This window comes from Akebia trifoliata, chromosome 10, assembly GCF_017979445.1.
Source record: "Akebia trifoliata isolate Shusen 1 chromosome 10, ASM1797944v1, whole genome shotgun sequence".
Taxonomy (NCBI): Eukaryota; Viridiplantae; Streptophyta; class Magnoliopsida; order Ranunculales; family Lardizabalaceae; genus Akebia; species Akebia trifoliata.
In genome coordinates this window covers 5,401,673-5,473,761 of record NC_141384.1, presented here as the reverse complement: position 1 = coordinate 5,473,761, position 72,089 = coordinate 5,401,673, and the positions used below count along the sequence as shown (strand labels likewise).

The 72,089-nt window shown below is 34.8% G+C and overlaps 3 protein-coding genes and 1 pseudogene across 5 annotated transcripts; 1 reads left to right on the top strand and 3 right to left on the bottom strand.

Annotated features, from left to right (window-relative positions):
- Nucleotides 1–10,848: 10,848 nt before the first annotated feature.
- HPT1 (homogentisate phytyltransferase 1) lies at nt 10,849–28,645 on the bottom strand. 2 transcript variants are annotated; one of them, XM_086455476.1, is made up of 14 exons: nt 28,488–28,604; nt 25,723–25,837; nt 23,772–23,819; nt 19,678–19,967; nt 19,073–19,156; nt 18,911–18,985; nt 18,509–18,592; nt 17,165–17,254; nt 13,853–13,954; nt 12,662–12,757; nt 12,423–12,494; nt 11,792–11,887; nt 11,366–11,470; nt 10,849–11,071 (listed from the first exon to the last, which is right to left on the bottom strand). In XM_086455476.1, the coding sequence occupies exons 4-14, from the start codon at nt 19,807–19,809 to the stop codon at nt 11,030–11,032; spliced, it is 978 nt and encodes a 325-aa protein (XP_086311602.1). In that variant the 5' UTR covers nt 19,810–19,967; nt 23,772–23,819; nt 25,723–25,837; nt 28,488–28,604; the 3' UTR covers nt 10,849–11,029. The 2 variants fall into 2 exon arrangements, with proteins under 2 accessions (XP_086311602.1, XP_086311601.1); XM_086455475.1 differs by lacking the exon at nt 25,723–25,837 and having other exon boundaries at nt 28,488–28,645.
- A 10,962-nt stretch (nt 28,646–39,607) lies between these two features.
- LOC147392929 (ethylene-responsive transcription factor ERF003-like) lies at nt 39,608–40,393 on the top strand. The gene is made up of 2 exons (XM_086456423.1): nt 39,608–39,770; nt 39,890–40,393. The coding sequence occupies exons 1-2, from the start codon at nt 39,643–39,645 to the stop codon at nt 40,242–40,244; spliced, it is 483 nt and encodes a 160-aa protein (XP_086312549.1). The 5' UTR covers nt 39,608–39,642; the 3' UTR covers nt 40,245–40,393.
- A 5,254-nt stretch (nt 40,394–45,647) lies between these two features.
- On the bottom strand, nt 45,648–49,601 carry LOC147392928 (COP9 signalosome complex subunit 5-like; annotated as a pseudogene). Its single transcript, XR_015182253.1, has 6 exons — nt 49,092–49,601; nt 48,000–48,316; nt 47,384–47,546; nt 47,207–47,296; nt 45,943–46,020; nt 45,648–45,851 (listed from the first exon to the last, which is right to left on the bottom strand). The product of XR_015182253.1 is annotated as a COP9 signalosome complex subunit 5-like (transcript).
- Nucleotides 49,602–50,447: 846 nt separating this feature from the next.
- Nucleotides 50,448–70,130, bottom strand: LOC147392927 (flocculation protein). The gene is made up of 9 exons (XM_086456824.1): nt 69,803–70,130; nt 62,514–62,569; nt 61,078–61,193; nt 55,425–55,791; nt 54,597–54,779; nt 52,164–52,523; nt 51,837–51,933; nt 51,311–51,410; nt 50,448–51,225 (listed from the first exon to the last, which is right to left on the bottom strand). The coding sequence occupies exons 1-9, from the start codon at nt 70,065–70,067 to the stop codon at nt 50,775–50,777; spliced, it is 1,995 nt and encodes a 664-aa protein (XP_086312950.1). The 5' UTR covers nt 70,068–70,130; the 3' UTR covers nt 50,448–50,774.
- Nucleotides 70,131–72,089: the final 1,959 nt, after the last annotated feature.

Here is a 72,089-nt window from a genome sequence, read left to right as displayed (position 1 = left end):
ATGAAACAGAATGGGTTCAAGCTCGATTTGATCAACTAAATCTGATTGAGAAAAGCGTCTCGCAGCTATTTGTCATGGTCAAATCTACCAAGGCGAATTGCACGGGCCTACAACAAGAAAGTCAAACCTCGAAATTTCTCACCAGGAGACCTTGTCTTGAAAAAGATCTTACCAATACAAGAAGATGCTAGGGGAAAATTCAGACCAAATTACGAGGGACCATTCATCGTGCAGAAGGTAATGACGGGAGGAGCTTTGATCCTTACAGAAATGGACGGACAAGTCTTCCCTCAACCGATCAATGCTGACACCGTTAAGAAATACTACGCCTGAGATGACGAAAGGCCATCTTTGCTATTCTGAAAACAACTATCTAATCCTAGTCAACCCTTTTGAGCCATCACGTTCATTTCTTAACCTAAGACTGGGGCAAGTAAAAAAAAAAAAAAAAAAAAAAAAAAAAAAAAAAAAAAACGAAAAAAAAAATGGGAAACAAAAGAAAAGAAAATCAGAAATGTCAAAGCATCAGGTACTCCTGGCCCGCATGAGGATAAACTGTGAACGGCTAAAATACAAAAAAATCAAAAAATTCAAAAACTCGGACACTTGATCTGAGCTCGACCCAAATCTCCAGCCTAAACAAGTTCGAGAGACGCTGGGAGGAGACATAGATCACCTTTTCGAAACAAAAATAGACGAACCCCAAGTCTAACCCACTCTAGACGAACCTACCTTAACCTTTTTGTACCTTTCCACTACACTCAGCCTTAGCCAACACTTCGTCCCATTAAAAGTCCTTTCGGATCAGGGAATGTTCTAAGGCATCATAATGACGGTGGCAGCACCAATGATCTGGCAGCTTGATCCGGACCTCAAGTCTTATTAGTCGTTGGAAGACGCGAGAGGGGAGTCTAGGTCGGATATTCGAAAAAAAAGAGTACTCGAAGTGTAGAGTAATTGATCTCGCGGCTCAACTTGAGTTGCCGAGCCACGAATAGTCGTCAGCAAACTCGAGAGGGGAATCTAGATCTGTTACTCAAGAAAGAGTACCACTACAAGAGTAGAGTCGCCGATCTCGCAGCTCAACTTGAGTCACCAAGCCACAAGACACAGAGGCTCCAAACAAGATTTGCAATGTAAAAATCCAAAAAAAATACAAGCATAGTCTGAAAGGGCATAGTGAAAACCCGAAAGGGCGCTATGAGTAAAAGAATCAGACTATGGCAAGATCAAAACCACCGGCACGATGAAAACCCAAAAAGGCATCGATGCGCAAAAATGTGGAAACCGGGTCTGGTGAAAACCGTAACTGGCACCAGGGGCAATAAGGGAATCATAAAAAAAAAAAAAAAAAAAAAAAAAAAAAAAAAAAAAAAAAAAAAAAAACAACTCCTGGCCCGCATGAGTATAAACTGTGAACGGCGAAAATTTCCCAAAATCCCAAGTCCCATGCTCAATCGATATTCACCCAGTACTGGGGCACTGGGGACGACTCTAAAAAGAGCCTGAGAACTGCTGACATCTATATCCTCAGTAGTTGGCAAAAACACAAATATCATCGAGATAACAAAGGTTTTTCGAAAAGTCTTCATATTTTGGATCTGCAATATCAATTCGACAAAGACAAACTCCCAAAAAATTCAAATGCTTTCAAAACTACTATTTTGGGCCAATGATGAAAAATCTAGGACTTATTCAAACATCATGTTTTCAAAGCAATAGATACACCTGAGGCCAAGTAAGTAAAAAACCTATTTTCCTGTCATTTCAAAAAAGTTTCACATTACGTTTTACAAAGGAAAAGAAAATACAAAAAAAAAAAAAAAAAAAATGGTGCCAATCACGCATCTCGACGAGAAATGAAGAAAGAATCAAGTCTCTCTTCTAAGGCACGAATGCGGGCAGCTTGTCCCATCATTACCACCTCGGCATCCGAAGCATCACGGCTCACCAGATAAGATGCAAAGGCATCAAAACAAGGACCCTGGGCAAGCCTCTCCCGAAGATCAGCGATCTCCGTCCTCAGAAGGGAAGACTCTTCAATCCTCAAGGACTCGAGTCGAGCTATCTGGTCCCTCAAATCAGTCTCAGATCGCAACCAAATCTTCTCAATCCGCTTATGAGACATCTTCATCTCCGCCAGTAGATCACGGTGGTCAAAAGAACGAGAACCAGAAGACGTCCCTTGAACCAAAGGCGTGGCACAAGTTCTCTCAGTAATCTGTTGTTGCATCCAGAGTTGGTAGTTGTGAGAAGAATAACCTGGAAATACAGGATGATCAAGAGTCACCACGCTCTTCCAAGCTTTCTCTAACCGATTACGTAATTGCCACGAGGGGGGAGAAGAAGATGAAGAGAAGGAAACGAATCGAAATAGCCAAGTGAAACACTTGGCGCGACATTTTGAATATAAAAATGTTCTGGTCCGTGCATGAAGCACGGACTGAATTAAGTTCGTGAAGTCCGTGCTTCATGCATGGACCGAAAAAGTTTAAACAGTCCGTGCTTCAAGAACGGACCACCAAAAAAAAAAAAAAATCATCAAAAAAAAAAATAATAATAATAATAATAAAAAATCAAAAAATCAAAAAATCAAAAAAATCAAAATGGTATTCGTGCAAAAGCCAAAATCAATTGCTTAAAGACTCGTTTGAAAATACCTAAGTCAAAGTTTTTCTCAAATCATCACAAATCCAAGACCTCACACGAGCTCCGCGCCACGAGGTCGAGGAAATCAACCGGCACCCTGTCAGACCCCGTGCTTGGGTAGCCACTTCTAGCCATCTCTTATCTATCAAATGAAATCGGTGTTTTCAAAAACTTGTCTGAGCAAAATCCTCGGACCCGCACAAATCAGGGTTTCGTCTATTCTTTGCAGTTCTTTGCACGCAACTCCTGCAAAGAGGGGCAGCTGTAGACACCCGAATTTGAGCGGGCCCTCGACGTAAGATGCCCCCAAAAATCGAAAATTGGGATGGGCCCCAAAGCCCAAACCTACGAAAAATACAATGCATTTTCAATTAATAAGTGTTCGAGGCCATTTATGTAGCCCATGGACCCGCACACCTCACCACCCTCCTACATCCTTAAATTCAACCCACTACTATTCTACCAAGCCCAATCCTTCATTAAACCAAGCCCATCCAATTACCCACACCGAAAACCCAACCTAAGCTAAGCCCATCCTATTCACAATCCAATCCAACACAAATCCAACCTAAGCTAAGCCCATCACATAAAACCAAAACTATTCCTCAAAACAATCCAACATAAACCAAATTCAAGCTAAAAACCCAATCCACCATAAACCCAATTCAATCTAAACCCAAGCCCATCACATAAAATCCAAACTACTTTCCTAAACCCAACCCAACCAAAGCCCAACTCACTACCCAAACCCAATCCAAACCATCATCATCAATCAAACAATCACCAACTCAATACAAAAAAACGACACATGTCATCCACACCTTCCCCCTCTCCATCATCTCATAACCAACTCCATCACTTCCCTCCAAAAATCCCATCACTTCCCTCCAAAAATCAACTCAACCCATAATCCTACCCTAACCTAACCTATTACCCATCCTCTCATCATCATTAAACAACTCCATCACTTCCTCAAAAAAATCCCATCACTTCCCTAAAAAATCAACTCAACCCATAATCCTACCCTAACCTAACCTATTCCCTCTCCCTCATCATTAACCAACTCCATCACTTCCCTCCAAAAATCAACTCAACCCATACCCTACCCTACCTAACCTATTCCCCATCCTCTCATCATCAACCACCAACATCCAACCCATACCCTACCCTAACCTAACCTATTCCCCCTCTTCATCATCAACCACCAACATCATAACCCATACCCTACCCTAACCTAACCTATTCCCCATTCTCTAACACTATCAACCACCCACACCTCAACCCATACCTCAACCCATACCTCCCATACTCTTCTCTCTAATCATCTAACCACCATCACCAATCAACCAATCTCATCATCTCCCCATTTGCCACATGTCTTCATCCCTTCACCTCTCCCAAAATCCAACCAATCAACCTCTTACACTACACATCATCTCAAATCTAACACATCACCTCTTCAACCATCTCTACACTCATTCTCCAAACAACTCTCTTACACCCATCAACCATCACTCATCTCACCCCACCAAACACTCTACCCAAATGGATTTGGGTAAGATCCAAACCATTTGGGTTAAAACACAACCCATTTCCATCATTACAAAAACACCCTCATTTTCATCTCAAATTTCATACCCTTTTCCTCTCAAACCCATGCCATTAACCACTATTCTCTTCATTCACCCCATTATACCCTCAAAATACCTCTCCAACCTCTATAAAAACCCCTCCATTCTCCCCTCACTACACCTAATGAAAATTTGAGAAAAAATCCTAAAAACACTACAACACTCTACTTTACTTTCTTCACTACACTCAACCCTCTCTCATCTCATCTCAACACCTCACTCTCAACTCAACTCAATCTTCTACAACTTCAAGCAAGTCCAAGTCAACTCAAGAGAAGACATTTGAAGATCAACTCAAGGACAAGGTGGGTTTGGACCAAGAACACCCCCCTCAACTTCCCTCCTCTACTCTCCCTTTTCCCACACATTTGCACACACCACCATGGGTTAAATCACAAAAGGGCCCCTTCTATATAAGGGTGCCCTTAATGATTGAATCCAACATTGAAAGTCCCTCATATTTGAGGGCACATATCGATTTTCTTTCTTTTTCATTTTTATTTTCTTTTTATTTTCACAAGACCGAATCCGAGGTTACCACATCACGTGGATGGAGTAGGGTGCCTAACACCTTCCCTACTCCATAAATGGACCCCCTTACCTTCGAATCAAAGGTTGGACCATATACCTTATCTTACAAGAGTCTACAAAAAAATGGTAAAATGACATGATTTTTCAAAAATACAAATCCGGGTGACCATTCACACCCCTTTATCAATTTGAATGGTGGCGACTCCAAAACACCCCAAAGTGGAGGGAGGTTTGAAGAATATTCAAAACCCCGTGTCCACACTAACCAATTAGATTTTTAATTCAAGTCATTGTTTTCTTACTAATTATAGATCATCATTTTGATAAAAATTCATTGTATATTTAGATCATCAAACATTATATTTATGTGGGTCCCAACACCATTGGTACAAGCAAAATTATATTTCATCTCTCCTCTTATGAATTTGCTTGTCTAGTATAGGAGTAGGCCCCATCCTTAGATAAGTAAGGGGTACATTTTGGCCTACCCTTCACATCAAGTACTTTCATTAGATGAAGATATTTTCTCTATCTAAACCTACTTCACCTAAACAAAAAAAATAAAAAAACAAAAACAAAAAAAAGAATCCTTAAAGTTCATATAATTGTATAGAATTCATCTATAAGGGAATGTGAATTCCTTGGAAAAATGGTCAAAGAATTTTGTGAGAAAATGAATTCCACGGTTTGATTGCATCGAATAAGGATAATGTCCAAAAGGATATTATTGGTTTTTAGTTTTTGGGTGTGTATGATTGAGAGAGAATATCATTAGGAAGTGGAAAAATCATTTTCCCATAGAGTGGGATGGAAAAGTAGTTTTCGTCTTACGAAGGAAAACCCCCTTGGACAAAAAAAAATTGAATTCTAGGAAAAATACATAATCATACGTCTAAAAGAAAGATTCTTTAACAACGAATTTCGCCTACTACAGACTCCTCCTTATTTGACAACTCGCACACAATGATATTGCGTATAATGATCACAGAAAGTTTGCAGGTCGCTGAGGATAAAGGTTGCATCGAGTCGAGGTCCGGGAAGTCTGTTTCGGTATCAATCCCTAAACAACTTGCCCATAAATGACTGTCCATGGATTGCATTTTTTGCAGTTGCCAACTAACTTAGTTTATAAAGTCTTTTGGTGATTTACCAGAGGCCTAGGTCCAAATCTCATTAGTACTGAGTTACTAAACTCATTAAAATTGACTTCTTAATAATAAAAAATTGCATTGTCAAAGAAATTCATTTTCACTACAAAATCATACACATAATAAATTCGTGCACAATACACAACTCTATGACGTATGTTCGCACGTGGCTTGATGCTGATTTTGGTGAGAGTTTACAAAAACCCTAATTCATATAATCTAAAGATTGAAGGTGAATAATTTATGAGTATTTTACTCAATCTACACTAGACAAAGAAAACACATAACACATCAAGTTCGAGGGTCAAATCATCAGCTTGACATACAAAGGACATCCCTAATATATTTAAAAATGTATGGGATAAGTAAATTTAGACACATTTAAAAACCTATCTGACTCGTGGGTAGGTCTAAAGTTAGGCATACATTGAAAAATGACTTTCATCACAGGTATGGGTCACATGGATGGGAAAAGAAAAAGTCCGAAAAAGCACAATCGGGCCAAAGGGTTGGAATCACTCGCGTCCCTTAGTGATCATGTCACCTACTCTTGAACCCACGACAACAAAGTTGCATTATAATATGTCAACCAATTAAACTATGAGTCCAAGTCCGATTCGGAAAATTCCTAAGCTCTAGAAACTCTCACATGTCTCCGAACTACATAAGCAAAATCTAATCAATAGTGAGGAAAATGAACAAAAAATTATCTCTAAAGTGCAGAAGTGGGGCTCCAATAGTGGTGGTGCATGCTTGCTCTTATGTGACCTTGTTAAAATGTTATCTGGCTATATCACACAGTCCCCCACGTCTCAATATGACGAGTTACTATGTCTAATGACCCATCACTTTCCTATCTTCTAAGAATCTAACAAGAGCAAGTTGTGTGTCCAATGAAGAAAGGAAAAAAGTCATCAAAGACATGATGTGCAAGTGTGCCAACACCACCCACTATAGAGAAGAATAAAATGAAAAGTGGAAGTAGTTTTGGTAATCTTCTTCTTGGCCTTTCTCTCTAGTGGAATCAAAAACTATATATTAGGTCTTTGGGTGCAATAAGGAATGGTGGAAAAACATCTCAATGGCTATATTTGGTCTTTAAAACCAAAAGGAAGAAGAGAAGACCCATGGTGTTCATTCTTTACATGTGAGAACCATTGGGTAGGTGTGTTCTTTGTCCCCCTACTCTAGGGTTTGTGAACCCTATGAGTTCTTTCCATCTTATTAAACAATATGGTTTTAGAACTCTACTTCATTTTATGTGGCTTGGAATATAAACTTAAAAAAGAATTGATTCATTGAATTGGTTCGAAAACTCAATGTGAATGTCAAATCACAAATAAGAATCAAAGATAAAAATAAAAGAATACGCACAAAATGCACAGGATTTATGTGATTTTGCAATGTCTACGTTCACAGATGAGATGAGAACAATTTACTAACTCTGCTAAACAAATTATATGATATCACCACATTCATCAAATCAGATTTCAACCGAATTATATAATTTATATTTTATGTTATTTTTTCCATTTATTGCACGATAAATCTTCGATGACTAAAAATATTCTAAAATCTAAGGACTAGAAATGTGGGCCAAGCATTCATTGGGTTGTTCTTCTTAGATTTGGTCTCTATTGTGTCATTGTAGCTATATCTTAGGCAATGACTGTGTGGTCCCTCAAGAGCGTATCAAACCATACTTCCAAGAAACCTTTCTTCAAAAACTTGACATATTTGGGATAAGGTGCACCGACCCTCCAGAGAACTTTTTGGCTATAGGTTTGACGATAACAATTAATAATATTTTGAAATTGAGCTCTCGATGAGGTGACAACGAAGGTTAGGGTACACAGTGGATCTGTGGATGAGCACCAGGCGTGACAGTCCACGTCACCTCATTGAATTTTAACTTTAAATAATCTTTTAGTTTCTATCATTCAATTTGGGTGTTAGGGCCCACATCTTGAACTGTGTATCATACTTGCCTGCACATGCGGGTACTGTACACACCTATATTTAAAAATAAAAAATAGATAGAGAAATTATATTGGCACACCAAATTTTACTTCTAACACACCAATCTATATGTAAACACTTCTCTAATTAGTAATTTCAAAAGGATGGTGTGTTGTAAGTAAAAGTTGGTGTGTTAATAATAGAAGCTCCCAAAATAATAATAATAAAAAGTGGACCACATCTTAGGATGGATGAGTCAACTAAGGTGAAATAATTTTAAAGGATGTGGGAATAATTTTCTCTATAATTTTTGGATATAAACTTATTTTCAACTCACCCCAGCATTTCGACACCCTTTCTCGATTCTTGGTGCACATATATTTATGTTATCGTAAGGTACTACTAAATGGACAGATCAGATCAACATCGATGAAATGAAATACTAACTCTCATTTCTTATTGACTTAATTGATCAACTTATTCTGCTATCAAACATTTTTCGATTCGGTTTTAAAAAAAATTCAACATATAGGTTCACTATTACATGATTGGGATGATAATTTTCCATTTTTTAGATTGAGAAGTCAAACGATATTTTAATTCCAATCTTCACTTCTTCAAGGAGCAAGAACTTCCATTCTAACCCTTCTCGAAGGATTTCTTCTACCAACGCGAAGTTTATGGTCAACCAATATGGACTTAGTTTATTGATTGATGAATAAAAAAATCCTCTTTTTTTTTCTTTTTTGAGGGGATTATAGGGATTTGGAGGTCAAAGATGAGGATTATAGTTAGTTTTATAATATATATATATATATATGGGTCAGGTTCAAGGGCCATATGAGAAAACATATGAGAAAACTTTCGTTTTTCAAAGTAATGGTTAGAGGTTTTGGATTGAGCTGATTTTTTGCAAGGATGGTAACTATGATGAGAAGATCATCCTCACAAAAAATCAGCTCAATCAGAAACTTCTAAATTCATCAAAAGTGATTTACAAATTTGTGATAAAAATTGGTAAAAAATCGACGGTCCACATTCTAAATCACTTTTAATGGGGTTAGAAGTTTCAGATTGGGCTGATTTTTTTTTTGGATGATCTTTCCATCATAGAGATCATCCTCACAAAAAATCAGCTCAATCCAAAATTTCTAACCCATATTTTAAAATTTTATTTACCGTCGAAAGTTTTCTCATATGGCCCTTGAACCTGACCCATATATATATATATATAGGGTCAGGTTCAAACGACAACCATTTCAACACACATATAGACAACGTGTTTTGTCTTATATGGGCAAAAATGTTTGGAATGGGCTGATTTTTTGTGAGGATGATCTCTGTGGTGAGGAGATCATCCTTGCCAAAAATCATCTCATTATGAAACTTCTAGACCGTCCAATTTTTGTTGAAAAATTATAGACCGTCCAATTTTTGTAAATCAATTTTGATGGGGTTAGAAGTTTTGGAATGAGATGATTTTTTGCCAGGATGATCCCCTCACCATAGAGATCATCCTCACAAAAAATCAGCCCATTCCAAACATTTTTTCCCATATAAGACAAAAAGGTGTGTCGCAAAGGGGGTCGTAATAACGTGACCCTATATGAACAGCGTTATTACGACCCCCTTTGCGACACACCTTTTTGTCTTATATGAGAAAAAATGTTTGGAATGGGCTGATTTTTTGTGAGGATGATCTCTATGGTGAGGGGATCATCCTGGCAAAAAATCAGCCCATTCCAAAACTTCTAGACCGTCCGATTTTTGTTGAAAAATTATAGACCGTCCAATTTTTGTAAATCAATTTTGATGGGGTTAGAAGTTTTGGAATGAGATGATTTTTTGCCAGGATGATCCCCTCACCATAGAGATCATCCTCACAAAAAATCAGCCCATTCCAAACATTTTTTCCCATATAAGACAAAAAGGTGTGTCGCAAAGGGGGTCGTAATAACGTGACCCTATATATATATATATATATATATATATATAAACATATATGAAAACTGATTTTCAGAATCAAGAAACCTGTTTGGACACACTTTCTAGGAAAGAGATTTTGATTCTAGATGGGGGCCCAATAGACCTAGTTTGCAGGCCCGGCTGACAATGGATCAGATCAGGGTCGAATTGGTAATGATCCAATAAGGATTGGATCGGACTCTTATCAGATCTCAATAGTAAGATCCAGATCCGATCTATTAACAATCGGATCAGATCTGAATTGAGCCAAATCTGATTTTATATACAAAATCTAATTAAACTTTATATATCTCAACTAATATATAATATAATTTACATACCTTCTAACATATTATCGGACCCAGTACATGGTTGATCCAGATATAATCCAACAAGATATATTGAAACTTTTTTGGAATGCAAAACATTGATCCAAACCCGAAGTTGTCGGATCAGATTTCGGGTGAGACAGGCCCTTAACATGAATTGGGTCTAACCCAGGGATCAACAGTGTCTCAATCCATAAGGACCCAGTCCAATAAATCCAATTATATTTTTTAAAAATATATGATATGTTTAGTTAGATTTTGTATATCGAATTAGTGTGGCTCGATCTGGATCCAATCATTACTAAAATGAGTTTGGATCCTAATATTGAGATCTGATAAATAAATAAAAAACCGATCCAATGCTTATCGGATCAATCCAATCCTTATTGGATTGGTACCAAATCAACCCCAATCCAATCCAAATTGGATCCATTGACAGCCCTAATTAAGGGTGCACATGGGGGGTAATAACCAAGCCAGGACTCTGATGGGTTAGCTGGGGTTTACTTCAAAAGGGGGAAATTTCATTGTTAGTAGGGGTATTCAGGTTGGACTTTGACTTCAATGGGCTTCACTTCTTCAGAGGTTAAAAGTCCAAAATTAAAGACCACGACAACATGGGCCTGAGCAGAGGTGTTCATCCATGGGCCTAAATTCATAACCCATTATGTAATATATGAGATTGAGAAAAATAATGAAAAAGAGTTCAAAAAATCAAATGAGGTTGCACGCATTATTTGAAAAAAAACCTAAGGGCACAAAGCATGAATCTTCCCGGTTTTCGTTCACAGATATATTATATACTGCAAGCGATCGTTCATCTTACGAGTGGAATAAGCAAGTACTCGGCATAGAAAAGCTGCAAGAGAATAAATAAACATGATTTTAGACAGAATTGAATAGAGGAACAAATTTCATTCGGCTCACACCAAATTTTTATAAGGCTTTGGCGATGGTGAAAAGAATTATGGTAGAATAAAATTAAAAAATCAATTGTCGTTGTTTATAGACTAATGCGATATGGTTTCCTAGAAAGTAAAGCCCAAGTCGAGAATTCTTGACTTAGATCCCGGGTTTACTTGCTGAACTAAGTAGAGGACACGTTATTCGTGCAGCAATAATTATTAAATCGGCCAACAAGATCATGGGTTACCTTCCAAATAAACATGTAGAAGGATGTTATTGCAGCTTTGCTCTTGAGATCGACGGATTTGGCACGGTACCAAAGAATAGAAGCCAAAATGACATGACCCGAAACCTATAGCAAGGCAAAGAATATCATATTACAGACATAATAATTGTTCAAAACTTTATAAATTTGACTTGATCTAACCATCCAAGTTCGAGCCCGATGAATTTAAAAGCAAAGACGCAAGACACTCGAAGAAAATGATAAACAAAGATTCAAGAGATTTATCAACACAAACAGACTAGAGATGATCAAGTTTTTGAGTTGACAACATAAGTCTTAACTCAAATCTTGATCTAGTCTAGACTCAAATGAGTTTCCGATCAATTTGGTTGACTTCAACCCCAAGCGTGCTTATCTAGTAAGTTATAGAGAAGTCCGACACATTACCGTTATGAGTTTGCTCCAAAGGAGCGGAGAAGATGCTCCAACCAACAATGCGACGGTGTACGCCATCTCAAGGAGGGATATACAAATCCAAAATACCTGTTTGATCATAATTTGGAAATGATCAAAGAAAAAAAAGTCAATACCTTATTAAAAGATTGGTTCTATTGCCACACCAAACTTCACTAATGGCACACCCAATTCATATGCCAAGAGAGCCGATATTAGCTCCCCGACTTTTACTAATTACACCACAATTTCTTAAATTATTAATCACCCCCGAATTAAAGATTAAAACATACTCTTCAAACGTTACAAAGATTTGGCTCAAATTATAATCTCAACATTACAAAACATTATAACACTATTTTAAACAATCCAATAGATGTTTAAAATTATGATTAGGTTCATATAAAATCGAAAAACCGAAAAAAAAAAAAAAAAAGGTATGAGAGCACTTCTATTGGCACCCGAACTTTTACTTATTCTGTAATAAGTAAAAGTTGGGGTGCCCATAGCGGCTTTATATGTAAATCGCCAAAGAATTAGCATACATCTTGGGGTGCCATTAGTAAAAGTTGGTGTGAAAATAGAAGAGCTATATTAAAAGCAGAGGTGATTTTTGTTGACTGACCCGCTTTTGACCAAGTCGTACGCTGTATGAATGGATGCCAAAGATCTTGTCTCCATCAATGTCAGGTATGTCCTACAACAACAATCCAGTAGAAGCTGAATATAAACTACTTATAGATAGTTAAAGCTCAGAAGACATGATTTAAAATAGAATTAATCATAAACTAGGTGTATCCCACACAACAGGTCAGTAGAAACTAAATATGAACTACAATAGATAGGAAAAGTTTAGAGCTTTACCTTGAATAAAGCAATAACAACTGAGAAGAAGCTCATGAATGCAGTTGCAAATATAACTGGCCTTGTAAACAAGACGGGTCTTCTATAAACAAATGTCTGGAAAAAAAAATTACATGAGATCATAAAATACTAAAAATAAAGAAAATGACAGATATATGAGGGACCAAAACGAGAGCGCAATAGGATGTACCATTCAATCAATAACAGAAAAAAAAATATAATATGGGTTTTGTTAAAATGTGCCCTAACGGAACACGTTAAAGTGCATTAAATACACCTTGGAAATAAGCATTTGAGCGTATTTTTGGTAAGATTTTTTCTAGGGCAGTTTTGGTACAAAAAATCAGTTCGCAAGGTGTATTCAATGCACTTAAACGTGTGTCCTTAGGGCACTTGTTAACAAAAACCAAAAAATACATCTATTGGATGGTTATACATCATCTTATCAAGCTGATTTTTAGACCTATCACATGTGAGGTCCATTGATCATGGTTCAAAATATCAGAATGTATCAGCCATAACTGATACGAAACATTGACCCCAAAAGATTGAAAAAAAATATATAATATGGGTTTTGTTAAAATGTGCCCTAACGGAACACGTTAAAGTGCATTAAATACACCTTGGAAACAAGCATTTGAGCGTATTTTTGGTAAGATTTTTTCTAGGGCAGTTTTGGTACAAAAAATCAGTTCGCGAGGTGTATTCAATGCACTTTAACGTGTGCCCTTAGGGCACTTGTTAACAAAAACCAAAAAATACATCTATTGGATGGTTATACATCATCTTATCAAGCTGATTTTTAGACCTATCACATGTCAGGTCCATTGATCATGGTTCAAAATATCAGAATGTATCAGCCATAACTGATACGAAACATTGACCCCAAAAGATTGAATGTTTCGGAAATGTATCAGATTGTATTGGAATGTATCAGCCAATATGGTATCAGTTTTCCTTGACCAAAACATTCCTTCGATACGATAATTTAAACCAAGCTACTGATTGCATGGTCCAGTTGATAAGAATATGCATCATTTGAGAAATATCTACCACTAGGTTTGTAGTATGGGGACTGTCTGATGTTTCTCTTGACTTCTGAGAGTAAATACATTACATGAAATGAAACTAAATCTCTGAAACATGTATCTTATAAGGAAAGAGAACTATAGGGGTCACATGGAAGCAAACCTGCATGTGTAGAAAAAATGCAAGTTGAACAATCACAGCTCGAACAGCCAGGATACACATTGCTGCAACTAAAGCAAATCTCTTCCATCTCAATAATGGTAACTGAAACAATACAAAGTTGACCATCTTAATAATGGTATATCTGCTTTACTGAATATGTTATAATGTAGAACCAAATTTTCAACTATTGACCATTAAAGTAATTAGAAAAATATTTCTCATTTTTACGAGTATGATTGCTTAGTATATTTGATATTTTAATAAATTGTACACTTAAAATGTATTAAAATGGACTTCATCTTTGGGTATCATTAAATCTTCAAGAACATATACAATGCTTCAAGAATATTAGTTTTGTAGCTTGTGACACCTGTTATATTTTAGCTTCTTGAGTTACCATTAGACTATTTTATCCATTTATGATTTTGTGGAAAAAATATATGGTTTTAAGTACCATACCATCTCAGAATGTTTGGTTGAGACAGTCGGTTTTTCTCATGATCGAAACATTGCCTTGAGATAAAATTTTAAACCTTGATATCAGGTCAAAACCATAACGTTTCATAAGCAATTGAGCTTCTTGTTTGACCATCGAAACAAATTCTCACAAAAATGTGTTTGCATAGTAGCATACAATTATGGTCAATAGCTTGTAACATTAGACGCACGAATGCAACAAATTTAAGGCACTCAATACCTACAAAAAATATCAACTCCATACTACTGTCAAAGCAGGATGTTATTCCACTTTCTAGACCAGCTATGTGTCATGGTTTGTAGAGCCTAATGGTACTAGTCAACAAGTTGTTAACCCTAATTCGCTAGGGAGATTTATAGTAGTTTTTTTGCGAGAGAAAGATTAGTTCTTTTTGGGCCTTGGAGCATAGTTTAATCATTGTGTTTCCTTGGTTTTTTCCTTGATTTAGGGTTTTCCACATAAATTCATGTGTTTTGGTTAACTTCTCTTTCTTGTTCATTATCTTCAATTAATTTTCTATCCCAAGGTTAAAGTTTGGACTTTTTCCAACACTATGCTTTAAGGAGATGAATGTTGGGCCATCAAGAAATAGCATATTAATAGAATAAGCAGATTAGCAAATATATATATATATATATACATATATATATATATGGGTCAGGTTCAAGGGCCATATGAGAAAACATATGTAAAAACTTTCGTTTTTAATAAAATTTTAAAATATGGGTTAGAAATTTTGGATTGAGCTGATTTTTTGTGAGGATGATCTCTATGATGGGAAGATCATCCAAAAAAAAAAAATCAGCCCAATCTGAAACTTCTAACCCCATTAAAAGTGATTTAGAATGTGGACCGTCGATTTTTTACCAATTTTTATCACTAATTTGTAAATCACTTTTGATGGATTTAGAAGTTTCTGATTGAGCTGATTTTTTGTGAGGATGATCTTTTCATCATAGTGACCATCCTTGCAAAAAATCAGCTCAATCCAAAACCTCTAACTCTTATTTTGAAAAACGAAAGTTTTTTCATATGTTTTCTCATATGGCCCTTGAACCGCCCCCTATATATATATATTAATAGAATAGGCATAATTGGGAAGAGGATGTTGACATGGGTGAGTAATAAGACTAGGAAGACAAAAATCATAAATGATACATTCAAGGAAATTAGGAATAGCAGGAGATAAACCAAAGGAAAATCGATTGCGAAGGCCTGGGCGCATTTACAACCAAGGCCAATGTCGATACCAGTGAGAAAGAGTGCAACATGACTGTAATCATATATATATATAATTATTATTTAACTTAACTATACATAATTCCATCAAGCCTTGGCATTTAGAGATGACACAGAAAAAAAATGAAAATCATTGAGATTTTCCTATTTTTTCCCCTGTTTTCATCCCAATATTCCAAGATTTAGCACATCTTTTTTGTGCGTACATTGCCTGATACAACAAGGACATGAGATTGGCACACTATATATGGCATTTATACTTAAAAATGATGTATTTGACACAGATACAATACCATTTTCAAATGTTTCTAGTATTTAGTGTGTAAATCCATCCTAAGTCTAAATAATTTACACATATACAACTTAAACCTACCATAAATGTTGGGGGGGGGGGTAATTCCTAAGCGAAATTACCTTCTTGAGTTGCAAACCCCTAAAGTCACGGATCAACCATTACATTCTACATGTAATGCAAGTTTAAATCTTCAATGTTCAAGGTCTAGAGCATGGTTCAAATTATCGTAATACATCAGCCAATACAAAACATTGAACATCAAACATCAAATGTTTCAGGAATGTATCGGATTATATCAGCCAACACGGTTTTGATAAATTTGGGGGTCCAGCTCAAAACCAATTGGCAATGAGTGGAGAGGCCCAGAAGCTTAGAAGGAGAGAGACAATGTAATGAGTGTCCGATGTGGGACTAAACTCAACACCCCCCGCACGTGTGGGCCGGACTGGGCCAAAAGCACGTGGGGATATGAATTGGGTGATGTGGAGGAGAGAAAGGCCCGCTCTGATACCATGATAAATTTGGGGGTACAACTCAAAACCAATTGGCAATGAGTGGAGAGGCCTAGGAGCCTATAAGGAGAGAGTAACGGCAATTTGTGTCCGATGTGGGACTAAACTCAACAGGTATCAATTTTTTTAAAAACTGAAACATTCCTTCGATATGACATTTTAAACCATGGTTTAGAGTTTGACCAATATACTCAAAGAACATGGACTGAGAACAAGATTGTGGGAGCTATAGAGAGTTTTAGAGTGAAGTGAGGAAAGAGGCTTCAGGTGACATGTAATATAGACACTCCTGGGATGTTTCTTTTTGGAAGCTACAATAAAAATGTGAAGATCAAGAAGGGAAAGTATGGTCCTGAAGTTTTCTGTCAGTTGAATTCTTGTTCCTTCATAAAATGCGGTGAAATTAACATATTTTTCGTCTTGACACAATAAAATGGGCACAGACATTGGGATGGAGTTTGTACTTATAAGAGTCCTAGCTCTGCGCATTATTTTTTGTTTCTTTTCTTTCTTGTTATTGGGTCAGTCATCTCGACTTTCCCTTCTTGTTTGATGTGTTTTTCCCTCTATCAATCGAAAAAAATGGGTTCAGAAAATTCTGTCTATTTCTTGGAAACAGATTATGGATTGCATATTTTTAGTACAATAGTTGAAATAATACACTATGTAAACCATCAAGAGAAAAAAGAATACAATAACAGTAATATATATATATATATATATATATATATATATATATATATATATATATATGAGAAATTACCCCTAAGAAAGGAAATGAAACTCACGTTGATGGAATATGCAGTACCAAGCATAAAGCTTATGAAAAGTGCCCAAAATAATGGCCAAGAACCAACAATCCATCCAAGCCAAAAGCTCTGCAAAGGAAAAATATAAGGGAAAAAAAAAGTTATACACAAGGAACCAAGGTTTAAAATCCCATCTTGATGCAATGTTTCATTGGGATGAAAACCAAAACAATCTCGAGCAAATTATTCTGAGACAGTCCAACATTCCGGAAAAATTCAATGATTCGGGATTAATATTTCATTTCAGTCTCGGCTGAAACTGAAATGTTCTGTAGAAAAGAACAAAGAACCATTTATTCAATGTGCTACTTGAGAGAAAAGTATTATATCTTATAATTTAAGGTATAATATGCATAAGGTGCAATTGAGTGAAGCTTGACAAACCAGAAACTAGGAGGGAGGGGGCACAAAACTCTGATCATGGTGTTTTTGCCTTCTTGGAGTACTGACTAGAAAGGTGGGTATGTAGTCTTTGTTTGTAGATGAGATTTAGGAGTCAGGATTCGGGAATATGAATTGACATTTATGTGCAGATAGGTGGAAAAAAAAAAGACTCCACACTCTCTTTAGATTCTACCTAATTGATTAATATATATATATATAATATATATATATATATATATATATATATTTACAATACCTAGTGCAGTTATGAATAAGTTATAAGTAAAACAAATCCACAACTTACCCTATGGGTACTCAACAGGTACCTGAAAGAGACCCCCGACTCTTAATGGGTCTCTAAAATGGCAACGCAAAACCAAAAAAAAAATCAGGTTAATGATGGTAGACCCAAAAAAGAATAATCTTCCAAATACATCACATAATCGGGTAACCGAGCACCCACTAACACCCTTGGATAAAAAAGGGAAGATCAAGGACGACAAGGTCTTGGACTCATTTGAGCTCTCCAATAGGCACAAAGTTGAGGGGCTTGAAGAAAATGATATAGTTATTCTAATGTCTCATCGCCTTTTAGGTTTGAAGAAATCAAAGGGTTTATTCTATTTTTTAAGTGTCTAATTTTTTCTTTGAGTCTTTTGCAGATTTTCATCTGTAATCCATCAGTGGTATTCCCCTGGTATTTTGTACAATTTGATTATATATCAATCCATTTCCTTGCTTGCTTAGAAAGAATTTTTTTTTTTTAAAAGGAAAATAATAATGATAATAATAATAATAAGCCATTCAAAACACTCAGATTCTCTACATACTTTATCATTCCAATTAGAACGGGATAGGACTTATATATGCCAAACGAAGAAAAATAATAGCAATGGTAATTCAAGAATTAGTTTCAGCCCAAACTGATCAATCAAATACCATTAGCGCAAAGGATGTAACTATCATGATCCCCGTTCTAACAGAATATTCCCCAGATGCAAGTGGAAGATATGGCTTGTTAACCTGAAATGAAAACCCATTATTTATTTAAACAAAGTCGTCAAAGTAAACATGTAAAATTATAAGATATTAAGCAAGATATGAGCCAATATTAAATTCTTGAACAAAACTTTCTTAAGAAATAACTAAATATATTTTGGGGAGTCTCTTCTTTGAGGAAAATAAAGGTATGCAAGCCATATGCGGGATTTGGACCTATAGGAAACCCACCAGTATCCGCACCAAATGGAAGCCAAAGATTTTCATTTCTTCTTCTTATGTGACTACAATGTAGTAAATAGGATCTTATAGTAACCCAAGAAAACATTTTAAATGAGCTACCTTGTCTATCTCTATGTCATATAATTGATTTAGTCCAACAATGTAGATATTCATAAACAGTGCAGCAACGATTGCCTGCAAAAACAGTACAAGTAAAAAATAAACAACTTAACTACATTAACCAATGAACAGTTCAGATTATCAAAACATTTGGAGCATTACCTCCAATAATCCAGTAAAGAACAATGGAGAAAAATCTGACCACCTCTCGACCGCAAGTAGAGAAACTGATAATATGCTCAGTGCCTGCTTAAATACAATTTTTGTGAGCCTATATTTCTTCATGAATTGGAGAACTACAAGAATAATCCAGATCTAAGTTACCGGGTTCACTAATAGAGTAGCGAACTGCAAACTGGTACAAACCGAACCAGTTCAAGGTTTGGTTCATCCAAAACAGCGAACCTAACGAACCCCCTTATTTTATTGAATTTTAGAGATGCCCCATGGTTTGCTCAATATTAGAGAGAACCCTTTGATTCGAAATCCCAAGATTTGGTCAATATTAAAGATACCCCTATTGTTTTTGAACTGATGATATGCCCCCTTGACCCGTGTCTCCTTTTATGAGATTAACATAAATGATTAAATATCCGCCATGAACTACCTTGACAAACCGGGTTTGTTCAAGAGCGGCAAACCACAAACCGCAAACAGGGATCCAGATAACTCTAACTAACAAATAAAATCAACAAATGGAGAGTGGCAGAAATCACAGATAGAACATGACATTTTTAGGAGCCTTTCTTATCAAAATTGAACTTAACTGTGCCGATAACTGTGTGGGGCCGAGAAAATCGATAAAAAACATCTAAAGAAGTTTGTATAGATTTCCATGTGCTTTTGGGATTACAAGATTCAGGCTCGGATTCAAAAGAGTGTCCAGAGGTGGCTTTCATAAGACCCTTCTTGTCAGGTCTCTTATAAAATGCGGATTTTTCTTTGTCACCTTTGACATGATGATTCGTAAGAGATCTTTGGAACCTTCCAAGGTAGTGGTATCTTTCTAGGATGTTCGATGAGCTGCAGTTTGAAATTTGATACGGTGCATCAAAACCTATCAATGCCAGATGTTGGAACACTGTTAGATTGTAATAAAGGCAGGCATAAGAAAAAATTATCAAACATGGATTTCTAAGAAAAATGTGTTTAGCAGACATTTGGGGGGCGTACTTTAGACCATAAGGATATCTACCCACCAATACATGCACAACCTACGCAAATCGAATACCAGCATCATAAAAATTCAAAATGATCATTCAGTAAAAATCAATACATTGTGAAAGTGGCATTCACCAAGGTTTTGATCATGCGCATTTTTTGGACTTTTTCTCATATATTTTTAGTGTATTATCGAACTTTGATCACATAAAAATCTCGATTTACATGAAACCCAATGATTTGATCATAGTGGTCAAACGTCTCATTAAGCATATTTTCTGATAATTGTAGGTGTTAAAGGATCAATTAAGGAAGTAATTAGGAGGACATGAATAGTGAGCGAGACGATTCCTCATAGACCGCTCCTAAGGTGCTAACCAATAGGAATAAGGATGAGGGTTAATAAACTTCAATTAGACCCAAGTCAAAAATCCACCCCAAGCCAGTCTTCTGGATGCCCACTAATACCTCACCACCACCTGATAGAAATGGACCTGGCTGCTAGATGGGCCTCCCTTGCCCAGCTTGGATCCACCATTTTGACTATGGGTCCACTCTCCTTACACGTCATCACAACCCAAGGTATTTTTTGGAGACATGTGTCACACATGGGAGGTAGAAGATAGCATACTTTGATGATGACCATATTGTCCCACCATCTCTCCTTGTTGGACTTATTTTAGCCATTGGATCAATCATGGAGCTTGATGGAAGCATCACAACCTTCCATTAAGCATATTATTTGAGTTACAGGATATTCTATTTCTACTTGAGACACCCCTAGATGGGTGAGGGTGACATGACCTTGGAAGATCAACACACTCCCCAAAACCATTTCAAAATACCCCAATGAGAGCCCACTATTTTACCAACCCATTTCTCCTCTATTCCCATTGGCACTCTTTTCCCAAAGTCATTAGCCATTTCGATCTTCTATCTTACCTTTCTTTTTGCCATCCTCTCTAATTTGCCACACTTTGAAAATTCCCTTTTTGACTTTCATTTTGAATTCTCTACTTTTTTTTTATTTACTTATTTTCTTTCATCCCTAGGAGGGAACTCTAGAACACATTTTTTAGAAATAAATAAATCTCTCCCTTCTCCACCTTCATCCTCTTCTCCATTTTTGTCATTTTCCATACTAGCTCAAGCATGTTTGGCTAAACTTCTTGTTAAAACTTAGGGAGGAGACTCTTTCCTCCCCACTTTAGGAATTGTATGGGTGCACCATCATGACTTGAGGAGCTTATTTGTACATGAATTTATTCTTCATTTTTTTTTCATTTTGTATGGTAAATACTTTCATGTTGTATATTAAGTATGCATATTGATTGGCACACTTAATATTAATGAATATAAAGGGAGATTCCATGATCTTGTATGTTCTATTGTAATTCTTCTTTGATTTTTCATGTCAAACATGATTACTGCTTAGGGTTCACATTCGTACATCATGTATATTCTAGTTTACTCTAAACTTTGGGATTTGAATATTAGAATACCTTGGTGGGAATTATCCTCTTATCTTATTTTTTATTTGAGTTTATTGTCTTATTATTTTGAGTGGGGAAGCTCTCTAGCTCTCCCCACCTTTCTTGATTGCATCTAAGATGGAACAAAGGAGGAAGGTTTGAATTGAATCTCTATGCCCTAACCTCTCATCCTTATTGTTTTTCCTCTACAATATTTCTACCTTCTTTTTCTCTAACATACTTAGATTTATAGCACTTGCATCCTACGCCCCATCACACACTTATACACTTCCTTTTTCCTTTTCTTCTTTCTTCTTTGTTTGTAGTAGCCCTAGTTTAAGAACACTAACCCAATCCTTGAGGTTCGACCTTGAGGCTCCCCTTCAAGTTATCTTTGTTGCATTATACTACATTTCATGCCCTTGTTATACTCCTTTTTGTTGCATTGTAGACTTTAATGTCTAGGATTTGATTAGTTGCATTCATAGTTCAAAGTCAATTAAGGATTGCATCTTTACAATTCCTTAATCTTTTAATAGTATGCACAGTAAAGTAGGCAACAATGTTTGAACTACGAAACTACCAATTAAGACTAGAGAAGTTGACCATCATCCAAACCTATATTGTTGTGACCCTTGTTAGCAATTTGGCATTTTATTTGCTAAAAATGAGTGAATTTTTTTTTTTTTTCTTAATTGAAAGAATTATACGGCCACATTTTTGAATCATCCGGAAAAATTAGAAGTTTTTAGTGATAAAAAGTAATAAACGGGGTTTAAAGAATTCTTATAAAATTCAGCCCAAAAAACCGCCTAATAAAGTACACTCCAGCTGTCCTCTCTCTCTCTCTTGTCGTATATATGTCTTGTTTAGTCTTTTTTAATCAAGTCTTGAGTCAAGACTTTTGACCATCAAACATGTTTTCATGTTTCTATTCTACTAATAATTTAGTGAGTGCAACTACCCCTACTAAGCTAGGAAGGATTTCACTTTCACAAAGCTTGTGCCAATAAAAAAATAAAAACTTATGATTAATGAATATTAGCAAATTTTGGGTTTCCGGATTTTTGAAGAGTGAAGTATAATATGTGCATAAATCATATGCCGCATATTTACCGATTTGCGAATGTTTGACCAGATTTTTGCACTTCAAAATCAAATAGAATTTGAATTTTTTCCATATCGAATTATTGCCATATTCTGAATTGCTAACAAGGGTCGTGATTACCGTGAACTTTCGTATTTCGTTTTCTCACATATTTTTACTAAAGTTAATACATTCAGCATTCAACAATACTAATGTTTCTCATAATAAATAAATAAATAAGTAAATTCACAACCAAACTGATAAAACAAGGTTCAGAAGCACTAATTTTATTTTATTATTTTGATAAATATAAAATTTATTGAGAAAAGAGAGAAGATACAAAGGCAAGGCAAGTCAAGATGACCAACCCGAGCTAGCTACCATACATCAAGTCCCATCTAAAAATGAAATCATCAATGACCAACCCGAACTAGCTACCATACATCCAAGTCCCATCTAAAAATGAAATCGTCAAAGAAAACCCCTTTAAAGTCGGGGCTTAATTTGTTCCAAAAAAACAGCAACCCAAGAATGTTGATCACAAGCTCATGAAAATGCGCTTCTTCACCTCTAAAAACTCTCCTATTCCTCTTCAGCCATAGCCCACAAGTCATTGCAAATGGTAATAGCTTCCACAAGGCTTTCATTGCGAAGGTTATTTTTTTTGGCTAAGCAAGCAAGAGATTAGTGGTTAATAGAGGTGAAGATGGGTTCAATGGGATTTGAACTTAGGGAATGGGATCAACTCTCCTCAAGCCTTTACCACTTAGCTAAGTGACACCTTCAGAAGAACTAAATTGAGTTAATAAAATGAGGTTAAGAAACACTAGATCTTAATTTTTTTATGTACTTTATTAAGTACAAATAAAAGAATTTTGGGACCTATATATTGAGAACTTAATATTTCGGTGAGAGGTAATAACTCTTAAGAGAGCTAGTGTGTCTTTGTATTTTCCTTTTCCCTTTATCTATTGTTTGTGACTTTTGCGTTAGGTCTTCTCAACCTCTCCTTTTCATTTTGAGTTTTGATTGCTTAATGTAATCTTATACTTACTAAAAGTAAAATGATAAACCCTAATTGGAAATAAAAATGTAAGACAAAAGGCAAACACAAATAGATGAATAGAGCTTCCAAACTTACTTGAGTACCAGCCCTCTTTGAATACTTCACACCTTAATCCCTTTCTACCTATGAATCAAGAAAAAAGATATATTAGATAAAGCGAGACCCAAAACCATAAATTTCAAAAGAAAGATAAGACATATTGTCTAATATAAGAAACTTGATATTAGAGAGTTCAAACATCGACACCCATAGATTTGAAAAGAATAAACGATTCCCAAAAATATAAAGACGCATGGTTGAATTCCCCTAAGTTTAAACCTCAACCATCATAATCATCATCATCAAAGCCTCATCCCAAATATTGGGGTTGGCAACATGAATCCTATTTCACAGTTCAAATCTATTGAGAGCTATAACTTTTCTCATATGTTGAATCCATATCGTTTTCCTTAGTCGTAATGTTTTAAGGGCCTTCAACTCACACCAAAGCAATCCTTCCAACTGGTGCTGTCATTGATCTTAGTTGTAGTTGTAGATGCCCAAACTCTCTATCTCCATCGACTTTCGTCTATTATATCATGTATTGGGTATATTTCTAGTTCACACCAATGTATTATTTCCTAATGTTAGCTTTCCTAGCTGTTTCTTGTTCTTTTTTTCTTTTATTTACTTTTTTTTTTGGATAAGTGTAAAGGTTTTCATAAGAAATGAAATGATATAAAATAAGAGAGCTGGTATTGCCACACCAACTTTTGCTAACACCACACCAAGATGTATGCAATTATTTGGTGATTTACATATGAATTGGGGTGGCATTAGTAAAAGTTGATGTGGCAATAGAATCTCTCTAAAATAATCATACAGTAGGACTACGAGAGGAATTTCTCTTGAACAGTCTCACAATGTAGAGAAAAAACTGAATAAATACAATTATTTTAATCGTAGGTACAAAATAATCATACGGTAGGACTACGAGAGGAATTTCTCTTGAACAGTCTCACTATGAAGAGAAAAAATTGAATAAATACAATTATGTTAATTGTACGTACGTTTCTACTGCTTTTCACCATAATATATGGTTGCATCCAAATAAGGATGACAGTAAGAACTAAGAACCAACAGGAATATAATAGCATAATTGGTAGCCTTAGGCATGGTACATGGCCACACTATAATAAACCTGACAAGGCATATGCAGTAAGAGTACTATGTAGATATAGAAGTAGACTTAGTATAGAGCCTTAGATTGTCAAAAATCATAATGATACACTTGCTGAGACCTTTAAACTCAGTCATTCATCATCAGAGGTTTCTCATTGTTCTTAAGGTATACAATGACACTGATTGGAACACTCTTGCGGATGATTCTATGGCCATCAGTGATTTTATGTTTAACATTGGTGGTTAGAGAGAGGCTCTTAGTATTGGAGAACCGAATCTGATTTTTGCTTATCTGTCATCAAGAGATTTTTTTATCCTTATCAACCCTGTTATCAAGAGATTTCTGGTTATACTTATCCATCCCTGTTATCAAGGTATTTAGTTTTACTTACCCCTGTATAAATACTTCATCAATAGGAAAAAGAAAGCATCAGTTACTCTTCATTATTTATTTTACATGGTATCATAGCGCTAAGTTCGTCTAGGTCAAGGGTTCAATTCTTTCCACCCTTACGGGTGAAGGGGGGTGCTGAGTGTCTATTTTCCTCAAGTCTCAGGTGTGTCATGCCCCAGTGAAGTCCCATGACCCTCTTATATTCATAGTTTTCACCCTCTCCAACAGACCAGTCTTTTGGAGTAGCTGGTTGGTTAACACGGTATCAAAGACAGATTCTCCATTACTTAGAAATCCAATGCTCAGTCAACTATGGAGATTGAGTTAAGCCCAAGTTACGTGGTCTTTTGACATATACTTCTCTAGGATACAACAACTCATGTGATTCTTATACATTGTAATAGTATTGTCGTGACAGATTCTTCGTAAGTAAAAGTATTGTTAGATAACTTATAGTTAAAGTATCAGAACCATTGATTTCGTAAGAGATATCTTGTCGACACTTTGACTAATTCCCTGGTAAGAGAAAAAGTATGGATCATCCGAAGCCCATTGGTAGATGAATCAACTGTGATGGATGCCCTACCTAAAGACAGAAAAGCCCAAGAAATAAGTCCAAAGGGGAGACAAATCACAAAGCTATTGATTATGGATCATGCAATTGGGGATCTCCTAGTCCATCCCTGAGATGCAGTTTTAAGGACAAGATTCAATAGCAATTACGGGGATGAGTTTTTAAACTCTTAATGAATATTATAACTCATCTTCAGTGGGTTTTATAAATGCAAAAGCACTCTGATAGACTCATGTAGAAGAGGGTCATTTCTAATGAGTTTATGAAAATTGATATAAGGCATATGGCCTCATTATGAACTTTGCACCAAGTAGTGTTATGCAAACTATGCATTTTTAGTATAGAAAATCGTATGAGTTCAAGATTTAGTCATTTTGTTTATTATACTCCAAATATGTTGACACTATATGAAGTCATTAGACATTTTCATTAACGTATAGTATTGTCTTCTTTTCCAAAGATAAAAATCTTCATTTTATCAAAATAAGAGAGTATCTACTACAGTATTTTAATAAATTATGTCTTAGCATTTGCATTCTTATAAAACTCTTTTATTTTTGCTCTCTGTTTTGATCCTGTTTTTTCTTTCTTAACGTTATCATGCATAAGAAGAAGCTGAGCAGGCCATTGTGGCCACATTTTATTAGTGGGTCATACCAGAATATACTCCTTATCTGTTAGGCCTACAACAGTAACACACTCTTTCATGCTAAGTGTTTTGGAAGCATCCACAACTCCTGCTCCTGGGATTTCCAACGAATCCAATACTACTACCTTCTATGTGCAACACAACAAAAATCAAAGAGACTAAGACCTTCCCCATGCTTTTGTTATGGGAAGGAAAAAAGGGTGTGTTTGGAAATGGTAGTTCGTGGGAGTTGGGAGTTACAACTCCCACCTTAAAATTCTAATTGGTTGTTTGGTTCACCGATTCCAGGGAGTTGCAACTCCAAGAAGGTCCTCAAGTCCCATTTTTAAAGGAGTTACAACTCCCACCTATGTGGGTGGGATTTACAACTCCAAGCAAAAATATGTAATCATAAAAATCGAGTTGACTCACCTGAGTCATCTAGTATATAAATCATTCAACTCACTTTACATTATTTATAATCTAGATTCCTATTTAAATAATTATAATTTTTTAATAAAATAAGGTGCCTAGAATAGGGCATAAAATAGGTCGGATTTTATTTGAAATTTGAGTGATTCAAATCCGAATTTAGCAGGTTTGGACCATTGGAGTAGATCCGAATAAAAATATTGGTCAAATATGGGTTGATGTCCCTTAACCCGAGTCGAATCCAGGCCACATATGGATCCATCCCTATATCCGCCTAGATCCGAAAGATATATTGTTTTGAAAATTATTTTTTTTACTTTTCAAAATATCTTTTATCTACTACTTTAATATAATAAGAATTCTTAGAAAATAAATAAATTATAATAGTAAAATATAATAATATAAAAAACAGAAATATATATATATATATATAACCAAAAAAAAATGTTGAACAATCCAAAATTATCTGAACCCAATCAAGTAATTCGGTCGGGGTCGGATCCGAATCCAGAATTGTATAATCAATATGGTTCAGATATGGTTTTGGCTAATAAGATCCAAGACGGCTTCCGATAAAGATCCAAATAAAAATTCGGAATTTGGATATGGATATGACAAAATTATATTATTTAAGATAATAAATATTTAAATTATCAAAAATTAATTATTTTATCAAAATATATAAAACCCAGCCATGGTTTCAAAACTCGTCCAAGACCGAGACGCATGGTTTTAAAACCCGGTTTCGCGTCTCATATCGTCCAGGACCGATACCGAGTCGTCTTGGATGAGTTTTCTGATACGTTTGAGACAACTCGTTCAAAAAATCAAAAAATTGAGCGTGAGTCCTAAATCTCGGTTAAAAAAGTGACCTTGTGAGTTGGTCTCGTTCAGCTCCGATACTAAGTTAACTCAGGTGATACATCTCGGTCTCGGACAAGTTTTAAAACCATGATGAGACATAACACCCGAGTCGTCTCGGTATCGTCCAGCAACGAGACGGATGGACAAGTCAATATATCAGACGAGATTTAAAACCCACGTTCATTTTTCTCATTGTTGAACGAGACGTCCCAAACGTATCGGAAAACTTCCGCGACGACTCGGTCTCGTTCACGGACGAGACGAGATGTCAAAACGAGTTTTAAAATCATGAACCCAGCTGACTCGGTTGCATTTTGTTGACTAAGACAATATTTTCCAAAGTAATAGAGAAGCCATATTGGATCTCAGTCAAATGTGAACAATTCATCAACTGAATTCCTACAGGAAACCAAACACTGGAGTTCATTTAAGGAGGTAGAATGAACTCCACCAACTCCAAATCCAACTAACTACCGCTTCCAAAGTCCAAACACACCCTAAATTTAAACACCCAAAAGCATGAACTTGGAAAGAAATAGTAGATACCCACATGTTATAAAGTCAGATAGAGTGATTTTCACATAGTTCAAACAACCAAAAACAACAAATCTGAGATTAAAGTAAGAGATAGTGAGATACCCATGAAATGAAATTACTTAATCAAGAAAAAAAAGAAAAGGTAGCCATATCAAATGAAGTTGAATAGATTCAGTTCTGCTGAGATTTCCAAACCCTTACCTTTTGTAAGTGTAGATAAATTGGCGGGAACAGGACATGGAAGGCGTAATGAAGGCTTAGAAAATGGCCCCAGAAGTAGAGAATCCATTTGCTTTCAATTTGACAAACAGTTCATGAGCTTTAGAATCATTAGCTCATGAAAATTCAGCATTCAGGAGAAAAGGCCGGGTTTTGGTGAATATTTAAGATATAACCCTTGACCATGGTCTTCTAATTAATAAAATAACTTAAATGCCCTTCTCTTCAATTTGAAAAGAAGAAAAAAAAATTGTTGTCCTTGGTGTTTATTGTTATAGTAATATAGGGTTTAAGGAAAAAATAGGAAAAATTACTTAAAAGGACATTGATGGAGGGATTTCTTTCTAATTAATCCCTGAGTTTTAATCATTCCCAAGATCTCATTCACCACATTTCTCATAATTGAATGCCTTAATCGTTTGATCTCTCATCGTTTTCGTAAAAAAAATTTGGATTTTTAGCATCCCAATCGAGTTTTGGAGATTCCATTCCGTCAAAAATGATTTAAGAAATAAGAAGAAACCATTTTCAAAGATTTTTTCAAATTTTTTGAAAATATATGTAAAAAAAAATTCTTCCTTTTTAAATGACATTCAATCTAGGATTGTTCTTTTGGATTGAAATCATCTAAGCAAATCGTCATCTCAAGGGTCATCTAGAAAAAAATAGTCTAATACTTAGGGATTATCTAGAAAAAAAATCTCTTCACCAGGGTCATATAAGTAATTTCTCTAAAATATATAGGGTGGGGTTCCTACGACCCCCATTACGACTCACCGTTTGTCTTATATGGGCAAAAATGTTTGGAATGGGCTGATTTTTTGTGAGAATGATTTCTGTGATAAGGGGATCATCCTGGCAAAAAATCATCACATTCCAAAACTTCTAACCCTATCAAAATTGATTTACAAAAATTGGACGGTCTAAAATTTTTCAACTTGTAAACATGGGGCTAGAAGTTTCATAATGAGCTGATTTTTGGCAAGGATAATCTCCTCACCATAGAGATCATCCTCACAAAAAATCAGCCCATTCCAAACATTTTTGCCCATATAAGACAAAACGGTGAGTCATAATGGGGGTCTACGGAACCCGACCAATATATATATATATATATGAGATAGTTGGGAAATGTCATTTTAGGAGTCGTAGTTGCCGACACGTCTTACCAATAAAAAAGACATTTCTCAATCAACATCTTCAAAGAGATTTGTCATCAATTTGAAAACAAAGACTATAATATCTCAATTATTAAGGAACAATTTTAGAGATAGTTCTAAATTATATCATCTTCAACCTTTAGCCAAAAAATCCTTAATTTTTCTCTCAAAAAGGTTATCTTCAAACCTAATGGCAAAATATTTGCAACTCATTCAATCATATATATATATATATATATATAGTTTTTAACCTAGTATTAAACTCTAGAAGAAAATCCTTAAATTTTTTACCCAAAATTCTATGATCAAGGAGATGGTTAAATATACGTGTAAAAGTTTTTAACCAGAAGGTTAAAGTGTTTGATTTTGTAAAGAAAAATCAAAGGATTTTTGTCAAGGGTTGAAGACAAAAGCAGTAAGATCATTTTTGTTAGCTGCTCAAAGAAGACTAAGATCACTGAGTATGTCATCAACTTGAAAGTTGTGTGTCTAAATTGTCATCTTTTTTTCCAAATATGTTTGATTTATTATTCCCCAAATGTCTTTAATTTACCCAAGTTTCTAACTTTAAGGTTCTCTCATTTTCAACCTTCAAATCTCAAGAATAATATAAAAAAATTAGGAGAATTGAAAATGAAAGATTTTGAAAAGAAAAATAAAATCAAGAGGTTTTGACAAGTTCAAAGGTTTACAGTAATGATTGAAAATTACTAGGAGAAATTTTTGGGAGAAAAGGATTTTGACTAAGTAGCTAAGGTTTGATAAAGAGGGTATTTGGGTCATTTTTTGAGTCTCTCATTTAAGATCTTGGTCAAGGGATTTGTCATATATTTAAAAAAATACAAGGCATCTTAGACTTAGACATTGATCCATTAGACATCCCTTTGGGGTTAAGAGTCTAAAAGATGAGAGATAAGAAAGTTGAAAAGTGTATTATTGATAAATAGAATAAAATAAAAAAGATAATATATAAAGTTCAAGACATATTCTTATCATGAATAAAAATAGAAGATGAAAAGTAATAAAAGGGGATTTTCTATAAGATAATGTAGATATAATAAATTGAAAATTATCCTCAAAATACATGTGAGATTGAATCATGATTTTAAAACTCGTTTTGACATATCGTCTTGTCCATGAATGAGACCAAGTTTTCTCAAACGAGTTTTCCGATACATTTAGTTTTCTTGTTTAACAATGACAAAAATGAATCATGATTTTAAAACTCATCCAATACGTTTGACTTGTCTATTCGTCTCATTCATAGACGATATCAAGATGTATCGAACAAGTCGTCTCAGTCTCAAATGAGATTTAAAATCATGGATTGAATCTGAACTTCTCTTTCTTGGGGGAGATAGCCCGAATAAAAATAAACATTTTGACAATTATTATTTTATCATATAGATTCTAATTCTATTAATGTGTGTCCTAAGGATACATTTTTTATTTTTTTTTGCTAATCGAGTGTCTGGGCCAGCTTGCATGTACCACAACTAATATCAGGGAGGACTACCACAATAACCCACCGTCATGGTCTTTCAGTTAAATTATGAGAAAATTCAAAAGAAGAATCGAACCCGTGACATGTGCCTAACTCACACTTTACGTGCTCGCCCTTACCACTTAGGCAACCCATGAGTGGGTAAAGGATGCATGTTAACATCCATATAATACACCTTGAAAATAATCTTTATGGGGTAGTTTTGGTAGTAAACATTTTTTAAAGGGTATTTTAGATAGTAAAATAAAATTTTAAAAAGAAGGGTATCTCAAATATTCATCAACTAGTATAGGGATTAAATTAAATTAACGAAAAAGTTAAATGTCATAAAAGGACGTTTGATGTCTGACCTCCCATTGAAGTCCCATGTGACGGGCTGGCGGCCGTATGGACTTTGATGCGGCACGTCATCCATTGCGAATATGCTGTTTCACAACCAAATTATTTTAATGTTATTTTACTGAAAATGTTTGCTGCCAACTTAACTGGGCCCACTAAGCTTGTGATGGTCAAACCATCTTTTGTCAGACTATAAATCATAAAATAATTGTGCCAAACATTTTTTTTTCAATGTATAAGTTAGAAATTTCAGAATTGACTGATATTTTGTATGGATGATCTTTATGGCGACGTCAAAAATCAATTCATTTTGAAATTTCTTATCCCATCAAAAGTGATTTTATAAAAATTGTATGATCCACGATTCTTCAATTTGTAAACTATAGTCAAAAGTTTCAGAATGAACTGACTTCTTATGAGGATGATCTCTTTACTATAGAGATCATCCTCACAAAAAATCAGTCAATTCTGAAACTTATAACCCCTATTTTCAGAAATGTTTGACATGATATTTGGCTCTCTTTAAAGCCTTTTAACAACTCCCATGCATATATAAACATTAGATTTGAGAGGAAAAAAATAAAAATAAATGGAAAATCATGAAATTTTGTCAAATCTCAAATCTAACAATGAGAATCACGTAAGTTCAACAGGTGGATCTTCTATGGAGTGAATTGGTCAAATTCTAATTCATTGTAAAGTTGCAACGTGTGTGTGGTCCTATTTCTTTTGTTTGTTTAGATTGACAATTCTTAGAAGAGTACAGATCGAGAATGGTGTCTTATTCTTAACCAACGTCAGGTGACACCTCATTTTTATGCTATTCGGCATTTTTGGGCTTCACTGGCTATATGGATATGTGATCCATCCCTTGATGAATCTACGTATCAAAAATCATAGTGTTTGATAATTTGTATCCACTAGATCTTCTGTCTTGAAAAAGAGTTTAAATCCAACGATTAGATATCATTCTTAAGACAATGCTATTGTTAATAGGATGTACATAATCAATCACTATGATCTTTTGTGTGTAGATTCATCAAGGGATGGACCACATATCCATACGATCAGTGGGTCACTAAAAATGCCACATGGCATAAAATGGAGTGCCACCAGACCTTGGTTGAGTACGAGAGACCGTCCTGGATCCCTACACTTCTTAGAAAGAGATTAAATTGACATGGGTCTTGTTGACATTTAAGACACATGTAAAAATGCATTAAATAGACTTTGAAAACAAGTATCTTGGGGTATTTATTTTATTTTTTTTATATAAAAAAAATATTAATTTCGGTACAAAAATCAGATCCAAGGTGTATGTAATGCACTTTAACGTATGCCCTTAGAGCACACATTAACAAAATCCACTAAAATGCGAAGACAAATAATGAATTAGAACTTCGATTGACTTGAGAAAGGATTCTTTGGTGTATGTTGGCTTTTTTTTTTCCTGCACAATATGGGACTTCATCACTACCATTTTGGGTTTATTCCTTGAGTAAGTATCGAGTCATGTCAGGTGTCCCGTACCCGTACCTAACCAAGGTAAGGTGGCAACCCATTTAATGCCACATTGCATTTTTGGTGACCCACTAACCATGTGGATATGTGGTCCATCGCTTGGTGAATCTACAAACAAAAGATCATTTTGATTGGTGATTTAAATCCATTGATTATAGCATTGTCTTAAGAATGATTTTTAATCGTTGGATTTAAATTCTTTTTCAAGAGCGTAAATCTAGTGGATACAAGTTATCAAATACTATGATTTTTCGTGCGTAGATTCACCAAAGGATGGACCACATATCCATACGATTAGTGGGTCCTAAAAATGCCATGTAGCATAAAATGAGATGCCACCTCACCTTAGTTAGGAACGAGACACTTAACTGTATCCCTAGTCTTACTTTTTTTCGGAGCAAATTTTTTTTTGTAGAGGATTAAATATTCACTTTTGTGAAGCGATGGTTAACAAAACCATCATCCTTGTGAAAAAAATAATGACGAAGAGTCGTGAATCAAGTGTATCGTTAACTTGAATCATTATTATTATTTTTAGGTTAAGTAAGAGAGAGCCCAAATAACATGGAATTTGAGGTGTCATAGAGATAACCACAATACGTTTTCATACAAAGGCCAAGAAAATATTTTTAAGATTACCTTTCATGTTAATGAAATTTTTCGAGGAAGTGAGCTTCTAATGACGTATTTGTTTTATTTTTGAGGAGCTTGCATCAAATTGTTCTTTGGAGATCTAGCTCAAATAGAATTTTGTGAAAATGACTCTTAAAGCCATATTTTGGAAAACACTTACCAATTGGTCTCTAGTTATAAAATTTGGACCTTTCGAGACCATATGCATTCCATGGAGCACTAGAAGTGGTAGCCAAGAAGTTGACTTGAAAACTCCAATTGAAATATTGATTGGGTTGAATTATATGTTGGCATAGATCATCATCTCTAGATTTGCAATGGATGCTCAAACATGGTTTCAACTCTTAGTTTGATGTTTTCATGGACAAGACCCAATCATCCTGTCTTGGATTTGAGATAAATCATTTTGAGTAATTTATTAAATAATTTTGGACAAATTAATAACTTATAAAGGATATTTCTAATAGTTTTTGATAAAAATTATGAAGAAAGTTCCATAAAATCGGATAACTTTACAAAAGAGTGCCTTCAAAGGTTCAAATTTTATAACTAGAGACCACTTGGTCGGTCTTTTCCAAAATGTAATTTTAAGAGTCATTTTTCCTAGAATTTTAGGTAATTCATTAATTGGGGTTTGGGGGGAATTGTGAGAGAATAACAATGGGAGGTGGGAAATTTATTTTCTTGGGGGGTGGGAGGAAAATTACTTTCCCTCCAATGGTGGAGAATCACAAGAGATGTTAAAGTAAATTGCATGGAAAATGCACAATCAAGCAATTAGAAACCGTACTGGATTTTCAGGGGAAATCGTTTTCCTACTCATTGTTGGTGCGTAATCATATAGACCCTTGCTTCATCACCTGTGCCACACCTATATTTTACAAATACATGTACTTTTATTTTATCTTGAGTTGTGCTGGAGTGACCTCAAGCTGGAATCTCATTTTGCACTTCTTGACATGAAAGTGGATGATTCTTATCCTCTTAACGTGAAAAAGCATCTATGATTCTTATCCACTTTCATGTCAAGAAGTGTAATATGAAGTTCCAGTCTTTCATTTCTAGCCCTCACTTTCATAAATCATATATGATATATAAACATGTGTTCTTCATTCCTAACCCTCACTTTCATAAATCATAGATGGTAATCTGTAAATATTTTATTTTAATTTTATTGGGATGCGTTAGATACATGACACTACCATCACCACTTCAATCATTCAACTCTAATTATATGGTAACAACCACCTCAATCTCCCCCATACTTTTGGTTATGTCATAAGCTATCAATTTTATTAGCTTTTCTTATTTATACACATCATTTTCTAAGGTTTCACACCACATATTCCATATTGATTCTACTTCATAAGTTTTTCACATAGGTTATCATTTATACTAAGCGGTCCCATGCAAGGGCGGAGCCAAGATTTTCTTGTAGTGGGGGCAAATTATGATTAGTTGCATAGTTGAAGAACTTGAATGGAGGGAGGTGAGGGTGTGGGGGCAAATGGGGAGAGAGGTGAGGGTGTAGGGACAAATGGGGCATGTAATTAGATGAAAATATAGGGGTGTCTCAAAGTTTTGTGGTGGCAATTGCTCCGACCAGCTCCTTGCTAGCTCCACCCCTGGTCCCATGCCTATTAATACTGTTTGGTGCTGAGACAAGCAATGTGTACTTCATGAGCCCACATCCTATCGAATGACATTAAATCATCCCACTAACACTCAATGTATTACTATTCTTTACAATATACCACACGTTTTTTTATTATTATACAGTCGGCATCTCTGTAAACAGCAGATTGGGCTCATATTTGGACTTTACCTAGTCCATAGACCATGGTCTTGTCGAAGGACTAGTCCTGGGGCACGTGGAACGCCTGCACATCTCACGCACCAAGTAAGTGAGAGTGTGCCCTTGGAGGTGGCTCCTAAGGAATTAATGCTTATATAAGGTATCGAACTCATGACCTAAAGGTATTAATCGCTTATCAGTCTGAAATTTCAATTGAGCTACGCTTTATCAAAATAAACTAAGCTCCCACTATCATTGACTTCGGTAGCATTTGGGAATGTGCCCAGGATGTATTTTCCCACTTCTTGTGCTCAAAAGCACTTTTAGCAATCAAATTATCATTTGGCAAAAATGAAGAGGTGATTTTGGCATTTGCATAAAGCTAAAATTGGCCAGAAACAAAAAGTGGCTCAGACTCTACTTCCAACATTTGTGAGAATATGACGAAACTTAAAAATTATGATATTTTTGAATGATAATGGCCTTGGTTATTTAGCTAATGATTAAAATAAAAAGTTTATATTGGCACCCCAAATTTCACTTATTAGACCCCACTTTAAAATAAAGAAAATAAATTAATGGTTGAAACTAGGTAAAAGTTGGGGTGTCAATGGAAACTCTCTCATTTTTTGCTAGATTTTTATTTTTTGGGTTTAAGATTTTATGAGTCCAATCATAATTGTAAACAACTATTGAAATCCTTAGAATGAGTGTTATAATATTTTGTAATGTTGAGATAATAATTTGAGCCAAACCTTTATAATGTTTGAATGGTGTGTTTTAATTAATTGGGGTATGATAAATAGTTTTTCGAAAAGCACTCCAAATGGGGGCTTCTTTTCTTTGACTGCATCTTGATCCCTGGGTTACTGCTAGCTTAGGGCTTCATTGTTCATAATGGATCAGGCCCAATAGGCCTATCAAAGATTAATGGGCCATGGTCTTGGATATAATGTCTTAGTTAATACTTAAGCCCATCATTGGAGAGAAAATTTTTGTGGTGACATAATACCAATAAAAACGAACATGGTCCCACTGTCGTAAGTCCTAAAGTAATGGAAGCAAATTTGTTGTCCCACATACATAAAACAAGTTAGATGTCACATCCACAAGCCATCAAAACGAAATCTATAATTGTTCACTTTATGCATTTTATGAGTAATTTTTAACCATTTCTTTTAATTATTCTACTAATAAATTAGTCTCTCCCTCATAAATACATTTAAAAAATAAAAAAAAAACCTATCGTTAGTGACGGAATTAGGATTTTTTTTTAGTGGGGACAAACTTATAGTTAATTGGAGGGGGAAGGGACAAAATTAGAGGGAAATGAAGGAGTGGGGGCAACAGAGTCAAACAGGGCATATCAATAGTTCAAAATGGAGGGATATCTCAAATTTAAGCATAAATTTCAGGATATCTAAAATGCCCAAAAAAATTGAGTGGGGGCAATTGCCCCCATGTCTCCTTACTAGCTCCGCCCCTGTCTATTATGATTTTAAATTTCGTTCGAGACCGAGACGACTAGTCGAATATGTCTCGATATCATCCACCAACGAGACGGATACAACTCAAACGTATCAAATGAGATTTAAAATCATAATTCATTTTTTCTCATCATTGAACTAGACGACTCAAATGTATCGAAAAACTTATCTGAAATGATTCAAAACGAGTGCCATGTATGCCTAGACAACTTTTTTTTAATGCAACGTGTGCATTTTTTTGTTGGTTTCTTATAAAGTTTGATGTTAAGTGTTCACATCAAACTCGAACTGGGCATAAAACGCCCACACCCAACTACCATAGCTTGTCACATTCTAGCACGCTTTTCATCACCCACGTTCATGTGGCACTGCTGCTACACGTGTGGTGCCTGAAGAGCCAAGAACCCTTTTGAACCTCACGTCAAAAAGCACACGTGTGCGGGACCCACTCTCTACCGTTCGATCCTTGGATTCTTTTGTACCACCCGTGCGTGCATGGATAGAGAATTTTCCCCAGAACGAGCACCTCATGTGCCTCTAAAATGGGTGCACGTGATCTTCTACTTTTATTATCCACTAATGAAATCTTGACCCAAAAATACAAATTAATGATCCAATACATTTTCGGTGTAGCAATGTTGCTATTATGACATTTTTTTTAATGATCAGAGACGAAATCATGAGAATCATGATCGAATGTATTCGATCAATGATGGGACACCGAAGAACATCAAAACTATCTATCAATAAAAACATTGGAACATTCTCCTCTGATGACTGTGTGCCTAACATTTCCATTTTAGGACTGTTAAGTGAACCCAAATTAGCTGATTATTGACATGGGCCCACATCCCACAATTTTTCATAGATTCGACAAATGGATTTTATGCAAAAACAGGTGAACCCAAGACTTGCTGACCAAAAGTCAATTGCACTAAACTATAAAAAGATTTGTAAAATATTCACTAAGGAAACAACCAAATTTCAACATAAAACTACCAATTAAGTCCCTGAATCTTAGTCTTGAAGGGCATTTGATTCGGATTCTAAAATCTGATTCTTGTCTATAGTCCGATTTTATCCTTACGATAGATTTGGATTATATAAGCAATTCTCTCATAATCAAAATAAAAAATTGGCTAAATTTTTTTTTTATACACGAAGCATCTTTTGTACTGAAGTATCAAATTGGTAGAAAAAATGTCAACAAAAAGGAGATCGTGATTCTAAATTACAAAATCAATTTTCAGAAACGATGTGACCAAACGGGATTATGGATTCTAAAAATTAATTTTTATAATCTGATTGACAATTAAAAAATTAGAATCTAAATGCTCATCATTTATTTTCAAAATGACTGAAGGCCACCCATGATGTGCAACCAAGCCTAATTTGATCACTATTAGATAGATTAGCTTATCAACCCTAACCTTATATTTTGAGCTTCTTTGATCGATTCGTTTGACCATCACAATCATGTATTACATCATGAAAAGTAGGGAGTTGGTCAGGGTTGGAGTCAGGATTTTGCCCATGTGGGGGCAACTAAGAACAGAAAAAAAAATTGTAGGGGCAATAATGATAAATTTTTTGATCCACCACTAATATATGTCGCAATAGCTCATTAATCTAAAGACTTTGAAAATTCTTGTGGGGGCAAGTGCCCCCACTATAAATCCGCCCTTAGAGTTAGTAAGGTTGTGTTTTTGGTAACACTTCTGAAGTTTGGAAGTTAGAAATCAGACTTTAGAAGTTTTATCCAACGTCCCCCATTATTGGTTCAAAACTTCTAAATTTAAGTTCTGAAGTCTGAAATCTGAAAGAAAACAAATGGAACTAAATCTTCAGAAGCCTGAATTGTAAAGGTGGACCACCTCCATTCAGGCTTCAGAAATGTTACGAAACACACACTAAGACAACTAGAGTCCCCCCAATTACTATAAATTTTGGTCATGGTCTAGAGGTGACACATGCACTTGAACATCGTAGTTTGTAAGGTTTATTGAAAGTTTGGCATATATTTTCTTATTAATATATCTTGTGTACCTGATGTTAGTCTAGCAATGAAATATTGTAAAAGTCTACATTGATGAGTTTCTTGGCCATTTTTATGGTCCATGGTACTTCACATGCATTTCTATATGCCTCATTGGCACGTGTTTAGGCACAACTCTTCAATTTTTTTTTTGCGAAATGATATAATTCAAAACCTAAACTTTCTATTATTGTTAAAATGAGAAAACATTGTATCGAGATAGATTGATGACTCACTCGGCCATGTTCACCTACCCTGGCACACCGAAGACGTTTAGTGCACTTAAATGAGTGATTCACAGAGCTCATTAATGGCTTTATGAATCGGTAAAAAAATTTAATGTTCATGACTCACGATAACTTGAATTTGTTAAAAAATTAAACGAAGAGGAACAAATATTTTAAATTTCGAATATTCTCTAGAATTCCATTGGGCGAAAAAAATTAAAATTATTTTCGAAAAAAAACTGTTTCCTTTTATAGTTGCATCCATGGATAAAAAGATATATGGTTTATATAGAAACCAAATAATGAGCTTAGAAGTTTTGGAAAAAAAAATTGAGGGTATTTTAGTCAATTACATTATAAAATAAAGAAATAAAACCCACCCCACACCACAAGAGGATCATGCCCCCTTGCCCTTGTTCAAATCTACCACCACAACATGCATCAAGCTTCAACGAAAAGGGGAGGAAGAGGAAACTTTTCAAGTATGGCAAGATCTCTTAAGTTCAAAGGAGTGAGACAGAGGCATTGGGGCTCATGGGTATCCGAAATTCGACACCCATTGCTGTAAGATCTCTCTTTACTGTTAGACACATATAGCTCTATTGGTTGACATATTATAATGCAAGTTACGCGATTTTTGTGTCAAATTATGTACTTAATATTGGTTTCTTTCTTGTTCATAGGAAGACAAGGATTTGGTTAGGGACATTTGAGACTGCGGAGGATGCGGCTAGAGCTTATGATGAGGCAGCATGGATAATGAGTGGGTCGAAAGCAAAGACTAATTTCCCATATGCTTCAAATGGACCGAACTTGTCGCCGATTTTCTCTGCTAGTTTGAAGGCTAAGCTAAAAAAATGTAGTGATGCTTCACCTAAAGAACTGATGAAAACTAGTGTGGTGGAGAATGCGGAGAAGAAGGCCTCGGAGGACCAACTGATTCAAGAGATGATTGAGGAGCTCCTCTTCACTGGTTCAATAGAGTTCAAGTCTTCTCCATCTCCATCTTCATCTTCATCTTCCTCTGCTTCAAATTGATTAAGTTTGTGAATTATGGGGTGAAGTATAAGAGCATAGGAAGATAGGAGAAATTCAAAGTATATGGCCATTGTTATTCAATATTTGCCTTACTGGCTATTGAGAATAAAAGTAAACTTTTTCAATGAATTAAACCAAATAGAACCTGAAGTCATTTTTTTTTTTTTTTTTTGGTGTTATAAGTTTTAATTTTTTGGGTCAGATCATATAATACGGCATCCAATTCAAAGACTTGAAGTATTTCATGATTTTTAACGTTATTCTAAGGTCATTGATAGGACAAGTACAATCAAAAATCACAAAAGACTTGGGAGGAATACATGGGAACCTAAAATGCTCAAGTCCAAGAAAGTCTGACCAGTTGTGAACCAAATATTTTAGGTCACCACTGACCCAATAAGAGTACATTTGAGTCAAGCTTAAGGTTATTTTTTATGAAATCTATGCCCAGATATTGGGACCTACTTAGACAGGTTAGATAGTCAATTGAATGTCATATTCGATCAGCTTGGGATCAAACATGTTCCAATCCAATAGGGATCCAATAAGTATCATGTGAGAAAAATATAATTATAATATATATTTTGCTATTATGTATGGGAAATGTTCAGCAACAAACATTTTGACAAACATTTTGGCAAAACATTTTTTCAAAACATGGGTTAGAGGTTTTGGAATGGGCTGATTTTTGGTGAGGAGGATCTCTACGGTGAGAAGATCATCATCACCAAAAATCAGCCCATTCCAAAACTTCTATCCCCATCAAAATGGTTTACAAAAAATGGACGGTCCACGATTTTCAACTTGTAAACTGGGGCTAGAAGTTTTGGAATGGGCTGATTTTTGGTGAGGATGATCTCCTCACCGTAGAGATCAACCTCACCAAAAATCAGCCCATTCCAACACCTCTAACTCATGTTTTGAAAAATGTTTTGCCAAAATTTTGTCAAAATGTTTGTTGCTGAACGGGACCCATTATGTATATACTAGAGTTCGCCCATGTCTATGACAGAGACATCCACTTTGGGATTAAGGTGGTAAAAGAGGAAGAAAATAAAATTTATGGGTATTATTAATTAAATTTTTTTTTTTTTTTGGGATTAAGGGATAAAAGATGAAAATTAATAATGTGGATTGAAAGAGTAGAAGAGAAAATATAGTAAAGTTAGAGAAGGTGAAGAGAAAATGTAAAAAGTGGGTCTCACAAAAATTATTGTTGAATGAGATGTTTATCATAATTAGATCAAAATTTGTCCCTCACAAAAGTACAGTTGTATTTTATTATGTCGACTATAATTCACCCGTGCTTCTTTGGGGATTAAGAGGGTAAAAGAAGAAAAATAATAATATTAGATGAGTATTATTAAAAAAAAACTTTTGGGATTGAAGGGGTAAAATAGGAAAAATAATAAACTTAAAAGGGTATTATTGAAAAGAAGGAAATGGGGGAGAAAATCAATAATGGGTTCACTGTAACTAAAGGGACATTTATCCCTCATAAGTAGATCCCACAGTTATGATTTATTATATACATTGTAGGTGTGAGATTAGCTATCACTTCTTAGACGTTATAGGGAACAAGTGGAACCAAACTGTGACCATGGTATCACCAATTGCCACAGTGGTAGTGAAACACCATTCCAACATGGAAGCTAAGTAGGAGGGTCGTGCTTGCTCTATGAACATGAGGAGAAAGCCCTCCACATAAATGCCTTCGTAAGTAGGGAATGACCCTATAAACATGAGTCGTGGCACCTATGTCCTTCAATGTAAGAAATACTTCTAAATAAAGGATTATAGATGTAATGAAAGGGGATGCATATGTCTCTTGTCAACCATAACTCCTTTAGAACAATAGATATTATGTTGGATCGAGTATTAAACTTAAAATGGTGGATTTAGTTGAATTCAAATCCTATAGACTTCTTATCAGATCAATACTAATTTAGTACTGATCCAATCCATTGTCAAATACTGACTTCTAAACAATCATTGACTTGATTTAGGCGGAAGGTTAGGATCACCTCATCTTAATCACCACTTGATTGGCGTTCTCAATCCCAAATCGCATCCAACGTTAGAAAAGATCTTATCCACTTTCTCTCTCTTATTTATTTTACATATATTGTATATCAAACCATATTTAATCTTATTCATACCCATCCGATTGTTTTTTTTTTTTGGAAGGTCATACCTATTAGATTGTTATTGGATCATAAGTGGATTCCATCGAGTTGAGGATGTTCAAACGGGTAACCCAAACCAAACCAAAACTGGTAAAATAGATTTGTTTGGGTTTAGGGTCAACCCGAAACCAAATTGATATCTCACCTGGTGGGGTTGGACCTGGACTGATCGACAAAGGCTCAACTTAAACCTTATTTGAATCTGATTTTCCAAGTTCAAAATAGACCTGCTTTCGATTTCAGTTTAGGTTTCATATAGAACAATTGGATTTTGTAATAAATTTTATTAAATAGAATCTTAAAATCCACAAAATATATTATGAAATACTAAAGAATTTTATATACAAATCAAAATTAAAACAATCACATGGCCATTGGGGGTAGGTGTTTTAAAAGGGGTTATGTTCAGGTTCAGTTGGATTGGGTCAGTCCAGGTGTAGGGCTTCGTTTCGGTATGTTTTTGGTTTGGGTTTGGGTTTCGATCCTGTTTCAAACACCCAGCCAAGACTGAATCGAAGTCAAATGGGTTGGTTTCAATCCAGGTTTTTTTATGTTTTCCAGTCTGGGCTGGTATGGATTCCAATTTTTGGATCCTATGAACACACCAATCGAGTTTCATTGAGGATTCGATCCAATGACAGAATCCAAAAATATTTGGATCGGTTCTTGGGCCATCAACAACCCATTTACAAGTAGGACAAATACTCAGGTCGAAGTCCAACAAAGGTTTCTCTGCTCCGGCATAGTACAATTGTTTGTGAGGTTGCAACCAGGGCGGATTGGAGAGTCAATCCAGGCTCAACCGAGTTGTAGAACCCTCAACCCGACCATCGGGTTAGAGTTCATTAACCCAAGCTCAACTCGATATTGAGCTTTTAAAATCGATTTGAGCTCAGGTTAACCCAAATTAGATAATTTTGGACAGGTTGGACTCATTGAGTAAGTCTAATTTCATTTTAATCTCCGCATAAATTTTATTTTATATCTTAAAAAATAAATATAATATAAAAAATAAAATAAAATCATTAATAAATAAATTTGCACACAACCTCCAAATCCATTAATTTTTATGTTATAAGTTTTTTCCTTAATTTTACAAGTATATTTAAAAAAGAGAAAATTAATATATTTTTAAATATATATATATATATAACATTGAGTTCGGGTTGAGTAGGGTTGCCCGAAGCCTCAACCCGAATTCAATTTGGGTTGAGATTTCCTACCACAGGCTCAACTCATTTTTCCATATAACCCAACTCAGGCTCACCCATCAATCGGGTTGTGTTAGGGTTAGTTCTCGCCCAAGTTACAGTCCTAGTTATTCCTGCGGCCAAACAATTGTTAAGGGCCATAAAAATAAAAATACCCTTTCTCTTGTAAAAATTTACGATCTCACCATCTGACATTTTCACGTAATATTGAACACAAAGATACCCCTCCTATACTTTATACTTTCAAGGTCTCGAAGTGAGCTCCATTCCTCTTTTGTAGTTTCAAAGTCGATCATGACGACGAGATGACTCTCTAACGAAATTGAAAAATTAGGGTTTCGATTCAGATTCTCTGTAACTCTCAATCTTCTAATTCTTTAACACCTTAACTTGGCCATGGTTGCGGAATCAATATGATGAGAATGAAATGTAGGGTTTGATGGTCGAAACAAGTTTTGTCTCGTAAGAGACCTGAATCTATTATCTTGTTGGGTGGTTTATCCCTTCGTCTCTGGCTTCAATTCATCGTAGTTTTTGCAATTGTTGCTTCTCTAGACATGATCTTCAAGTTTGATGAATTTTGATTAATGTGAAGGTTTTTGGTACATCAATTCGATTTTTTTTTTTTTTAATTCGAATTGAATTCGATTAATTGGATGTTTGCTATGTAGAGAAATTCAACTTGAGTGTGTGTGAACTTAGTTCAGATTTGGGTTCTTTAATTATTGGCTGTAAATGATCCTCTTTGGAAGGAAAATTTGTTATAAAAAGTGTTGTAGAAATTCAATTACATTTGAATTAAAGCCAATTAGATTTTAGTAGGTTATAAATAAGATAAAATTATGGTGAAGGAAAACGAATGTAACATGTGTAAGAGGTTGCAGTGCTCCATTAGTTTAGTTATGAGGAATTTCAAATAGTACTCAAGATCCAAATTATTTAAATGTTGACCAAAAACATAGGTCATGTTTGGTACACTACAAATCATTTGCACTGCAAAATGATTTTCAATGCAAATGGTCTGCGATGAATGAGTTACTATTGCTTGTTAACCATTGGGAAATCTCTTGCGAATCTGTTTATTTATTTATTTTTTTTTTTATGTTTAATATTTGCAATATAAAACTTTTCATTGTGATTTATTGTCAAAATAAAATGTGGAAGCAATCTTTAATTAATTCAACCCCATCAAAGAAATTATTCAAATTACAATTATATCTTGAAAACTTGTTCCATTAACACACATGAATTTACAAAAAAATATACCTATCAAAAGGTTCGTAACCTATATACTGAAATTATAAAAATACCCATCATCAAAGAAACTACTCAAATTACAAAAGTACATTTAGTACTTGTTACAATAACATGCATATAAATTTACAAAAATACCTCCATGATGAGGGATATTTTTGTAATAAAATTAATGAGGGAGTATTTTTGTAATTTTTTATGCAAGTAAATGTTATAATGATATGTAGTAATGTTCTAAAGTACCTAAAGTGTACTTGAGGCGTTTTGGGTTCTTGAGGCGATGTGTAAGCTTCAATTATTTAAATTTTTTTTTTTAATCTAAAAAGCATATAATTTTTTTAATAAATTCAGAAAAAATATAAAAACAAATAAATAACCTTCAAACATCAAATAAAAATTAAACATTAACAATGTTAAGAAGTAGCAATGTAATATAGTAACAGAACAGCAATGTATCATCACTCATTGATTATCAAACATCAAATAAAAAACTACTTTAGGTCTATAAATAAAGTTTCATACCCTATTGTAAACTAGAGAAGAATTAAAAACTAAAAGTCATCTCATCTTCTTCATTAGTAGTGTTTTCTAACGAATCATCATGATATCTGATTCCTCTATCGTCTTTTGGATATATCTTTATATCTTCATAATCCTCTTAATCTATCAAATACAGTGGGTTGGTTGCTTTGACTTTACCCTTTTTTTTATCTTAAAAAATTCAAAATGATCACAATTACTAAAAAATAGAATAAAATGAAGAAAGCTTGAAATTATTGTATAAGTATAATTGTGAACAGCATAGACTAAACTAATTAATCTAGTGACTACAAATGTTTTGAATGCGTGTCCAAACTTCAGGTTTCAACCATGGGTTCAGGACCAGATGACTCGGTCAAAATTGTGCAAGTCCTGCTGGATCGATTAACAGAGTTGAAGAGGATGTCTTTGATAACCTGCAAGAAGAGTTCAGCAGACGAATGAAAGATGGATAGGATATAACAGATTTTTATCAGGACAGGTAACAGGAATTTTTAGTCTAGTCACCTGTGACATGAGACCATGCACCTTCTCCACAGTAATCTTCGAGCTATCACGAGTGATCTTTCCAAGTTGAGATTCTTCCTGCACTCCATCAAAATGATATTCCAAGAGAAAATTACAATAAATATATTTTAAAAAAAATAGATAATTAGGAAAAGTGGGGTGGGTCATCTGATGAACATCCGCGACATCAGTATTTTTGTCATCAGCCCGTATTCCTTGGAATGCACAAGACATAAACAAGAAATCTGACGAGTAGCTTTGGAGTTCAGAGACATGAGGATAAATATAACCAATAAAGAGTGTAGATTGCACCTTTAGTAATGCACTCATGGAAGAATTACCCATAAAAATTAATGATAACAAATTACCATGAAGCAAATCATTTTTGCTATCTTGGTTCTATCCATATCGATGTTGCCCAAAGAATTAGAGTTAATTGGTTAAACTGGAGATATATGTGACACTGTACATCTCCAATGTTGGTAACAATATTTCTTTGTTTTCTCTCTCAAAAAATCCATTATGAATTGAGATATTCTTGAATTTAAATGGTTGATCATTTGATCTAGAAAGCCTACAACTTTGTACTGCAACAACTGTACTGTTGTTTCTTAGAAATCCAAAGAAATGGTGAATCGATGAAGGTTCCGAAGGATTTATCCAAATTACCCCGAATTTGCACTCAAAACTAAGCACTTGGGATGTATCCTTTGAAGTCTTACAATTGATTGGAGTATGACATGTTTCTTCCTAATATAATACCCATGTTTTATGTCAAAAAGGACATTGGTAGATATGCCTGGCACACCAAACTTAAAAATAAATAAATAAATAAATAATCTGAAGTGTCCATTCTTACATGGGTTTATCTCGATCTTTAATTTAGGAATTAAATACCAGGAGATAGTGAACCCACGCATTTTTCAAGACAGTTATATTTGAGAACAATTCTTGACAAGCTAGAGATAGTGTTATATCAACTAGAATTTTACATAAGGATAGCAAAAATGAGAATATTCAGATGAATGAGTTGGGAAAAGTACTAAGAAAAACAAATCAGAAATGAATATATTCAAGGAAATTTAGGAATGCCTCCAATAGGAGATAAAATAAGATAAAGTCAACTGAGATGATTTGGGTATATAAAATGATGACTAATAATAACACTAGTGAGATACAACATTTTAGTGCAAGATCAAACTATTATAATTTTAAATTGTGCATCACCATGGTAGTGGTACAATTTAAACATATTAACACTGACCTCTTTCTTTCTATGTAGGGGTAAAATAAAAGATCCCAACCGTGAATGAAGTTGATTCTCCGCTTGCTCCAGCTTGTCCGCTGAACAAAGCTAAGCAAAATTATTTAATGTCAAAGAAATAAGAGTAGAACCTATTGCTTTTATTCTGATTCAAACAGACGAGGTTCATTTACAAACCAATTTTCATATAAACCACTAGTCTCTATTTCCCAACAGTGGAAATGAAGAAAATATATTCACCCAATACTTATTCCATAAAAGATCCAATAGGTGGCTATCGAGCGAAGACTTGAAATATTTGATATCCAATGCATAATACTATAACAAAACAAGGATATTACTACAATGGCCAAAAGAACCAACAGCTTATATTCATGGTTTCCAATCTCGTCCCAGACCAAGATGACTCGGGCAAATGAGACAGATAGATGTGGCATCTCAAGTCTCAACAGTGCGGAATCTCGCGAGATAAACAAGATGACTCGCACGAGATTTTCAAAATCTCGTCTGAGCAAATAGAACTCGGCCGAGTCAACCAGGAATTTCTATGTTTTAATTAAAATGATCATTTTTTTAGAATTTAAATACATATTGTCTAAATAAATATGATCTTATGTCTAAACATTTTCTAATCAACAAATTTTATAAAAAAAATTATAATTATTTTCATATAAATATATTTATATGAATAAATAATTGTAAATCGAGTTTATTGGTTTATCTTGTCCAAGACAACTCGGTCTCGTCCGTGAACAAGATGAGACATCAAACCGAATTTTGGAACCATGCTTATATTTCAGGATAACTAATCTCCGAAAAAGAATGACCTTTTTTGCAATGTACACCAAAGTCTTCAATCTTATTGAGAGGGATAGTCTGATACTCCGAAACAAGCTCATCAGAAGGCTTATACCCCTCAGGGTAACTCCGAAATGCTCCAATTTCTACTTTTCCAGCAGATACTGTTCTTGTTGGATCAATAACAACTGCCAAAAACAGCTCTTGGAATTGTTGATTAAGCATTTGTGTGGAAGCATCGATACCAGACAGCCAACATCCATAACCAGGATGTGAGTGGTACCAACCAACCACATTCTCCAACCACCCCAACTACACACCATCATAACCAAGTTTGAATTCGGCAATTATTCCCCAGGTTCAGTTTGGTTTAATTCGGAAAAAGTTTCTGAAAAAAATTGGGAAAATTAAGGGGATTATCCAAATATTGTTTTTGAGTTTCTTCGCCAAAACCAATCAACTTTAACTTCCCTAAAAAACCTATCTTATTATTGAGATTTGAAGGTTGAAGATAGAATCTTGAGGTTAAAGAGATTACAGAGCTATTTTACCTAAAAAAATTTGTAAACTTCTCCCTTATTTGGAGAATTTTGCGATTGCGCTACACAACCTCAAAATAGGATTCCCTTACTAGAAGAATTTTGTGACGGTGCTACAAACAACATCAAAATGGGGTTTTAACTACAAAATTAGTGTTTTATAAGCTCAAAAATCAGGGTTTTCAGATAAATGGGCAGACATAAAGTTGTAAACTTTGCATCAAGATTCAAAGAGAAAAAAAAAAAAGTGAACTTGGAGGGTTAAACGTGTAAACTTCACCCCAATTCGGAGAATTTTGTGACAGTGCTATACTGAAAATCAAAATAGGGGCCTGATTTTTTAAGCTCAAATTAGGTTTTCAGATGAATATGTCGAGTTAAATTTACAAACTTTGCTTCAAAATTCAAAACAAATAAATAAAGTGATCCCAATTTTTGTAAGCCCAAATTAGGGTTTCCAAATGAATGGGTAGAGTTAAATTTGAAAACTTTGCATCAAAATTCCAAAAAAAATAAAATAAAATAATGTGAACATGTAATTTTCGGACGTGTTTGTTTGTCTGGGAGTAATCGACCATGTACTCGTAAGCATCAGCTTGAGCATTAACCCTAGTTTCAGTTCCTTCTACTGGAAGAGCGAAGGCATCCATAACGATAATGGCATCACCATCGGTCTTCCCCTGCATCAACCCCATTACTTCGATGGTCTCACCAGATCGAGCATGAACAACCATCTTTAACAGAGCTAGGGCTGAAATCTTGACTCCTTTGAAGTAGTGAGGATCGTTCGCCCATGGTTTATCTTGTTGAAACTTGGATTGAGCTGTCTCATCGTAGAAGTAAATTGAGTCTGACTCGATAGATGAAGATGGAGGAGACTCCATGTTTACAATGTTGTTTTCAAACTCCCATGTTTGCTGTGCGATTGCTGATGATGATGAAAGGGAGGAATCCATTAATGGGTTTGAAGATCATAAATCCTACCCCAAGGGTTTTGCACAGAAACCTTCAAGTTCCGACTTCCGACTGTCACTCAGTCACTCTCATGGTTTTAAAACTCGGTATTTAGTCTCATCTCGTCGTTATGGCATGGACACCGAGTTAACTATCCCGAGTCACCTCGTTTCATTTTTTATTTTTTATTTTTTTTTTTTTTAATAACAAAATACGTTATGGGGTTTGTACATATTGTTATCACACCCCTTAAATAATTATAAATATTTTTATAAAAATAAGATGTGTTAGAAGATTTTTAGTTAGAAAATCATTTTTCGTTGGGATAATAAATACTTAAATAATTAATATTTTTTATTAAATTAGTAGAAAAACAAAGTTGACTCGGATGAGTGAACGATTTGAAGGTCGAGACAAAGATCAGCTCATATTTGAGCAGATTTGCTCGTTAAAATTATATAAATGTATTTAGATAATTATTATCTTTTATTATAAGATAGAGACTAGTAGATACTCAGTCCGAAAGTCTCATTTTTCACATTAACAAACATTTACATTACAATAAAAATAATGTTTATGTTGCATGTCTCATGATCATCACACCATGTCCCATTCTTTCATGCTATTTCAGTTGAAGAAATCTCCTTGTCCCGATAAATAAATATTCGTTAGGAGAGAGAACAAAGAGCGGCACATGAGAGGTAGTAGAAGAAGAGAGGAGAGAACAGGAGAGGGAGACAACAGAGGGTAGTAGAGAAGTAAGAAAGAGAGAAGCAGCATGAGCAACAGAGGAGAGGAGAGAAAACAAAGTAGATAGGCAACATGAGGTTTTCGATGATTTCAGGTGGGGAGGCAACAATCATCAGGTTTAGAAAACAGAACTTTAAAAGGAAAAATAAAGTCCTGATCTGCATTCACCAAACAGAAAAATAATTCCTAGACTGAAAGAGTAAAAAAAAAATTCAAGATAACATTGATAAACAGTACAACATCCGTTTCGCCAAACCTAAATAGTTCGGAGGTAAGGCTCTGTTAATGATGGTTTGGGGAAAATGGAGTGTTTCAAATCCTGGGATAATTCATCGAAGTATACAAGATTAATAATACATTGATACGTTGATGTCGTCGAACTCACCCTAGTATTCTTCTAGCTTTGAGTTACAACATATGCCAACTCACAATAACTCACAGAAACCAGCTGACAATCTCCATATTTATCTAGACTATTGTACACTACATGAGGCAGACAAAGTAAAGCTAAGATGCTCAGTTTACAATTACTTTCCCCTACCCCTGCCTCTCCTGGTGTATCTCCCAACTTTCTTTCCTTGCTGGTTCTCAACCCTAGCGTTGGACCTCCGCGTGATTCCATGCATTGAAATTGGTTCAGCTTGTTCAGTCAACGAAATTTCCTTCTTGTGCCGGCTAGAACTGTTTTGAGACCCACTCGAGTTCTCAATAATGGGAACCTCAACAGAAGCCTCACTTAAAAGCTCACAAGTCTCCTCCACGCGAATGCTGCTTGTTGCTAGCTTTCTATCACTAGTACTAGCTGGATTTGATTCTCCCTCATTTTCAGGTCGCGGACCTGTCACTAACTTGTCAGCACTCGTCTCCACAACCGGGATACCAAGTGTTAACTTGCCATCAGTTGCGTTGATTGGAGTTGGGCCTCCATCATGGGTTGGTGGTTCAAGGCCCAATTCTGCATTCAATCCTGCAGATAACCTGGACATAATAAACATCATGGTTTAGTGTCAGATTTGTAATCAAAGATGCAGCAACAAAGGAATTGAGTGCATCGGGAGGCCACCTTGATGCGGACAAAGGAAACCCATTAGCCGCAGCACATCTCTCTATCGATCCATTAACTTCTTTCTTTGTTGGAAGATTTGCTTCTAGTGAACTTGAATCTGCAAACAAATTTAGAAGTTGGATGAGCTCCAGATTTATCTAAAGAGGAAGGTCAGTGTGTTAAATCAAAGAAGATAAAAAAAATTATGATAAATCTACTTGGCATATCACCTATTCTCTCAACTCCAACAAAATATTGCCTATTTTATTAACACCTAGAGGCCAAGGTATGCAAACGCTATGAATCAAGCATCTTATATTGGCCTTTCTTAGACAGAATTTTGTCTGATAGCCATCCAACAAAGAGCAATAAAAGACCATTGGAAAAGGTGGTCCACAGGTCCCAATTGTGTATCTAATTTTTCCAAATTATAGTTGATCTATTTGGACCTACCACTCTGCCACATGGCCAAAATGGTTTCAGGGTCAAGCATTTAGGGTTAGGTCTCAAGTCTAATTAAGCCTTTCACAAAATAGAATACTACCATTACGTTGCACAGAAGCAGAATCTTGAATGAGAGGTTCATGAGAGATAAAAGTCGTACATTCTTCTCTCGTGGTAAGCTGAGCATCTTCAGAATCCTTCACATACATGGAAATGAAATAAGTACCCGTTTTATTATAATAATAAAAATTCTTTCACACACTACAGTAAAGAAAAAGCTCATTTGCTATTGATATGAACCCGATACAACAAATTCAGACAGCTAATTTCAAAAACTCAGTTCAACAAACAGTCGTATCCTAACCACAAGAGAAACAAATGGCTTCAAGAAGCATCTGATATCACCAATAGAACCAATTCCACCGACCTGATTTTGATCCAAAACGAGTGTAGCTGGAACGGAGGACAATGCTCCATTTCTTGATCCACCATGCACAGCAATGCCACCATTTATAGTCAAATCAGTAGGCACATGCGCAGATTCATCTACAGATCTTGTAACTTGTAAAGAATTTGAATCGTGGGTTACGCCACCCATTTCTAAATCTCCTTTTTCAGCCGCTGACACGGTTTGGCTACCTTTATGTTCCAACTCTAAAGTAGATGAAGCAATATGTGAGGAAGAAAGAGTTTGTAAAATAGCTTCTCGTGACTTAAAATGCACACTTCGTGATTCATCCAGAGTGTTGTTCCATGAACCGACTGCAAGAGAGCTCCGTTTCAATATCTGCAGACAAGTTTTGGGAGATCAAAATAATCGAGCAAGATGGGAACAAAGTAGACAAGTTATTGATACTTTGTGAGAAGCAACCATCCACAAACCATAGACTTCATAAATACTAAATTTTTTAGGGCACCTTATGCAGATCAAATATGAATTCTACAAAGAACATCATGATGATCATTATCAGACTCATAATTTCTGTCATTCAATAATTTGAAACAATTTATCAGGATTCACTTTAAGGATTTAGCAAAAGTTTTGCACTGCAATCAAAACATCATGATCAATGCGCCTTTCTCTCGAAGATTAGAAACACAAGTGATAGGGATATCAAAGTTTGAAAAATAGATTTTAGTTTTTATTTAGATTTCTATTTTAGGGCTTTAATTTTATGTTTTTTGGGTTTATTATGAAGTATAATTGACCCATGATTGTAGTATAATATTTAGGGGGAGTTTAGTAACTTTAGTTTATCTTTTTATTTAAGTTTATTAGGATTGGAAAATTAGAAGAGTGAAAATTACGAAATTAGGTTATTTATTTGGTATTTTAGTTTGATTAGGATTCTTGGCTTTATTTTCTTTTATATATAGATTGTATTAGGATTTTTTTTAACGACAAAATTGATGAATAAAGAATGAGTTTCTTTCATGGAATGGAGTGAGTTCACCATTCTTGGTGTGATTTCAAGAAACCCTTGGTGTGATTGCAAGGTACTATCTTTTCTATCATTTTCCCACCTTTCCATTTTTTTTATTGTTTCATAATTTTCTTGAATTCTTTAATCCATCATTCAAGAATCCTCTTTTAATCCTTGTTGTTCTTGATTGATTTTTTATTCTTGATTTTTGAAACCTACAAACCTCAACCCTTAATCCTTTCCCATTTTCTTTAACCCTTATTTCATTAATCCCTTTTACAAATCTACCTTATACTCTATTACCAAACCCTATTTTCTAGGAAAAAAAAAAAAAGATTCAAAATTTTTAAAACCCTTTTCTTATTGTCACCCAATTCCAAAACCACCCAAATCAGATTTCTTAACAACCCCCCTTTTTTTCCTCTTCTTCCCTCATCGTCCTACATCAAATCCAACCCCTCGGAGCCCATATAGACGACATTTAAATCCTAAACTCCAACCTTACACATGCTGCCCCTATTGAAACCCTAAGCAAGTGGAAGTCCAATCTTCCATTGGCATCCCTTTCCTTCCTATTTGAAGGATTCAGTTTTGTGGGATTGTGATTGCCTTGGCATTTCAATATAATTATTCACTTAATATTTGTGTGTTATGGACAAATGAGGGTTAGTTTATACTTTTCAATTGCTTTTGGTAATCTTATCTTGATCTCAAATCCTCCACTTAGTTAAGCATCATAGTCCTGCATCAACAAGTGTCATTATAGAGTAGTGGTGTCCCATCCCCCTCCTTGTCCAGGGTACTAGATAGTGAACATTGTTCTTAATGTGTTTAACATAAAGGCAAAAAAGTAATTTTTCAAAGGGAAAAAATAGGTCTCAGCTCATTTTCTAATAACTGAATTTTTGTCAAAATCTAGTGACTACAAGAAATGCATTTTTCATAAAAACAAAGCATCTACCCCCATCTTCTGAAAATTATTTTACTAAGTGATGATGGTGTACGTGAAACACATAGATGATACATACACATGACCCTGTCCTAATGGTTATATGTGGGCCCTATCTTGAATTTTAGTGGATCAACCACATGTCACCTCTAAAGACCGCTGTTTCACCAACCTGCCCATACAACTATTTTATCAAGTCATTCTTGATTCTTTGAAAAGAACATGTATTGCAACTTGCAAGTTACAAGTCTGCATTAAAACTAAGAATGAAAGGTCTCCGTCTCCAACATTAGATATATTGAAGATCATTTTTCTCCTGATTATGAACACCCCGGGTTATCGAAGAAAATTAAAGTAAAAAATAACTTAATTTTCGAATTAACTAACAGACAAGTGTAACAGAATGCAAATTTCTTTTAGAAGCTTGGAAAGAGTAAGCGAAGTAGCACTAATCACTAGAAAATAATAATGCAGATTTGAATGGAACCTTCGGTGAGGGCAAAGAATGACCACCAACTGAATATGGAGTCTCATCCTTGAAAAGATCCATCCCAATTGGTGATGGTGTTTGGAATCCAATATGGCTCGAAGATGGTGATGCCCAAGGAGGACGTGCTTGCATATATGATTTTGCCACATCCACAGGTGATCCCACTTCTCCTTCAGTAACCTGCATTGTATGTTCAACACCAGATAAGAACATAATCCAATGAATGGTGCCTGAAAAGAAATTCAGTAGTGACCCAATCATAGGGAAAAAATGTACAACAAGCATGAATTTAGACCTTTAAAAACAGGTGTTACCAATTAAAGGAAAAACAAAAAAAACAGGAACAATATTTGCTGCTGAAAGGCTTATTACCTTGCATACCCCCAATAAAGATGGCCATCTAGATACCAAGATCCATATTAAGAGGCAATCAAGACACTAATACCCTTTAAGTTAATATTTAAAAAGGAGAGAGAAACTCTTATTATACACACAAAAAATATTACGTAATGCATTCATTGCATGTGTATTCCCCAAAGTACTAGAACATTAAGCTAGTGAAAAGGATAACTTCAGCCAGCAACTACAAGAGACTTGGTAACGCCACTATAGCGATGCTCTGATTACACCACTGACGAGAAAGGCTATTTGCAACTCAAAGGAAGCAAGAAATTTTGAAAATAATCATGAATGAAGAAGCAAGATAGATCTACAATAACTATCAGATTGAGCATTAAACTTAAAACTAGCTTCACATACAAAAGTATATATATAAACCATAGAGAGGAATGCTACAACTTTATGAGACAGGCAAGAGGCACTAACATTTGGGAGCATACAAGAGTTTGAAATGAAGGTCCCTTGAGTCTGGTCCAATTGTGAAAATGAGTTTAACTTCCTCTCTTCTAACCATTTCTTCGCTTCCATAACAGCTGAATTGCGAAAATCAGGTGAGTAACCTCTGAGTGCAGAAGCCCTGGGAGAAAGAGAATCAAAGCCATTGCTCAAATATGGATACGCCGCCTGAGATTTTCTCGTCTGCCAGTCCGATTGCAAATTTCCTGGAAATGCAAAACTATTCCCGATTGCTCTGTCAGACAACTCCTTTTGTCTTGCATCCTCACCCTCTTTCGTGGCAGGACACTCTATAACTCGTGATTGAATAATCTTTGTTAGTTTATTGCACTCATCCCTGGTGAAGTAAATACCAAAAGTCCCATTCAGAACTTGAAAGTGTGAACCATAAGTAAGCAGACAACAGAATATGGAACACTTAAGAAGCAATTTTGCACCAACATATCAGGCACAGTAGCAAAAGTCATTTAATTAGACAGCAAATTTCTATGATCAGAGCTCTATTGTCTTTCTCACTCAATTCAACAATTAGTTTAGTAAAAGAACCACGAAAAAAAGATGATGAAAAAAAAACAGGAAAGAGTGCATAATTTTCCTCAAAGCAGCACCAGAACAAATATTATCTGAAAATAAGACTACTAAGAAAAACAGTATAGAAATTGTAATAAATCTAGCTCAGACATAGACTTAATAGAACTATACTTTTAAGACTTAAGATAATTCCTTACTGCCGTTTCACTATTTTCTTTTATTTATTTGTAAGCAGAAGCAATTTTGCTAAAAAGTTGGGTAACAAAAGATTACCTTATAGAATAAATCTGTCAAACATAATGATCCTGTTGAAATTAAAGGACTCCTAATAAGCTACTTCAGGCCTCAAAAACTCGGAAGGCTAATCAAACATTCAAACCATAACCAATAACCCCAAAAAAACCGACCTCTGCCTATCCATATTACTCCAGACATACAGTGATTTTGTTTGCCTGAAAATTGATTGAGCCCATATCTCGCATTCTCCAATCTCAAGTGAACTAAAACAAACAAGCAGCTAGTCCAAACAAACACAAAAAACAAAAAATAAAAGGATTTTTGGATGGAATATTGGAGACCCAAACTGTGGAATACCGAAAAAAAACCTGACCCATTTGACATATCCAAGGCCAAGAAAAATGATTACACCAAGAAACATCCATCATTATACCATATCCACACCCATTTGTCTTCATCCAAAGGGGAGTTGCTCACCTCATTAATAGGATCGAGCAAGCTGGAAATGATGTCCACATCCTAATTATTGAGATTTCTCCTAAATCCCAAATTCCAAAAAAATATTTCCCCTTGCACAAGTATCCACTCCTCCAATAGTACATTCATTCTTATCCGATAATGAGAAAATAAACACAATAAATGATCTTTTCAGAAGAACCTCATCACCCTGAGGATCCCAATTTCTTTGGTTTCAGACCATTGGAAATACAACCGATAGTATTTAAAAGAATCAACTAGATCATTCCACGAGAAATTCCTACCCAATTTTTCTAACTTCTCTACAATGCATGTAGGAATAGAAAAATAGGTATGAAAAATCTTCCAATACCCCATCGCCCAAATGTGATATCATTCCCCCAAAGGCCTTCACCAACATCCCATCGCCTCAGCCCCCTAGAACTCCTAAAATAATATGTTGATAACCCATACAAATGCATGTTTGAATCCACATCATCCGCTTGGCCCCAAATCATGTTCACCCAAGCATACGGAACAAGGATTCCCAAGATTTACATGATCACTTTCCTTTTCCAAGTCAAGCTTACACAAACCCCTAAACCCCCTAATTGGTCAAAGCCAGGCTCCAACCAATAGGCTAGTAGTAAATTTAGTAACAACAAAGTGAATTATACAATTGTTGTATGCATTTGCTATAAAAACCACATGAAGAATCAATCTAACCCTAGCAAAAGTATCATGTGATGGAGAAATCACCAAAGACAACTCTTTGTTTTAGAAGCAACAGTCTAAGAAATGATCTTACAAACGCTACCCACAAACTAATGGTCTTGTAGTCACGAAAATCTTCCATACAAGCTTATTGAGAATCAAAGACGTAAAAGTATTGTTAGAGCAATAACCAAAGAAGAAATCATCCTAAATCCACCACTTCCAAATCACCAACAACTTCCAAACACAAGAAATTCATCTAGGTCCGGCGCTTTCTCATCTTTCAACTCCTTCATAAACCTAAGAATTCTCTCCTCCTCGAAAGGTCTATCAACCAGTACATTCTGAACTATAGTAGTCAAAGTTCAACCGTCCAAAGAAAGTCTATACAAACAAAGTTCAGATAATATATTGAGTAACAATTCTTATCTATGGGTCTTTCCAAACAATTGTTCGTCCTTGTTCAAGAGTTGGGCTAAACTTATTCTCTGAGAAAAAAAAACCTCTATGGGCCTTGCTTCCTTTTGCAATATGATGGGGTATCTTGTCGGAAAGAAATAGGAGAATCTTTTTGGCGGTTGATAAAGATCACCGTGAGATGATTTTGTTTATTCTAGGGTTTTTGTTTTATTGGTGTAAGATGGATGTGGCCTTTTAAAGGGTCTTTTTTTAGAAGTTTATTTTTAGATGGGAAGCTCTTTGTTCTTTGTAAAGCCTTTCTTCTTCTTTTTTGGATTTGCTTCCTTGTATTTTTGGTTGGTCATCTCGACCGCCGCATTCTTCATCATTAATATATTGTTGTTTAACTATAAAATATATATATATATATTGAATAACAATTCACCACCTCATCTTCCATCCACACCTTAGCTACTAGGCATTCATTGATTCACTGAAGTCTAGTAACATTGTTGGGTTCCAAACAAAAGACAAAGGGTGCTACTATTGATGAAGGAGGCAGGAAGGGTTATCACCATTGTGTGGGGCTCAAAATAATTAAAGAAAATTAATGTTGTGGTGGACTTTACTTGTTTCTGTTGTTTATATAGGCAATTCATATACATTAAAATAGGTGATTTCAATAAGGAACCACACAAAACATGAAAGAGGAAGCCAGAAAATCAATATTGGGTGAGGCATGGAATAGGTTGAGCATATGGCTACAGAATCACACTTCAATACAAGTGCTATAGCTATGGATTACGCCACATCGATGATATAATCAATGAGAGGGATGGGCAATTGTGGTTGATGGAGTCAAAGAAGTGTGACATTTATCGTGGAGCAAGTCTTAGGATATTCTATTCAACATGGTTTTAAAGTCTTGTTCCTACACCTTGGAATATTGAACAACTGAGACTATATGCGACGAACCAATAACACAATTAGACAAACAAAGACATACCAAGGCATGTACAAAGCTCCTAATATCTCACTTTGGTCACCATCAAGACCGAGATGTCTGGGTTGAGACATTCCAAGAACAAACCAAACTTTGAACCATGCTACTCATAACCAATACCAATAGACCATTGCATCAGCATTTCAAATCATAGAACAAGGAAGACAAGGAAGTTGTATGATAGACAAATGAGGATGTTAGTGGAAGATAAAAATGAAAACTAATGCGGGATGCAAACAAACTAAGCCAACAATCACAGGCTCCAATGGTAATTTTGTAATTATTTATGTTTCACTTGTTTGGATCTAGATTTAATTTTTATCACTTTTATTTTTGTTAAGATTAGTTAGATTTATTACATTTTAGTTTTGAATTTTGTTTTTAATGTTGTTTTCGGAGTTCAATATGAGCCGAACCATTATTCACATCATTTTTCTTTTAACCTTATTTTTAGTGGTCAAAAAAAAAAAATTATAAGCTCGTATTAGATTGATTTTCATGTCATCTGAAAGATTATTCAATTATCTATCCAACAAGCCCAACATTTTTACGAATTCGATGTGTTTTAAGGAAGTTATCGCTAAAATATTGATAGGGTGTCAATTTAAACATGGGATTTTCATTCAAAGTCAAAAATGTCAAATTTTAAGTCATGTTAGAATTAGGATTTGAGTCTAAAATGTGAAAGCCTCTATATATGGCTTTCACATTAGTTTGAGATTTCTCCAGTGATTGGATATGGTGTGATGCCAAGCACCCTTCGTGAGACCCCAAGATAACTATTCTATTTTTTTCTTCATCCGTTCTTCATTTTCATCTCTTTTTCTCTTTTCTTTTTTCTTTTTTCTTTGTTCTTTTTTCTGTTTCTTTTACTTTAGATCGATCTCTAACCTAAACCTAAACCCAATTACAAAACATTATTGCAAAATTTTGCTTTTCACATACCTCAGACTTAAACGGGCCAGATATGAGTGTGGTCATATTCATATCCAGATCTGAATCCGACTCGGATCATTCTATTTAAAAGACCATGTCCGAACCATTTTACTTTTGTTAAAACCATATCCAAATTCAATCCAACCGAATTTATTGATTCAGGTCAGTCGGGTAAAATAATGTCAAATTGTTTAAGATTATTTTATAAAAATTTTGCTAAAATGGGACTAAATGGTGACTTGAACTCAACACCTCCATTTTTAAAAAAAAAGGCCGTGACCACTACTCCCAACGTTGTTGGTTAATGAAAGATGATTTAAAAAATATAAAAATACATCTTGCAAAGTGATATATCATTCGGATCTTGGCAGATATAAGGATGGAGCTAGATTCGACTCGGATCAAGGGACATCAACCCATATCCGAACCATATTTTAATTCGGATATACTTGATGGAACCAAACCTACTAAATTCGGATTTCGGATAAAATCCGTACCATTTAAAGCCCTACACATACCCAATTGGCCTCGTTTAAACCTTTCACAATGGCTAATAAAACCTTTTGGGGTTGAAACCTCTTTCTATAATTTTTGTTTTTTCTTCACAACCTAATTAGCCTTCCCACCACCCTTCCCAAAGTAGATCAACCATAGAATCAAGGTTTTCTTGCATCAAAAACACTCGTTCTAGCCAAAGTGAAACATCAACAGTTCAACACTAGTGTAGAGGAATTTAAGATTCTATGCACCAATACCAGTATTCAAATGTCTAGGTCAAAGTGCTGGAAATTTCTTCTACGTTGTTATACAAATAAAGGTACCCAAACAAAAGGTATGACATAGTTCTATGCATCCAAATTGGTTGAAAAGCCTCTGAAAGTACAACTATGGCTAAAAATATAGTTTTAGTTCCAATCGTGGGTGCAACCCAGCTTGGGCTATGGCAACAAGAGATCAACCCTCAAAATATCCAACAATAGGGTGCCGGTGGCACTAAGTAGTGATCCTCAGTAGTGGTAGTGTGTCTAAGATTAAACTAATTGGCTTCATTCTGAAAAGATTTATGAATCAATTAATCAAGGAAGAGGGAAATAAGAGATAATGCACTTTACAAGTGAAATCAAACATTCATTAAAGTATCTTGAAAAAATCATAAGGTATACATTTTTCCATAACACGGGTATTGTACTTTGGTTCATAGTTCATGAGAATATGCCATGGAACAACAAAAGTTCAAAAATGACAACAAAAAATAGCTGTCAAACAAACCTTAACGAGAATCATTAGAACACAATTTAAAAATAAAAAATGTAGAACAAGAATGCAAAAAAAAAAATTATCAATTACCGTGAAAAAGTTTCTTGCATAAGTAACCGTTCAATTGCAAGCTTGGCTTCACCCTTTTGTATTATTGGTTGCAGCTCCTTCTCAAGGTACTTATGAGCTTCTGATGTTGTTCCATTCTGCCAGCATAGTAGAAAGTCAATCTACGACATTATGAAAACTATAAATCGTAAACAAAACCTTCTTTAAATTATTGCCTAAAAATTAGAAACCCTTAAATTTTAATATGACAAAAGAGAACGATATAAGAAAACATATCTGTTCTTAGCCTCCATTCGGAACAAAATCTCCTTGAATATTGTTGATGCTTTTTAGTAATTATGATCAGAAATTTAAAGAGAGTCCATAAACCGATAAACTAGAAGGGATGGATTTCATGATGGAACGTTTAAATTAACAGCCATAGTACATATATAATGATGCTATGATTTTTTAAACGAAAAAAAGGAAATGAAAAAATATAAGATTTTCTAAAATAAAAATAATGAAACCTCCATTGTACAGTGGATTTCTTTGTTCACAATTCTTGTTAAAAAATTCATCTTTTACTGAAAAAAATTATAAAATAATAAAACCAAGATCGCCTCATCAACAACAAAAGCCTAATTCCACCATAGAAAGGTCTTTCAACAAACAGCAATCATGTTATTCCATTAGATTCTATCTAGAGACGTATCTTTGATTAAAGCAAGCGCCCTCAAGTTTTTTCTCACAATCTCAATCCATATCTTTTTAACCTTCCACTAACAGAAAATAATAGGACAGATGGATAAAGGGTGAGAAGAAGGTTTTGAAGGAAAGAAGGATCTAGCAGCCAGACTCTCCAAAAAACAAGGATCTAGCAGCCATGACCATGGTACTTGTAGCAAGGCCTCGATTGACTGGTGGCTGTCACCCAAATAGTGCAATGATACGAGGATGAGATTAAGGAATAAAGAATGTAATTTTAAAGGAAGGCATGGTTTGGCAGGAAATAAGAAAGGAGAAATAGGTTGTAGGTGAGAATAAGCTATATTTGATAAAAGTCAATTAGTTTTTAAGAGAAAAACTACTGTATAGCTATAGCAATGAGCAATCTAACAATTGAAAGATAAGACAGTCAGGCAATACCATTTTGCATTTCATTACCAACAGTTTTGTAGAGAAGAGCATCTTTAGAAGGTAATATTCAAGAGTCATTTGGGAATTTTTTTCATTTATTTTTTCTCGACAAGAGTGATTCAGGAAAAAAATAAAAAAGTAAATTGCTAAATTTTAATTGACCACTGAACTAAATCTCAGAATTATAATTCCGACAAAATTTGAAAATATCATGAAGAATTAATCGCTATTGTGGTGAGCAGTTGCAAGTAAATAAATTTCAAATTCCATGTCTGAACCGCATGCATGTATCTAATTCAGAATAATAATAACATAAAAAAAGAGACTGAAGTAAGCACCTGATTTAATCTGTCAGTTTCTTGAGAAGAATTATCATCATCACTACCATCTTCCTCTGCATTAAAAAAATAAGAAAAGAAATAAAAATCAAATTTCAGTGTTTGGGAGACACATAAGCTCCAATTGGCAACCAGCAACAATTTTGCAAATGCAGCTATAAACTATTTGATGTCAATAAAAACCTGTGCAATGAATTTTTGATGTGATAATTATTCAGCTATGTTGAAAATACTATGATGCCAATTTTGCACATAGACTATGATTAAGGCAGAGTGGCAGACAAATGATGGTATGGCAGAGTGTTCTAAAAGATTGTTTTATCATTGAGATTTTTATACATGTTTCACAAGATATAGGAAGGATATGGAACCCATATGGTGTGGAGAAGTCGTTTATACATAAAATCAAATGATCCAATAGGGATACAGCAATCATTTTGAACTATCCAGGCAACATAGCCTGTCAATGTTAGAAATAGACTTGAGAAGACATGTGCCGCTTTAAAAAATAACACAAATGATGGTATGAGAACTCAATCTCAATAATGTAGAAAGTGAGATGGCAACAAAAATTCCATAAATTTAATGTTACTTTTGAGATTGAAGTAAATAACCAAAAGTAATTAAAAACATGGAGGGGTAAAAGAGGAAAGAGGAAAGAGGGAAGTGGTGGGTTCAAGTGATTTTAGGATGACTTGGAATATGGAGATAGCCTCCACTAAGCTTTCCCACTCCTGATGAGATGGGGAATAAAGAGGGATCATGATTTCATTTACTCATACTTCTTTCTTATCGGTATAATTTTATTGAAGATCAATAGGAAATATAAAAGAAGGTCAAGAGGATCTATGTCACCTACCAATTACGGTAAAGGTAAAAAAAAAAAAAGACAAAGCAAACAAAATATCCAACAATGGAGAGAATCTAGAAACAATAGATCCCCACACACAAGCTGCCAATTGAAAAGAAAATCATCAAAAAAGACATGCTTAAGTTCATCAAAGGCTCTGCACCAAAGAAGAGGATGCCCAAGATAGCAATGATGATCTCCCGAACAGAAAGCACCTTACCCTCAAATACCATGCTGTTACACTCTTTCCAAATGCCTCACCAGACGGCAAAGAGAACCAGTGACCACAAGATCCTCCCTCTTTGCATGAATGTCGAACACTTTCAACTTTGGAAAAATAGAACAGAACTTACACCAAAAAAAAAGATCCAAGATATGGTGAACATTTATAATAGAACATTTGGAGGCTGGACCGAGAAGGTATTTTCTCGGTTACTTGTTCAATCTGCTCTCATGCCAATAATGCTCTATTGAATTCTCGTGAATCGTGATAACCAATGATGTGACATTCCTATCCTGAAGGATATGAGTATGCATCTTTATTCCGAAGAGACTTTCTTCACTTAGACGGCTATGTTTCAAAAAATCCTCACTGTCAATAAGGGTGTCGATAGGTAGGTTACAGAATGGGTACCAGTGTATATGACGGTTCAAGGATGTACTAGTTCCAATTCAACTACACACATCAAACCAAACCATTTGAAGTCCAAAAAAATGTAAAACTTAAAATAAAATAAAAAACTCCATTCTTGAATCAAAAGAAATTTGACGTCCTTAGCATGATTATATATGTCGATCCTAATTGATCCAATCCACAAAGCAATAGACCCAAAACCAATCCCTATTATAGAAGTAATATCCACATCCTCCAGGTTCTAAGTCGCTTCTGATTCAAATACTAAATCAAGTAGTTCCAAATCCACAACTGGGTTCTACCAACAATAGTTAATTCAAGTACCCACATCAGATCCAGCATTGAAAGTCATGTCAAACATGCGCTTGTTGTAAAGCAAATGGTGGGTCCATCAAACACCTTGTTCATGCATAGGGTTTAGTGATACATGTCCACAAATTTGACACCCGTGAGATTATTTTTAGAAGCCCGATAAACAATGTTACCATGGCACTTCCAATTGCTAAGTTTTTTTCCGTGCCATGGAGTTGATATGACATGACACGTCACTTCTAGGCACTTTCCACACGCATGGTAGAAAAAAAAATTCCTATTTTTTTCTAAATTGAATTGACATTAAGAGTATGGATCATGTACTCTAGTATCTTAAGTAGCTATCCAACTCAAAGTTCCTTTCATGTGCAACAAATTACTACATAGCCACTAAATTAACATCTAATATTTGTACTGCCATGCCACCATATTGAAATTTTGAAGATTGGAGTTCCAAACACCTTAACACTTAGCACTCGTGCCATGCATCAAGGTAACATTGCTTATAAATCATATTCAAAGTTGGTTTTAGCAAACACTAGTAAAATTCGTAGACAAGTCTTGCTGAGGGCGGTACCCTTGTATTATGTTGGTGCGTTTCAAAATAGAAAAAAAAAACTAAATTTAGATGACAAGTTTGGCTGAAATAGTAACAAATAAGACCAAATCCCTGTTAAATTACTGGATCGCTATCCTCAAAGAATTCTAAGGGATTAATCACATAAAATCCATTCTGATTCAAAACCTATAAATATGACTCAGGTTGAGCTTTTGGAATAACTAAGGAAAAGAAGCAAGGGGGGTCGAGCGGACCAACCCAAAACATAGATAAGGACTAACATTGTCTTACCCTTGTCTATTAATTTTCCTCTTATACTCCAATTATTTATAAAAGAAAAATGTATATTAAGCATTGATTTAACCCGCCCAACTTCACCCACAATATTAAAGCCATCCTTTTTAAGTAATTATTAACAGTCACATTAACTCGTCCCTTTCTAGGTATACAAGAATCATCTCCCTAGAAGAAAACTAAATCTTCATATCCAAAACTGTAGCTACACTGACAACCACTTAATTAATCATATTCATAACATTAATTACGAGATCCATGGGTAAATCTTCAATTAAAACTGTGGGGAAAAAATAGTGGACAACTTTAACTGCATCAATTTTTTCCTGAGCGATCTTACCGATGCACTTCAACTTTTGAAATTTTAGTCGTGCCAATATTTATTGCCACTTCAACACCCTTCAAAATAGCGAGCCCCTTTTGGACATGTACTAAAAAATCATACGTATCATCAAATTGTTTCTCATTTCGACACAACAACATGAAGTGTCATTTTAGGAAAAACCATGTAATCTTATATAATAGAACACAATGGTTGTCCCCCACACCTAAAGAAGGGTTGAGATTTAATCTCACCATGAATCTCGAAGACAACTTTCAATTGCTTGTCTTCTCTCTTCTCCATCTTCAAACTGGTCGTCAGCGTTTAAAAAATATAAACCTTGGATGTAACCTTACGGCTAGGGGTGTCATTTTTGTCAATTTATGTGTTCTGTGTAAGTCTAATGGGAAGTCTATCAACCATTTACTAATTCATAGCCACTTTTCAAATCAGGTTTGGGCTCATTTCTTTATGTTATTTCAAAACTCACAACATGCCCCTTCTTCAATTCTTACATTGTTTGAAAGTTGGCAGCTCAACGACATCTCTCTTAGAAGAATTCTTTGGTCTTTAACCCATTTTGCCGTGTGTTGGGGAATTTGGATGGAGCGGAATAGTAGAGCTTTCCAAGGGAACGAGCAATCGGTGCAAGATGTCATCACGTCCATTCTGGGTCTATTATTTTCTAGAGCAAGAAATTCCAAGAATTCAAGGGTGGCCATTTGTTTTTTTCTTTTCTTCTTGCTTCTTTTTTTCGTCTATGTTGTAGGGTGGCCATCTTGGCCTCCCCTTTCTTATTTTGTTTTTAATAATTTTTTTACTTGTCAAAATAAAAATAAAAAAAATAAGAGAAAAGAATGCCCCTTCAATTAAATATATTACCTTTCCTCTTCTCTCCCTTTTCTAATAATACCCAACCAACTTTATTGTCTTTCCTCTTCTACCCTTTTAACACCAAAGAGGAAGCATGTGTCGATGGGTATGAGCAAACTCAAATAACATATGAAGTACCACAACTTTTAAATAAAAAATGTTGAGTCCTTACAAATATTTGTAAGAAATCGAATAATTTGAGTTAGGTGTTAATATAATAATTTAACTTTTCATTTAGGTAAAATTGTTCCTCACATGAAACCTACATCAATTATTTTTTTCCCAAGCTTTAAGTTGACTGAGCACTTTAGTAAACAAGTAAAAAAACGTAGCATTGTCTAAGAAAGACCTCCTCTTTGCTCCATCGATGAATTTCTCTTAAGGTCTTGAGTTCTCATCATTTTACTAGAATTGAATGAGAAGTGCTATGACGATTTGTTAATTTTTCTTACAAAATCATTAAATTGTGTACACTTAGGCACTATTTGTTTCGTTAATTTTCAGCAATTTTTGTCAAATTAGCGCGCGTTTGTTTACTCCATATTTTCAGCGCTTATAGCTGAAAATAAGTGAAAAAATATTCAACACTATTTTGATGCTTAATTTTTGCATTGAAGCGATAAGAACTTCTCTTTTTCGGCACTGACAAGTATGCCCTTATACTTAAAAAGATATTACCTCTTATATCCCATGGATAATTATATAAGCACCCCACAAAATAATAAACCCACACCATAGCCTAATTGTTTTGTCTTATATGGGTTAAAAGTTTCAGAATGAGTTGATTTTTGGTGAGGATGTTTGGTGAGGATGATCTCTACAATGAGGAGAACATCATCACCAAAAATCAGCCCATCTTGAAACTTCTAACCCCATCAAAACAAGTTCAACAACCGTAAATTGTCCATTTTTTTTAACCAATTCTGATGTGGTTAGAAGTTTCGGAATGGGCTGATTTTTGGTGAGGATGGTCTCCAGACCATATAGATCATCCTTGCCTAAAATTGGCTCATTCCAAAAACTTTAACCCATATAAGACAAAAAAAAATTGGCTATGGTGTGGGTTGCCTTTATTAATTCGTGGGGTACTTTTATAATTACACATCCTTCATTTTCATCGAAAATTATTCATCCAAAATTAAGTTCTTTCGTCTTTGAAATAAGATGATGGGATTCTCCAACTGTTATTTCAAGAGAGAAAATCATGCGGGTTATATGAATAGATTTTATGACAATGTTGATTTCAAATTTTGGTGACTTCTATGACATTATTATTTTTTAATTTGAAATTTGTGGGATTTTACAAATAAAAATTATTATTTAGAAATTGAAATATTGAGTATTACTTATTATTTAAAAAGGAATTGTATTTTAATTTGATAAGAAATAATATATTTTATTGTGTTTGATAAGAAATAGGCATTTGAAACATGCAAACAATGTATAATATGATTATAAGGGTAAAAAAGACAATTTACCAATTTCAGCAATGTGTAATAAACATGATTTTGCAAATTTAGCGCTTAATTTTAATGAATTCAGCACTATTTTGGCAACTAAACAAACAACTTTTTCAACACTTAAATTCAAAGCTTATAAGTTCCAGCACTTATGTTTTTCAGTTTAACAAACAGCACCTTACTATAGTATATATTTACTCATCAGAAATTCTTGCACAATTTAACAGGAGTCAAGGGCAATGTATTCTAGATTATAACTAGCATCAGAATACTTGATGGTGAGAAGATGAAGTTTCTAGTTACAATTGGTTTGCATTAAAAATCTACACTAAACCCATAACATTTTACTAGTTATGATGGGGTAGTTGTTCACTATTAATGAGAGATCGATTGGTGCATTTATTTGCCAATAATGTAGTGTTAGTAGATTAAACTAGAGAGGTAAATTCAAAAAAAGGACTACAGAGGGAGTCATTAGAATCTACGGGTTTTAAGATTGGATGGACCACGACATGGCATATGCAACATAACTTTACTAACGGCACTTCTAAAAATAAAAGCACTAGTTAAGATTGACAAACAAACAATACCCTAAGAGACCACTTCAGACACGTAAAGATAGAAAAATTGATGAGGATGTGATCCATAGAAGTAAAGTTGAGTGGATAAAATGGAGGGGAATATCCAAAGTATTATGTGATTGAGGATGATAGATAAAACTAAAGAAACCATGCTTTACAAAGCTGGATGTTGCTTACCAAAACAACATTTTTGTAAAATGGTCCGATCAGAAATGGGAATGTTGAATGGATGAGTGCTAAAACTAGGAAAGACAAAATAGTATATTCTGGGAAAGTCAGGAATTGTTCCAATCTATATAATAAAACACAGTGGTGGGTCCCACTCTCTCTGTCTCGAGATTTATACCCCATAAAAAATGTATCTCGAGGACAAATTTCACCTTTTTACCTTTTCTCTTCCTCATTTCCAAAAATACCCTTAACTTAAATCTCTTCTTCTACTCCCTTATTCCATTATTACCGCTCCAACATTATTGTCTTTCCTCTTCTTCCCTTTTCTTAATAATTCTCCTCCAACTTTATTATTTTTTTCCTGTTTTACCTCCTTAATCCCAAAGATTATTTAAATAATCTCTTTTATTGCTTATCCTTTTTCACCCCCTAACCCCAAAGAGTATGCATATGACATAGGCAAGGGAAAACTCTAGTAAGAGATAAAATCCCAAACGTTTAAGATGCTTTGATATGAACCTGACCAATAAACCAAAAGTACCTAGTGTTAGTGGTGTGGAAAGTTAGTCCAAATCTTTATGAAGTTATAACCACCACACTTCACAACCAACATCCCACTCTGTGGCAACTTTCACTCCGGTACCCTTCTTTTCAATGCTCCATAATCATCCCTTCCACTAATGTCCTAGATTCCCACGAAGTGGCAACTTTCACCCTGGTACCCTTCTTTTCAATGCTCCATATCACCCGTTCCATTAATGCCCTAGAGTCCCACTAAGTGACGGCTTTCAATCTGATACCCCTTACTTTTGGAACACCCCCCCCCCCCAAAAAAAAAAAAAAAAAAACTGGTAACCCGCTTTGAAAGTCGCTCATTCCAAGATTTGAACCTAAGATGAGGTGCCGGCGTGTGCAAAGAAACCCAGCAATAGGACCAGTGAGAATGGCAATCAAAGGCTCTAGAAGGGTAAGAAGAAGACTAAACTGCGAAATATGACTCATGATGCCAACCCTAATAATTGGGATTTGGAGTTAATTGTAAACAACTACATCAATCACTTCTAGAGTATTACTACGTCATTTCACACCAAAATAACCAAATCCATAACTTCTACACATAAAACACAATCAAACCCTAATTTTCCACCCCAATAACAGAAGAGCAAGAAGAAGGGAAAAAAAAAACAATTCAAATAAAAAACAACAAATAATACAAATTACTTCAAAAATTACCAGAATCAGTATCGCTTTCAGAAGAAGATGAAGAGATTCCGGAACCAAAGACAGATACGAGTTTTCCAGCACCACTAGCAATGATTCGAGTAGCAGGAGCTATGAATCCGAATAACCAATTAGGGTTTTCAGGTTGAGGAGGAGGGGGAGGAGGGGAGGAGGGGCGAGCATAAGGAGAGGTTATCGCAGCGACTCGTCTACCACGTAGGATCTTTCCACCAGAACTTGCATTAGGGTTCCTCTGAGACCTAAAAATAGTGGCCATGGCGACCTCACATGAAGAGAGAGAGACGAAATGATGATATATCAGATGAGGAGTTTAGTGGGACAGGTCGAGTCCGAAATAAAACAACATTCTCTAATTCCTTTGTTTCTTTATTTTTTACATACCCCTCCATATTTTGCTGAATATTTTGAGATACCCCTGTGTTTTTAAACTGATGATATAGACCTTGACCTAGGTCTACTCTAGAAAGCTAAGAAAATTACTTAAAATAAGAGTAAGTTTAGCCTTACTAACTTCGTAAGGTTTCAAATCTTGCTAAGGGTCGTTGAGTTCACCTTGTAGCATCCAAAGACATGATCTAATGCCACAAGGATGTGGAGAACAAAATTCCTGATCTGTAAAAAAGTTTAAAAAATTATTTTTAGCATTAATATTACTTTTGAATTTGAGAGTTTGGTGGGAGTTCCTAGCCGTCCATTTTCGAAACCTTGGATCAAACTCAAAAACCATTAATTTTTTTAAATTTATTTTTTCGATATGCATTTTTTAATGAAATCTAGAGGTTTGTGGTGTTGGATGAAACGTGTTAAATCATTTTTGGAAATTATTTAAAAAATATTATTTTTTTAATAATAAATTAAAACATCAACCCTCTTTTAGTAATTTTCCTTTTAAAAAAATGTGATGTTATTTTTCAATTTTTAGAAAATTTTATAAGTCTTTTAGATAAGAATGTCAATGGATACTCGATTTATTTGATCTGATTAATTGGTTTTGGGTCTACATGGACCCCATCATTTTTGAATTTGGATCTAGATAGCTATCTTAAGGACTTAATAAGAACCAGATCTCTTTTGGATATCCAACAGGTAGATGTGTGCCCAACTAATAAATTTAGAATATTTATAGTAAAATTAATAGTCTAATTAAATATTAACAAAGAGATATTTGAAGTAAAAGTTTTTAAACTAAAATTAGAATAAAGAGAGAATTGAGTTTTTAATTTTTGCCTTTTCTCTACATGAACATTTATTCATTTTTATATAATTTCAACAAAAAAATATGGTTCATACCATAATTTTCTATGATTTTATTCTTGAAAAATTGATTTTCTTGAAGAATCTATTGTTGATCTTAATTTTCAATTGATAAACTACAACTTAAATCGTTGTATTTATAAATAATTGTCTATTTTATTATATACGTGTCTTTTTTTATTCAAAAAATTGTTATTTATCTTAATGTCTTTTTTTTTTTAATGATTGAGATCTATTGTGACAATTTATGATGGTGAATGACGAATGGAGAACGACATGCGTTTGAAATTTTGACTATAATTTTTTATCTATTTCGATGATTTGTAAGAATGGATAATAAACAAAGACTGACGTGCTCACAAATTTGAAGATTTAGGCCCTGATTGGTACGTGTCAAAACACCGCAAAAGGCAAAACTTTGTGTTTCCAGTATATTACAATTACGAGTATTTACAACCTTTTACTAATCGAGTGCTTGATAATCTCTCTAAAATTTCTCCATAAATTTTTGCAGGTGCTTGGTTGTCTTGTTCCCCCTTTGATGCATACAATAAGCTTTGGCAAGAAATCAAAAAGCTCATTGAAGTCAAATAACAGTACTTGTTGGGTTTTAAAAGCTTATGTGAATTGGGAAAAATCCCAATTAACTAAAAAATCACATGTCTCAAACCCACCTTAGATCAAAAAGACAAAAACCCACTTCATCTAAAGAGCTATTAAACAAAACTCAGATCCAAGGGAACTACAAGGTTAAATCTCCTATGTTCTAGCAACGCCTTCTCCGACCATTATCTTGCTTCTACAAATTTCATCTTCTAGTCTGTATTTTGGTTGATCCAATTTGGGTTCTACCAACACAAAATCATTTCAAACAAGTGGAATTGCATCAACTTTGTCAAGAGTTTTTAGGGTTAGAGGTTCGACTAATTTCTTGGGTTGAGAAGAGAAGACAATAAGAAGAGGAGAAAGAGGGAGAGTGAATGTGTGTGTGTGTGTGTGTGTCTTGGTATAATAGATGAGTGAG

Coding starts and splice junctions, on each gene's coding strand:
- HPT1 (XM_086455475.1), bottom strand. CDS start 28,575: ATGGATTCTCTACTTCTGGGGCCATTTTCTAAGCCTTCATTACGCCTT. Junction 19,968..23,771: donor CAAAGAGGGCTGGTACTCAA/GTAAGTTTGGAA, acceptor TGGCATTGATAG/GTTTTGATGCACCGTATCAA. Junction 11,471..11,791: donor TTTGGAGCAAACTCATAACG/GTAATGTGTCGG, acceptor GCCTTGCTATAG/GTTTCGGGTCATGTCATTTT.
- LOC147392929 (XM_086456423.1), top strand. CDS start 39,643: ATGCATCAAGCTTCAACGAAAAGGGGAGGAAGAGGAAACTTTTCAAGT. Junction 39,771..39,889: donor GAAATTCGACACCCATTGCT/GTAAGATCTCTC, acceptor TCTTGTTCATAG/GAAGACAAGGATTTGGTTAG.
- LOC147392927 (XM_086456824.1), bottom strand. CDS start 70,067: ATGGCCACTATTTTTAGGTCTCAGAGGAACCCTAATGCAAGTTCTGGT. Junction 62,570..69,802: donor TGAAAGCGATACTGATTCTG/GTAATTTTTGAA, acceptor TTTTTAATGCAG/AGGAAGATGGTAGTGATGAT. Junction 61,194..62,513: donor AAACTGACAGATTAAATCAG/GTGCTTACTTCA, acceptor CTATGCTGGCAG/AATGGAACAACATCAGAAGC.